A 72,089-nucleotide genomic window follows, 5' to 3' on the forward strand; every position below is an offset into this window, starting at 1 on the left:
AGTGCAGACTGTTTTTGTGTAGTTCAGAATTTTTGGTGGTACGCCTTCAGTAACAGCTGGTATGTGCTCAGCGTTGCATTTCTGGTCATCTCATAGTTTGATGAATTCACGTTGGAAAATATGTAGTAAGTGTCAAGGCCATTTCCTGTTAATTTGATTTTCAGGAGCAGGTGCCAGTCCTCTGCTGGCCACTTGATCTCATCTGCACATTTTTCAAATTAGATGAAAAATGCCTCCACGCCCCTTCATCGAACTTTCTTAACAAGTAGGTTACCTTAAGAGCACAGCACTTAGTCCTGAACAAGGGATAGTGCCTTGCCTGGATACATTTGGTCTTCCCGGATTCAGTTCGAGTTGCCTGAACTCTCATTCCTGCCTCTCTTCTGGAAAGTTCTTTCTTCCCCCACTTCATGGAATTCTCTCTCTCGCTTTCTTCCTGCCATTCCTGTAATACAGTTCTCTGGAATTCTCCCTCCCTCATTCCTGCCCGCTTTTCTTTTTTGTTTACTTTTACTTGGAATTCTAGCTTTAGTCTCTGGATGTACCAGCTGTACGTTGGGTAATGTTATTCTGTCTGTTTCAGTTTCTATGGTTGTCTCTGGTACCTCAAGTTCAATTTCAATATGGTATCCACAAGTTTTAGGACTTCTGATTTCCTAACATTTGGTCTGATATTGATCCCTAAATGCCTACCTATACTCCTTCACTCTCCAATGGATAATTTAATCTGTCCCATATGACTTCAATATGTTCTGAAAGGTACTTGCCTCGACTTTCTTTAATACTTTAGCCCCGAAAAACACAAGGCAACCACAAGAAAACCTGCATTGATGTCTTTAGGTTCTTGCTAGGCATCCATTTCGTTTCCCATTTCCAATTTCTCGTTTGTCTGCAGGTTCGATCCCGGACATAACGCTCCCCAATTGCTGTTACAATCACGTGAGAAATTGTCGAAAGGTTCCCCTCTTTTCATTTTCCTTGTATGATCACAACAACATTAGTTCTGTTCTGAAAATGATACAGTTGCAAATTCAGTGAGTGTTTAGCGATTTAGACCCTGTGATAACAAAGGAGAACAAAAGAACAATGAATAGGTTTGCTTGAGCTTTACAAATAAAGAGTTTGGATTTGTTATACATAAATCGATGTAAATAAAATAATAATAGTATACGCTTCGACTTCAGGCAACAATACATTCGAAGTTCACACCTGCACACACATAGATTACAATGTGGGGGAAGTATATATTGACAAAATTAGAGTCCAGTGAAATAACAGGGCTATGCAGTCTGTGGAGTTTGGTGACTCGGATAGCTTCAGGCTGCATGAAGTCGCCATGAGACTTTTCATCTATGGACCCCTTGCTTCCAATTAAAAGATGCAAATGGCTAGTTTGGCTGTTCGACTGGAAACTGCATTGCTGGGTCGATTTCCTTTCAGGCACCTTTGCCTGCAGCAGTGGCGATTCTGTGTTGTTACATTCAGCAAACAGGACTTGAAGCTTGCAACGTGGGTTGGAGAGAGATGGGCAAAGGAGGACCCCTCTGGGATCTACTCTAGTCATTGGCTCAACTGTTTGTCTCTTTATTGCCTGAAATTATTAGCATCAACATACGCAGTATCGGCCTTTCACACAATCGTCACACAGTGATTCACAGAGCGCCGTTACCCGTAATTTTATCCTTGCAAATTATTTTTTTTCATGTGCGGGTATCCCCTCTCAAAGATGGGTCTCATTGTTCAAGCGATTGTGTTTAAGTCTGTCCCATTCTAGCTTGATGATTTGATTTCTGCGAATCCCATCTCGGCGACAGTGCCATTATTTTGGGATTAGGTTCAGATGTTGGTGTAGGGGGGAGGGTTTTGGTTTCCTGGATAATTGGGGCACTTTCTGGGGTAGGTGGGACCTCTACAAACAGGATGGTCTTCACCTGAACCAGAGGGGTACCAATATCCTGGGCGGGGGGGTGGGGGGGAGATTTGCTAGTGCTCTTCGTGGGGGTTTAAACTAATTCAGCAGGGGGATGGGAAACTAAATTGTAGTTCCAGTGTGCAGGATGTTGAGAGTAGTGATGTCAGGGATAAGGTTATAAGGACGCAAAAGGGCACTGGCAAGCAAGAACTTGGTTTAAAGTGTGTCTACTTCAACGCCAGGAGCATCCAGAATAAGGTGGGTGAGCTTGCAGCATGGGTTGGTACCTGGGATCTCGATGTTGTGGCCATTTCGGAGACATGGGTAGAGCAGGGACAGGAATGGATGTTGCAGGTTCCGGGATTTAGATGTTTCAGTAAGAACAGAGAAGATGTTAAAAGAGGGGGGTGTGGCATTGTTAATCAAGCAGAATATTACGGCGGCAGAAAGAACGTTTGAGGACTCGTCTACTGAGGTAGTATGGGCCGAGGTTAGAAACAGGAGAGGAGAGGTCACCCTGTTGGGAGATTTCTATAGACCTCCGAATAGTTCCAGAGATGTACAGGAAAGGATAGCAAAGATGATTCTCGTCAGGAGCGAGTATAACAGGGTAGTTGTTATGGGGGACTTTAACTTTCCAAATATTGACTGGAAATACTATAGTTCGAGTACTTTAGATGGGTCTGTTTTTGTCCAGTGTGTGCAGGGGGGTTTTCTGACACAGTATGTAGACAGGCCAACCAGGGGCGATGCCACATTGGATTTGGTACTGGGTAATGAACCCGGCCAGGTGTTCGATTTAGATGCAGGTGAGCACTTTGGTGATAGTGATCACAATTCGGTTAGGTTCACCTTAGCGATGGGCAGGGACAGGCATATTCAGCAGGGCAAGAATTATAGCTGGGGGAAAGGAAATTATGATGCGATTAGGCAAGATTTAGGATGCGTATGATGGGTAGGAAACTGCAGGTGATGGGCACAATCGAAATGAGGAGCTTATTCAAGGAGCAAGTACTGCGTGTCCTTGATAAGTATGTACCTGTCAGGCAGGGAGGAAGTTGTCGAGCAAGGGAGCCGTGGTTTACGAAAGAAGTTGAAGCGCTTGTCAAGAGGAAGAAGAAGGCTCATATTAGGATAAGACATGAAGGTTCAGTTAGGGCGCTTGAGAGTTACAAGCTAGCCAGGAAGGATCAAAAGGGAGAGATAAGAAGAGGTAGAAGAGGACACGAGAAGTCATTGGCGGATAGGATCAAGGAAAACCCTAAGGCTTTCTATAGGTATATCAGGAATAAAAGAATGGCTAGAGTTCGAATAGGGCCAATCAAGGATAGTAGTGGGAAGTTGTGTGTGGAATCAGAGGAGATAGGGGAAGCGTTAAATGAATATTTTTCGTCAGTATTTACAGTAGAGAAAGAAAATGTTGTCGAGGAGAATACTGAGATAGAGACGACTAGGCTAGATGGGATTGAGCTTCACAAGGAGGAGGTGTTAGCAATTTTGGAAAGTGTGAAAGTAGATAAGTCCCCTGGGCCAGATGGAATGAATCCTAGGATTCTCTGGGAAGCCAGGGAGGAGCTGGCAGAGCCTTTGCCCTTGATCTTTATGTCGTCATTGTCGACAGGAATAGTGCCGGAAGACCGGAGGATAGCAAATGTTGTCCCCTTGTTCAAGAAGGGCAGTAGAGACAGCCCTGGTAATTATAGACCTGTGAGCCTTACTTCGGTTGTGGGTAAAATGTTGGAAAAGGTTATAAGAGATAGGATTTATAATCATCTTGAAAAGAATAAGTTAATTAGCGATAGCCAGCACGGTTTTGTGAAGGGTAGGTCGTGCCTCACAAACCTTATTGAGTTTTTTGAGAAGGTGACCAAACAGGTGGATGAGGGTAAAGCCGTGGATGTGGTGCCTATGGATTTCAGTAAGTCGCTTGATAAGGTTCCCCATGGTAGGCTATTGCAGAAAATACGGAAGTATGGGATTTAAGGTGATTTAGTGCTTTGCATCAGAAATTGGAAAGCTGAAAGAAGACAGACGGTGGTGGTTGATGGCAAATGTTCATCCTGGAGTTTAGTTACTAGTGGTGTACCGCAAGGATCTGTTTTGGGGCCACTGCTGCTTGTCATTTTTATAAATGACCTGGAAGAGGGTGTAGAAGGGTGGGTTAGTAAATTTGCGGATGACACGAAGGTCTGTGGAGTTGTGGTTAGTGCCGAAGGATGTTGTAGGTTACAGAGGGACATAGATAGGATGCAGAGCTGGGCTGAGAGATGACAAATGGAGTTTAATGCGGAAAAGTGTGAGGTGATTCACATTGGAAGGAGTAACAGGAATGCAGAGTACTGGGCTGATGGGAAGATTCTTGGTCGTGTAGATGAGCAGAGAGATCTTGGTGTCCAGGTACATAAATCCCTGAAAGTTGCTACCCAGGTTAATAGGGGTGTTAAGAAGGCATCTGGTGTGTTATCTTTTATTAGTAGGGGGAGCGAGTTTCGGAGCCACGAGGTCATGCTGCAGCTGTACAAAACACTTGTGCGGCCGCACCTGGAGTATTGCATGCAGTTCTGGTCACCGCATTAGAGGAAGGATGTGGAAGCTATGGAAAGGGTGCAGAGGAGATTTACTAGGATGTTGCCTGGTATGGAGGGAAGGTCTTACGAGGAAAGGCTGAGGGACTTGAGGTTGTTTTCGTTAGAGAGAAGGAGGAGGAGAGGTGACTTAATAGAGACATATAAGATAATCAGAGGGTTAGATAGGGTGGATAGTGAGAGTCTTTTTCCTCGGATGGTGATGGCAAACACGAGGGGACGCAGCTTTAAGTTGAGGGGTGATAGATATAGGACAGATGTCAGAGGTAGTTTCTTTACTCGGAGAGCAGTAGGGGTGTGGAACTCCCTGCCTGCAACAGTAGTAGACTCGCCAACTTTAAGGGCATTTAAGTGGTCATTGGAGAGACATATGGATGAAAATTGAATAGTGTAGGTCAGATGGTTTCACAGGTCGGCGCAACATCGAGGGCCGAAGGGCCTGTACTGCGCTGTAATGTTCTACGTTCTATGTTTGTCTCCACCAGCTGAATACCTCAGATGCCTTGCTAATGGGGGCACGGAATGTGCTTGACCCATATACCCCAGGGATTTGCCCTTGATGGATATTTGCAGACATGTCATAGAGTCATAGAATCAAAGAGCCATAGAGTCATAGAGTTATACAGCATAGAAACAGGCCCTTTGGCCTGGCGGGTCCCATATGGCTATCAAGCACTTCTCTATTCTAATCCCATTTTCCAGCACTTGGCCCGCAGCCTTGTATGTTATGGCGTTTCAGTGCTCATCTAAATACTTCTTAAATGTTGTGAGGGCTTTCTGCCTCTACCACCCCTTCAGGCAGTGTGTTTCAGATTCCAACCACCCTGTGGGTGAAATTATTTTTTACTCATATCCCCTCTAAAGTGCCTTCCCTTTAAATAAATCTATGCCCCTGGTTATTGTGACTCTCCGTGACATCAAGGGAGCATTTGACCGAGTATGGCATGAATATGCTCGAGCAAAACTGGAGTCAATGGGAATTAGGGGGGAAACTCTCCATTGGTTGGAGTTATATATCGCTCAAAGGCAGATAGTTGTGCTTGTTGGAGGTCAATCATCCCAGCTCCAGGATAATAACCACCGCTAAGGTAAAATGTTTCTTCCTATCTACCCTATCCACACCCCTCATATGTTTGTATACCTCAATCAGGTTTCCCGTCAGCCTCCTCTGCCTAAGGACAACAACCACAACCTATCCAGTCTCTCTTCATAGCTGAAGTGCTCGATGTTGAAGTGCAACATCCTGGCGAATCTCCTGTTCACCCTCACAAGTGCAATCACACAATACCTGTAGTGTGGCGCTAAGAACTGTTCACAATACTCCAGTTGTGGCCTAACTAGCGTTTCATACAGATCAATCATTACCCCGCTGCCCTTTTATAGTGTGCCTCGGCTAATAAAGGCAAGTATCTACCCAGCAATGTGGAAAATTACCAAGGTATGTCCTGTACACAAAAAGCAGGACAAGGCCAACCCTGCCATTTCCCGCCCCATCAGTCTTATCTCAATCATCAATAACGTGATGGAAGGTGTCGTTGACATTGCAATCAAACGGCACTTGCTTAGCAATAACCTGCTCAGTGACGCTCAGTTTGGGTTCTGCCAGGGACACTCAACTCCTGACCTCATTACAGCCTTGGTTCAAACATGGATGAAAGAGCTCAACTCAAGAGGTGAGGTGAGAGTGACTGTCCGTGACATCAAGAGAGCATTTGACCGAGTATGGTATAAATATGCTCGATCAAAACTGGAGTCAATGGGAATCAGGGGCGAAACTCTCCGTTGCATGGAGTTATACGTCGCTCAAAGGCAGATGGTTGTGGTTGTTGGAGGTCAATCATCCCAGCTCCAGGACATCCCTGCAGGACTTCAGAGTAGTGTTCCAGGCCCAAATATCTTCAGCTGCTAAATCAATGACCTTCCTTCAATCATAAAGTCAGAAGTGGGTATGTGTGCTGCTGATTGCACAATGCTCAGCACCATTCGCGACTCCTCAGATACTGAAGCAATTCATGTAGAAATACAGCAATAACTGGACAATACCCAGGCTTAGGATGATAAATGGAAAGTAGCATTCGCTCCACACGGGTGCCAGGCAACGACCAGCTCCAAAAGAGAGAATCTAACCATCTCCTCTTGACATTCAATGGCATCGCCATCGCTGAATCCTGCACTAACAGCACCTCTGGGTAGTGGGGTGTTACCATTGACCAGAAACATAACTGGAGTAGCCATATAAATATCGTGGCTACAGGTCAGAGGCTAGGAATCCTACGTCGTGCAACTCACCTCCTGACTCCCCAAAGCCTGTCCACTATCTTCAAGTCACAAGTCAGGAGTGTGATGGAATACTCTCCTCTTGCCCGGCAGAGTACGGCTCCAACAACACTCAGGAATCTCGGCACCATCCAGGACAATACAGCCCGCTTGAGTGGCACCTCATCCATAAACACTCACTCCCTTCACCACCGACGCACAGTGGTAGCAGTGTGGACCATCTACAAGATGAACTGCAGCAATGTACCAAGGCTCCTTCGATAGCACCGTCCAAACCCACGACCTCTACCATGCGGACGTGGAACTATATCGCCGTTCTTTCACTGTTGCTGGGTCAAAATCCTGTAACTCTCTTGCAAAGAGCACTGTGGGTATACCGACACCACATGGAACGCAGCGGTTCAAGAAGGCAGATCACCTCCACCTTATCAAGAGCAATTAGGTATAGGCAATAAATGCTGGCTTAACCAGCGAAGCACACATCCCATGAAGGAATAAAAAATGCCTTACTAACCAGCTTATCTACCTGTGCTGCTTTCTTCAGTGATGTATAGACAAGTACACCAAGGTCCCTCTGACCGTTTGTAATTCCTAGTGTCCCGCTATCCATTGTATATTCCTCTGCCCTGTTCATCCTCCCTAAATGCATCACATCACACTTATCCAGATTAAATTCCATTTGCCACTGCTCTACCCATCTTACCAGCCCATCTATATCGTCGTGTCATCTAAGGCTTTCCTCCTCACTATTTACAGCACCACCAATCTTCGTCTTATCTGCGAACTGACTGATCATACCGCTTGTCTTCACGTCAAACTCATTAATGTACACTACAAACAGCAAGGGTCCCAGCACGGTAGGCTGCGTGTACACCATTGGTCACAGGCTTCCAATCGCAAAATCAACCCTCGACCATCGCCCTCTGCCTCCTGACACGAAGCCAATTTTGGTTCTAATTTGCCAAATTGTCCTGGATCCCATGGGCTCTTACCTTCATGAACAATCGCCCAGGCGGGACCTTAACAAAAGCCTTACTGAAGTCCATGTAGACTGCATCAACTGCTTTACCTTCATTTACACAACAAGTCACCTGCTCGAAAAATTCAATCAAGTTTGTTAGACATGATCTACCCCTGACAAAGCCATGCGGACTATCGTTGCTTAATTTCTGCCTCTCTAAGTGGAGATTGATCCTGTCCCTCAGAGTTGTTTTCCATTACTTTCCCTGCCACTGATGTTAGACTCACTGGCCTGTAATTACCTGGTTTATCCCTACTACGCTTCTTGAATAATGGCACCACATTCGCTATCCTCCAGTCCTTTGGCATCTCTCCTGTGGTCAGAGAGTATTTGAAAATTTGTATCATAGGCCCTGCAATCTCCTCCCTTGTCTCACATAGCAGCCTGTGATACAGCTCATCTGGGCCTGGGGATTTATTCACTTTTAAGCCCGCTGCAACCTCCTCCTTCTCAATGCTAATTTGTTCAAGTACATCACAACCGCTCCTTGATCTCTGCACCTACATCGTCCTTCTCCAAAGTGAACACAGAGGAAATATAATCATTGAAAACCTCGACTACGTCCTCCAGCTCCACACAGAGATTGCCACTTTGGTCCCTAATGGGCCCAACTCTTTCCCTGGTTTTCCTCTTGCCCTTAATATACCTTAAAAGCGCCTTGCGATTTCCCTTCATCTTGCCCAGCTGTGCTTTTCCATTCCACCTCTTGACTCTCCTAAATATTTTTTTAATACCCCCCTACACTTTTGATACTCCACTGGGCCTTCGCTGTTTTCGCCCCTCTGAATTTGGCCATAGGCCTCTTTTTTTTTTTTCCTGATGCAATGCTCTATATGCCTTGGCATCCAAGGTTCCCTGTTGGGAGATATTGTCCCGGAACTCTAACTATTTCCTTTTTGAATGACTCCCACTGCCGAGATGTAGACTTTCTTACAGAGGGCATCTCTTTTTTCACTTTGGCTAGATCCTGCTTTATCATATTGAAATCGGCCTTCCCCAGTTTCGTCCCTTTTTTTCCAATCCCTCTTTAACTTTTTCAACAACTACCTGAAATGTTTCAGAGTTATGGTCAATATCCCCGACATACTGCCCCACTGACACTAGTACCTATAGTCCGGCTTCATTCCCGAAGATTAGGCCCTGTACGGCCCCTTCTCTTGTTGGACTTACTACGTGCTGGCTGATAAAGCTTTCTGAGATGTACTTTAAGAATTTTCCCCCCTCTAAGTCTTTTGCATTCACTCTATCCCAGTTAATATTGGTGAAGTTGAAATCCCCTACTATTATTGCCCTATTATTTTTATACCTCTCGAGAGTTTGCCTATATATCTGCTCCTCTATCTCTCCCTGACCGTTTGGAGGCCTGTAGAGTACGCCCAACAAAGTTATTTCCCCTTTTTTATTTTTAAGTTCTACCCATATGACCGCAAATTGAGGAACCTGCTAAGATATCATCCCTCCTTAATACAGTAATTGAGTCCTTGATCCATTGTGCAATGCCACCTCCATTTTTGCAACCAACACCCTCCCCCTCCTCTGCGTGATGTTTGAAGATTCTATATCCTGGAATATTGAGCTGCCATATCCTACCCTTCCCTCAACATGTCTCTGTGGTAGCAATAATGTCATATTCCTATGTGTTAATCTAAGTCCTCAATTCATCTGCCTTGCTTGTAAGACTTCTTGTGTCAAAATAGATGCACTACAACCTCGCATTATTCGCTTGTGCATTAACAGGTTTATATGTATACTCCGCCTTCCAGCTTGAAATGGTTTATTTTATATATTTGGCTCTGCATCACCCCCGACTGTACCTCCACTCTGTATCCCACCCCCCTGCCAAATTAGTTTGACATCCCACCCCCCACCTCCACAACAGCACTCGCAATGCTCCATGCAAGGATGCTGCTCCCGTTTTACTTCAGATGCAACCTGTCCGACTTGTACAGGTCTCAACTTTGCCAGAAATGGACTCAGTGATCCAGGAAACTAAAGCCCTCCCTCTTGCACTATCTCCTCAGCCACGCATTCATCTGCTCTTTCCCTCTATTCCTATACTCACCAGCATGTGGCACAGGGTGAAATCCAGAAAATACAACCTTTGAGGTCCTGCTTTTTAATCTGCTACCTAGCTCCTTGAATTCATGTTGCAGGACGTCATCCCTCTTCATACCTATGTCGTTGTTACAATGTAAACCATGACCTATGAATGCTCACTCTCCCCAGCAAGAGTCAGCTCAGCACAGCGTTTCCACACTCCAGATCCCCCTCGCACTGCCAGTGATTTGCAACCAGAAGCATAAATGCGAAAGTGCACAGAGTCTTGAAAACGATTCATGATCCAGCCTGTGAAACAACTGCTCCTGATCGAAGGACAGAAAGGCGACCAACAGACCAGTCCTCTGGGAAATATGGATCAAGTTGCGGAGCAGGTTGATGATGTCCTGGATGGACCGGCCTGAGGCGGTGTAGGACGAGTTGGGGTAGATTACATGCGTAAGCATGGAACCCAGTCAGGTAAAAATAGCGCGGGAAAATGTATTATAAGCTGTCCTGAGGAAGGATAGAAGGCACCAGTTCTTAACGAGGAAGAGATCACACCTCTTCGGCAGCAGCCATTCACCCGTATGGGGGCAGCCATGCTATCCCCCGGGAGCCGCATGCAATCATCCCCAGGATGTCCCAGAATGGTCATCAATCCTTGGGTTTTGCCACACGAGAGCTGCTGGGGAGCGCCGGTCGGCTCCACCAACATTTGTGGCACCTTCAGTCTTTCAGTGCCACTTGGGCACGTCTTCCCACAAAATTGTGCGCCCGACCTCGCTGAACAGAGTCATGAGAACAGCGCCACATAATAGTTACATTCCAATAAGCTGCTTACAGAACACCCACCCCCACACCACCCCCAATATTCTTTCTCCAGCGATTAGAAGAACTGTGAGTGTGGTTAAAATCTTCCAAAATCTGAAGCTGAGGCCTTACGTATGTACCTCAGGAGATAAGAGTTGCAGATCCCTCAGTGTACCTTTCTTCTCCGTGTTCGCCTGTCACAGGGCCAATTTCACGATTGCCCATAGAGACAGGACTCCCAGGTCCAGTACATCCCTCTTCAGGCACTCGATCTCAGCCTCCATCCTCTTGATTGACCAGTTTGCATACTGACAGAAGACATGGATATAAGCCTTGACGTCATTCAAGCATAGCCTCAGGGAGGGGAATGCACAGCTGCTCCGTTCTCCAGTGGGCCCTGAATCGAGGGAACGAGTCCTGCAATCGCTCATCCTCCAGCTGCCCGTTTGTACATTGCCAGTACGTGGACTCCGCACACATGAGGAGGGGGGTAAGCTCCACTCACACCTGGTGGTGTTCTGGGCATGGCACCGGATGCAAGGATCCCGCTAAAATAACGTTTGCCTGTGAAATGCTGAGGCTGTAGATATGGCACCCTCCCTTGGCAGACTTCCATCTGAAGACCGTGGAGTGAAGATGGCGATTTCACAAGCCATTCTCCAAGCCAAGGGAGCTGATCAATTCCCTTGACCTTTCCACTGATCCTTGCCTGCGCTGGGGAACAGGAACAATTCCTCACTTGGAGGATGTCTTTCAAATACCACCCGTTCACCCCCCCCCCCACCCCCACACCTCCCCCGCACCCCGGAAGAGTATGAATATCGTCCCTATTCATTTAATCGATGAGAAGAGACACTTCTTTAAAGAAACAGATTTGCAAATTGATGTGCCTGGGCAGGTTCACTTTATCAAAGTGCAGCGGCATGCCACTCCCGCGAGCGGCAAAATGGAGCATATGGCTTGGCACAATCTTTTTGCCCTCCTTGATCTCCGGCTGAAAGATTGGGACCAACAAGATAGCACCCCACTAGAAATAGGAGTCAGTTGATTCATGTAGTCCACACTATGCCACCCAGGAGCCAGGTGGCCTCCTCTCCTGGAGTGGAGTGTGTTTACATACATCCCTTCCCTGAGGACTGAGAGATTGTGACATCAGCATAGATACCTCCTACTGACATTGATGTTGAGACTGGCTATTGTTATCTTCAGGTCAAACGTACTTAAAACACGTCACCAAAATACTTCATCATGAGGAGGGAGTGGAAGTGCTCATCACTAACTACTCCCTAGCAAGCTCAGAAGGAAATGCCTTGAACAAACGCCATAAGACATTTCTCATGTCAACTCCCTTTCCCGTCTTTTTGAGGGTGGAACGAATGGATCTGATGTCCAGTGGTAAATCCAACCACTAGTCGAGGGCCAGCTGACCTTGATTGCGGAAATCCCTGTTAACAGCAAGGAAGTCCCAGAGTTCTGCAATTGGGATGGGGAGACTCAGTAGCAGGCACGACGATATCCAACACCTAACTGGCAACAAAGTCTATATCATCCTGCATGCTCCACACCAGTTCCGTTCCTACTCCCATTAGTTACCGTTAGCGGCCGACATACCCATCACATACTGTGAGGCAGATGTTCCTACGCCAGATTGTTCCACTTTGTTCACGATCTCACCCCCAGATTAATAGCGGGTGTGTCCTCCCTGGAATCCTCTGGGAATACTGGGTCTATTGACTCCATTAATTCATGTAAAGCCTCCCCCCCCCACCCACCCCCACCCACCCCATTCCCCAGGCCATTGTGCTGCCCAAGGGAGACGGCTGTACCCGAATCCAGAAATGCTGCTGTAGCGGAGACTGCAGTCACAGGGAGGAGGGCATCCCCCCTCCCATGCAGCGTCCACTGGCTCAGCAGGCAGGGCATCATATACATTAGTGATAGACTCCCATATATCCTGGTTGGAACGAGACTTTAGCTGGGCATTCTGAAACTTGGTGGTTTCGCCCTCCCCTCTAACCAGTGCAGCCGAAAACTGGTAGATGGTGAGGATTCTCGCAGAGTGGGGCCAGGCTCTTAAGTTTTTTTTCAATTAACACCCTTACTTTACTAATGCTTTGTCTTTCACCACACCCTTAAATATACCGATTTCCTTTGCTCCATGATCTTCTGGTCAGTCATTCTCCGTAGCCTTGTCCTATCAACACCTTCCCTTTTGCTATCGCTTGACCCACCCACGCTTTACTTGCTTAAAACCTATTAAGTTTCTGGCTCTGCCAGTTCTGATGAAGGGTCATTGACCTGAAAGGTTAACTCTAATTCTGTCTCCACAGATGCTGCCAGAGCTGATGAGTATTTCCAGCATTTCTTGCCTTTGTTTCAGATTTCCAGCATCTGTAGTAGTTTGCTTTTATTATCTAGGAGTATCCCAGGCTCCCCACCACAGGCAAGCTCTGCTCACTGCCCTACCATGGGTCACATGCACAGGGACTAAACCCTCCCCCTATATCCTTAGAGTCATGGAACTCCTGCCCAGGCCAAACAGCATTTATGGTGATGGTGGCGGTGATAGTTGGGAGGCAAACCAGGAGACAGCTTCCACCAGGCAGGGCCCTACGTTGTCTCTGTGGAAGGCTGCCCCCATTCTCTTTCTTTAACATTAGGGAAGATCGGCTCAGAGATCACCATGTCATCAAAGCACTCTGCCTCTGACACCCTTTTTTGCCCGGTTAGCTTGGGCCCGAGATCAGCATTGGTACAGATGGGCGCGCAGGGATCAGGCCTCGGGCTGAGTTCAGTTGTGGGTTGTGCTTCGGTATGCAAGTGACGTGCCGCTCAGTGTTTCTTCTTCTTCTACACATTCCTTCCACTCGGGAACACCAATCTTAAACAGAGGCCATTAAAATTGCCATCTCAGGAACTATCTGCGTGGTAGCTGCTACAGTTGTCAGTAGGGAATCGGGGAAAGGGAAGTACCCTGGAACGTTTAACACAGGGCCTGAGGTGAAACGCGATCAGCCACAATATTAAAAACAGTGCCTGGGGTGAACCGTGAATTGGAACAGCTTTAAACACAGGACCTGGGGGGAACCTGAACAGTCACAAATTTACACACAGGGTCTGGGGAGGAGAAATCCTGGACAGTCACAAATTTAAACACAGGGCTCTGGAAGAAAGCTGAACAGTTTTAAAGTTAAACCCGGGACTGGGCGAAACCTGAAAACTCACAACGTTAAACGCAATGACTGCATTGAATACTGTGCAGTCACAAATATAAACACAAAGTTTGGGGAACGCCCTGTCACAATGTTAAACACAGGGCCTGGAGGGTGGTGTCCTGGAGAATCACAGATTTAACCTCATGATCTGTGGGGATCCTGAGCTGTCACAGCGTTAAATATAGGGCCTGGGAGAATACTGAACAGCCACAAATTCAAACAAATGACAGAGAGGAAAGCAGGACAGATACAAATCTAAATAAAAGCCCTGGGGGCCTAGCCTGGCCAGTCACAACTTGAAAAGCATGGCCCGCGTGCAACTTGGAAAATCACAATATTTAACACAGGGTCTGGGATGGGCGAATGCAGGCCAGGCACAACTTTAAACACATGACCTTGGGCAAATCCTGACACTGAGAGCTTTAAGCACAGGATCTGGGGAGGACGAATCATCTATATTCACTACATTAAACACAGGGACTGGGGGCAAATATGGACAGTCGCAAAACTATGCACAGGCTGGGGGAAATCCTGGAGGGTAACAATTCAAAGACAGGGCCACGATGGGGCTGAGTGGGAATCCAGGACAGAATCCTGGTCATTCACAACTTTAAATACAGGGCCTGAGGGGATGCCAGGACAGTCACAACTTTAAACACTTGGCTTGGGGGAATCCTGGGCAGTTGAAATTTTAAGCACAGGGCTTGAGGGTAACAATAACAGCCACAATCTTAAACACGCAGCCTGGGGAGGATTAGCCCTGAACATTTAAAACTATCAACACAAGGCCTGGGTAAATACTGAACAGTTATGGTGGTGGTGGTGGTGGGGGCGGGGGGGGGGGGGGTGGGGGGCGGGAGGGCGGGGTGTTCTGGGGGCTAGGGAATCGCAACCATCGCAAACCGCAACAGTAAAAACAGTGCAGGATTATTAGCTTACTAAAAATTACTAACCAAAATAATAATTATTAGAAACTATCTATTACAATCCAACCACTGACTTATTATCATAAACTAACAGTTAGCTTTATTAGAGCTGGACTTTGTAGTATGGTAACGTGCAAAACTTAGGAAATGGGACAGAATGTTAAGATCGAGGTGTTCTGAGAAACTAAGGCAAGTTTTCAAATACAGAAACATGGTGAGACCTTGAGAACATACAGTGAAAACAACGTCGTGAGAAGAGAATGTAGTTATGTCGCACAACAAGTCAAGGGGCCACAAATTGTAAAAGCATTAAGATAAAGCAGTCAGTACAAAATCCGATCCAATAGATTAGAAACGATCACAAAGCGATCCCTGGTTGGTTAAGAAAGGCATTCTTTAATGCAAGACGAATAACTGATTTGGAGATGGGAGGGTTAATTGGAAAGCTGGCTAAAATAAGTCTTGGCTTTGAATCTGCATGGCTGAGAATCTCTTCGAAAAACAATTAAAGGCAAGGGAAACTAGGAACAAGGGAGGAAGAGAGAGAAAGGAAAAAGAGAGACGGATAGCAAATAAAAAATTAAAAACAACTTGAGGACCCGAAATCTGCAAAGGAAACTAGTCGTGCACTCTACTGCCAGTTTGGAATAATCTGTGTTAGAATGTTAATCACTGTCTGAGTTTGTAAATAATAGTTTATCTGGAACCAATTAAACGTTTCCTTAACTTTACCTCAATGGAGTCGATTCACAGCAAGCCTTGTCAAGTCTTTTCTCATCTTAGAAGGGGGCAAAAACCAAAACTAATCTTATCTGGCGACAAAGATGGGACTTGGCGTGTTGTGAAGGCATTATCAGAGAAAGGCAGGATCGTGTTCACTGGTCCGGCCAACAACCATCTTGAGGGGGAAAAAGTGTTTTTGGGGAGTGTGTAGATCTTAACAGACCAACCAGTGATCAAAGACACTTGTACAAGAATAAAGAAAAAATAGATAAAGCAATGAAGACAATTAATAAAGTCATATCATCGAAATATGAACTTACTGAACATGAGATACAAGGACTGATGGCTGGGTGCCTGTTTGCTGGCACCTGGAGGCCATAAAAGGAAGTTATACAGTTCATTCAAGAAAGGATAGGCCAGAAGAAGTTATAATTTGAGAAGGCAAAAAGAAAACCTTATGGCTTAGAGCGATCAACTTTGCACTCAGAAAGCTGGTGAGATTATGACCCAAAAAGCTAACGGGATAGAATCCAAGACGCCGTTGTTTTGAAAGATCAAGAGATCGACCACATGAATACTCAGTAAGATCAGGAGGTTGAGCATTTGAACCAAGAGATCCAGGAATCCGATAACCTTAAAGATCAGGGATAGAGTGACTGAATCTGTGAGCTCGAGACTTGGAGCTCTGTAATTAGCCTATGACTGTTCTGTTGCAATATAAGTATGTTTCTAACCTGAATGCAGCCATGGTTAAAGCTCAGGATTCGAAATGCAAAATGAAAACGCAGAAAGAGGAGACTGGGAGTATAAAAAGAGATTTAGCTGACGCCGGGGTAGGAGGGAGAGGAGGTCGGAACTCAGAATAGCTCAAAGGGAAGCTGATCAATCTCAGTGACGCCTTCACATTTACAAATTACAGGGAAAAGTGGGGAGACAACAGTCAGTTGTGCCTGCAGTAACTGTGGGATGAACTGTCCCGGCCTTGTAGAAGGACGACGGTGGAACCATGGATTGGGGAGAGCCAAAGTGAGAAAGCGAGTGGAAACAGAATGAGAAAAGAGGGACATCTAATTGCTGGTGGGACAGCCCGTTCCCTTGACAACAGTTGTGAAAAGGTAAGGGCCGCCATGGAGAAAACGCTGCAACGGAGTCTAGACCTCTGACTCATTCTGATGCAGAGTGCTTAGCTCGAGAATTGGATCCATTCAGGATGGAGATATGCCGATCACCAAACTTGGTGGTATAGTGGACAGTGAAGAAGGTTGTCTAAGGTTACAACAGGATATAGATCAACTGTGAAAGTGGGCAAGGGAGTGGCAAATGGAATTTAACGCAGACAAGTGTGAAGTGATGCATTATGGGAAGTTAAACCAGGGCAGGTCTGATACAGTGAATGGCAGGGCCCTGGGGAGTGTTCTTGAGCAGAGAGATCTTGGGGTGCAAGCACATAGTTCCCTGAAAGTGGTAACACAGGTAGACAGGGTGGTGAAGAAGGCATATGGCATGCTTGCCTTCGTCGGCCGAGGCATTGAGTACAAGAGTTGGGACGTCATGTTACAGTATAAATCCCATAAATCATGGGATTTATCCTAGGATTCTCTGGGAAGCTAGGGAGGAGATTGCAGAGTCTTTGTCCTTGATCTTTATGTCGTCATTGTCGACAGGAATAGTGCCGGAAGACTGGAGGATAGCAAATGTTGTCCCCTTGTTCAAGAAGGGCAGTAGAGACAGCCCTGGTAATTATAGACCTGTGAGCCTTACCTCGGATGTGGGTAAAATGTTGGAAAAGGTTATAAGAGACAGGATTTATAATCATCTTGAAAAGAATAAGTTCATTAGCGATAGTCAGCACGGTTTTGTGACGGGTAGGTCGTGCCTCACAAACCTTATTGAGTTTTTCGAGAAGGTGACCAAACTGGTGGATGTGGTGTCTATGGATTTCAGTCAGGCAGATGATAAGATTCCCCATGGTAGGCGATTGCAGAAAATACGGAAGTATGGGGTTGAAGGTGATTTAGAGCTTTGGATCAGAAATTGGCTAGCTGAAAGAAGACAGAGGGTGGTGGTTGATGGCAAATGTTCATCCTGGCGTTTAGTTACTAGTGGTGTCCCGCAAGGATCTGTTTTGGGGTCACTGCTGTTTCTCATTTTTATAAATGACCTGGAAGAGGGTGTAGAAGGGTGGCTTAATAAATTTGCGGATGACACCAAGGTCGGTGGAGTTGTGGATAGTGCTGAAGGATGTTGTAGGGTACAGAGGGACATAGATAGGCTGCAGTTCTGGGCTGAGAGATGGCAAATGGAGTTTAATGCGGAAAAGTGCGAGGTGATTCACTTTGGAAGGAGTAACAGGAATTCGGAGTACTGGGCTAATGGGAAGATTCTTGGTAGTGTAGATGAACAGAGAGATCTTGGTGTCCAGGTGCATAAATCCCTGAAGGTTGCTACCCAGGTTAATAGGGCTGTTAAGAAGGCATATGGTGTGTTAGCTTTTATTAGTAGGGGGATCGAGTTTCGGAGCCACGAGGTCATGCTGCAGCTGTACAAAACTCTGGTGAGACCGCACCTGGAGTATTGCGTGCAGTTCTGGTCACCGCATTATAGGAAGGATGTGGTAGCTATGGAAAGGGTGCAGAGGAGATTTACTAGGATGTTGCGTGGTCTGGAGGGAAGGTCTTACAAGGAAAGGCTGAGGGACTTGAGGTTGTTTTCGTTGGAGAGAAGGAGGAGGAGAGGTGACTTAATAGAGACATATAAGATAATCAGAGGGTTGGATAGGGTGGATAGTGTGAGTCGTTTTCCTCGGATGGTGATGGCAAACACGAGGGGACATAGCTTTAAGTTGAGGGGTGATAGATATAGGACAGATGTCAGAGGTAGTTTCTTTACTCAGAGAGCAGTAGGGGCGTGGAACGCCCTGCCTGCAACACTGGTAGACTCGCCAACTTTAAGGGCATTTAAGTGGTCATTGGATAGACATATGGATGAAAATGGAATAGTGTAGGTCAGATGGTTTCACAGGTCGGCGCAACATCGAGGGCCGAAGGGCCTGTACTGCGCTGTAGTGTTCTATTTCTAATTCTAATTCTAATTGTAGTTGTACATAGCGTTGTTTAGGCTGCATTTGGAGTACTGTGTGCAGTTCTAGTTGCCGCACTCAAGGAAAGATGTGATTAAGCTAGAGAGGATGAGAAAATATTCACAAGGATGTTGCCTGGTTTGGAGGGCTTGAGTTATAAAGAGAGATTGTTTCGGCTGGGTCTGTTTTCCCTGCAGTGAAGGAGGTTGAGAGGGGACATGATAGCGATGTATGAAATTATGTGAGGCATAGATAGGGTAGATAGCCAGAGTCTGTTTCCCATGGTACGGGTGACTATAACCAGAGGGCATAGATTTAAGGTGAGAGGGAGGAGGTTTAAAGGGGATCAAAGGGGTAAATTTTTCACACAAAAACTATTGGGTATCTGGAATGAGCTGCCTGAGGAGGTGATGGAGGCAGGAACAGTAGCGACATTTAAGAGGCATCTGGACAAGTACTTGAATGAGCAAGGCATAGCCGGATATGGAATTAATGCAGGCAGGTGGGATTTGTATAGATAAGCATTATGGTCGACATGGAGGCGGTGGGCCAAAGGGCCTGTTTCTATGCTGTACGAGTCTATGACTATGACTCTATGATGTAACATTTAGCTTTACTAGAACCCATTTTAGTATGGGAAAACTTAAGAAATAAGGCACAGCATAGACAAGATGTCAATGTAGAGGGATGGTCCGTGATTCTATCAAGTTTTAAAATGTTTACTTACAGGCAGATGTTGAGACCTGAAGAGCAGACAGTGAAAACAGTTTTGCTTGAACAGAATATTGATTTGCCTCACATGAAACGTAAAACCGTTGAGATAAACTAATTAACACTAAAGTGCATTACTTACCTAAATCCGAAATTTTAGCAAGCATCACAAAATGATCCTTGGTTGCTTCAGAAAGGCATCCTTTCATGCAAGCCTAATCACTGATTAATATATGTGTAGGTTGATTGGATAAAATGAGTTTTGTCTTTGAAACTGCGGCTGAGAAGATCTTCAAACAACAGGAGACAAAGAAAACTACGAGAAAGAGTGAAAGAGAGAACCAAGTCTGCATCTACAGTTCTATTACAGGTAGTGTAATCTATGTTAGACTAGTAATCACGGCTTGGGTTTGCATCTATAATAAAACCAGAAATGATGGAAATACTCAGCAGGTCTGGCAGCATCTGTCATGGGAGAAGCAGAGTTAACGTTTCAAGTCAGTAAACCTTCTTCAGAACGGGCAGATATCGGAAATGTAAAATATTTTAAGCAGGTAAAGTGGGGTGGGGCAAGAGATAACAAGGAGAAGGTATTGATAGGACAATGTCACAGAAAAGCTGACCAGCAGGTTCATGGAGCAAAGGCCGTGACAGCACTTCTGATACGTCCTCCTTTTTCCTCAACCGAGGGTTCCCCCCACCTCCCAACCCACCACTGGGACAGGGCCCTCAACCGTATCTGGCCCATCTCCTGCAACTCTACCCTCACCTCTTCTCCTTCCCAGAACCGCGATAGGGTACCACTTGACCTCACGTTCCACCTCATCAGCCTCCATATATAAAGAATCATCCTCCGCCATTTACGCCATCTCCAGCGTGATGCCACTACCAAAGGCATTTTTCCCTCCGTTTCCCTGTCAGAATTCTTTAGGGATCGCTCCCTCCGTGACACCCTGGTCAATTCCTCCATTACCCCCACCAACTCGTCCTCTTACCACGGCACCTTACCCGACAAGCGCATGAGGTGTAATACCTGTCCATTTATTTCCTCTCTCCTCACTATCCTAGGCTCCAAACACTCCTTTCAGGTGAAGCAGCGATTTACGTGCACTTCTTTCAATGTAGTATACTGCATTCGCTGGTCACAATGTGATCTCCGTTACATTGGGGAGACCAAACGAAGGCTGGCTGACCGCTTTGCGGAACACCTCCATTCAGTCCGAAAGCAAGACCCAGAGCTTCCAGTTGCTGGCCATTTCAACAACCCCCTTCCACACCACAACCCACCACACCACCCCACCACCCCCAACACCGCTGGAGGGAGGAGTAACCTAGACAGTCACAGCTTTAAACAAAGGCATTAGTGTGCAGTCAAAGTCTTTGGTGTGTAGGACGCGGAACTGTCATAAATTGAAAGACAGGGCCGACAGGAATGTCAAGATTCCCCAGCACCTACTTTTAAAGTTGTGACTGTACAAGATCCCCACTAGGCCATTTGTGCAAAGTTGTTCACTCCAAAATACCAAACCATACCCTGCATTGAAAGTTGTCACTGTTCCGGTTTTCCGGCACGCACTTGAGTATTTTCAGTGCTCCCCCAGGCCATGTATTGAAAGTTACCACTGTCCGGAATTCCCCCAGACCCCTATGTTCAAGTGTGTGACTGTCCAGGGTTCAACAAAGGCCCTGTATGTAATGTTGTGACTATCCAGGATTTCCAGAACAGAGAAGGAGACCAAAATTGTGCACAATATTCCAGGTGTGACATCACCAATGTCCTGTATAATTACAGCAAGCCATCTCTGCTTCTGCACTCGAATACTCTCGCTATGAAGGCCAACATAAAATTTGCCTTGTTACCACCTGTTGGACCTGCATGCTTACCTTCAGCGACTGATGTATGGGAACAACGAGGTCTTGCTTCATATTCCCCTCTCTCAGTTTATAGCCGTTCAGATAATTATCTGCCTTCCTTTTTTGGCTACCAAAGTGGATAACCTCACATTTATACACATTACACTGCTTCTACCATACATTTGCCCACTCACTCAAATTGTCCAAATCACCCTGAAGCCTCTCTGCATCCTCTTCAAACCTCACCCTCCCACTCAATTTTATGTCATCTGCAAATTGGAAGACATTACATTTAGTTCCTTCATCTAAATCATTAATATGTATTTCCACTAGCTGGGGTCCGAGTACCGATCCCTGCAGTACCCCAATAGTCACAGTCTGCCATTTGGAAAAATACCCATTTATCCATACCCTTTGTTTCCTGTCCGCCAACCAATTTTCTTTCCATCGCAATACATTGCCACCAATCCCATGTGTTTAATTGTCCATGCTAATCTCTTATGTGGGACTTTGTCAAAAGCCTTCTGAAAGCCCAAATAAATCACGTTCACTGGCTGCCCCTCATCAACTCTACCGGTTATATCCTCGAAGAAATCGAGTAGATTTGTCAGGCATGATTTCCCTTTCATAAATCAATGCTGACTCTGTCGATTCTGCCACTGCCCTCCAAGTGCTCTGCTATAAAATTTTTGATAATGGACTCTAGGATTTGCCGCACTACTAACGTCAGGCTGGATGGTCAATAATACCATGTTTTTTCTCTGCCTCCCTTTTGTAAATCGTGGCAGCACACAATTGCTGGAGAGGACGGGCGGGGGAACGGGAGAAATCACGGTCGCTGGAAGCGGGGAGAGAGCGGACAGAGTGATGGGGGGATGCGGGAGCAAGGAACGAGCGGCCGGAGTGAGCGGGGCGGCGGGGGGGAGGGGGGAGGTGCGAGGAAGCGGGAGGTGAGCGGCACCAGAGAGCCGGTGGGGGAGGGGGAATGGGGAGCGTGGGGAGCGCGGGGCCTGCAGTCAGTGACGGGGGTGGGGGGTGCACTCTCCACGCTACCCCTCAACCCGCTCTCTCCTCGCTTCCCCCCTCCAACACCCTGCTCTCTCACCTCTTGCACCCCGCTCCCTACCCGCTTACCCCCAACCCCCTGCTCGGTTTCCGCCATCCCCCACCCCTCTGTCCCTGCTTCCCCATGATCTATCCCCACGTCCGCGCGTTTCGTGATGACATCAAGCGCGCACACGCAGAGAGTAGGAGCCTGCTTGTGTATGTGCACAGTCTGATGACGTCCGCCGCTGGCTGCATTGTCAGGAATAAATTTGAAAATGTATTTAAATAAGATCTTGTCCTTTTTTTTGTTTCCTAAATTGGGAACGGTCAGTAAATTTGATTCTTCTTGTTTGTTGCCGATTTCGACGAGGATCACAAGTTGAAAAAAGCTGTATATCAAAGTAAAACTCAAACGATCACGAAGATAGTCTCACGTGTCTATAAATATATGGAGAGAAAATATTACCAAGCTTGAAACATGTGCTTATAGAAAGCGAAACCGAAAATGAGCAGCAAAAAGACAAAATATAAAATAGATTATCAAGCAAAATTAAATAATGTAGAGGCTTTTCATCATTCTTTATGTGCAGTCTCAGTTCTTTTACATATTCAGAAACATTTTCCTCCTTACGGAAACCACAAACAACAGCCTTTTTTCTGTTCTGATTGGAATGATTTTAACCCCTATTTGAAACACTTCTCGTTTTCATGACTATATTTGCTTTTTCTTGTAACATGTACACCGTTTATCAACATATGCTGTAAAAGGGTTTGATGGATGGTTCTCTGTTGGTGGAGCATTCCTCCACCGTTGGTAACTATACCGCTATGTATTCTTGGATTGCTGCTTCAGTATGCTCCCCTGATACCTTGTATTCATGGGAATCCAATGATAACCTATCTTTGTCTGACGACATATAGTCCATGTTCGAGCTGCAGTTAATCTGTAGCAGTATGTATTTCCAGTGATTTATGAATCTGGACGCAGACAGGCAGAGGAATTGACACTTTTCTGTATATTCATTTATAAAGGCACTTTAATGGTTTAATCATAACAATTAGTTTTAAAACAGTTCAATAAGCATAACAATTATATAGAGCAATACATTTGACCTTTAAACGAAGGTGCTCAGTGGCAAGGCAAAATAGTTATCAACTCTTTCTTTCCCTTGAATTTTCTTCTTTTGTTTTTTGGAAGTCTTTTTTTCTGGGTGAAGACGATTATTGTTATTTATCCAAAGGCAGAAGACTGTGCTGTAAACATTCATTTATTCTATGATTTTTGTCAGTTCAGGTTTGAATTAAAGTCAAGAGAAGTCCCATTTGGTCTACTCTGCTGTGCTCATTAATGATGGGCGATTGGTATTTCCACACAAATCCATTTGAAGCCAAATATTGCATGTGAATTTTCTTTCTCAGGGATTTAGCACAATTTCGGCATTGTTCTGTCAAGACAATCGTTTAGGCATCGTAAATTGGTTTGGAAGCAGAATCAGGTTTGAATTTCCCCTAAGTTTCTGTACATTTCTGCCAATTGCCTAAATGCAAATTCCAAAGGGCCATGTGACCTTTCATCTGTCAGGTAGTGGTCAATCACTGGTATTTTCTCATGCTGTGGTTAATTGGCCAGTTTCTGAGTATTCAGTGAAGGTAAGGTCTGATGGTTATTTTCTGGTTGCTAAATCAGTGAATTCGTCAGTTCCTGAGTTTTTCAGGTAATATGATTAGTTTCTGAGTATTTGCTCAAGTTGCAGAATAATGGTTAGTTTCTGGATGCTGGATAATTTGACGACCAGCTCCCAGATGCTCTTTCATGATTCAGTCAATTGTTCAGTTTCAGTGAGCTTAGTCAGATTGTATTCAATTTATGTGTGCTCTGTCAGATTGTGTTCAGTTTCGTGGCATTTGCTGGCTGTGGTCAGTTGCTCAGTTCCAAATGTTTAGTCGAATTGATTGGTTTCAGAGTGTTTGTTTCTGATGTGGTAAATTCAGCAGTTGCTTGTTGTTTTAGATTCTTCACAATACGTCAGTGTCAGCCGATTTGTTCAGGCTGTGGTCAGATGATCAGTTTCAACATGTTTATTTGTGTTTTGGTCGTTGATCCAGTTCCTGGGAACTTTGATCAGGTTCTTATCAATTGCCAAGTATCTCTGTGCATGATCAGTCTGCCATGACTTAGGTAGTCTGATTGTTCCATCTGGGTAATCGCCAATGTTTTGGTATGTTGGCCATTAGTTTGTTACCAACTGTTCAATGTCTGGGTTTTCACTTAGGCAGTCATCAGTTGTGGAGTTCGTTGGTGTTCGATCGTTCACGGTTAAATGTTCAATTATTTTGTCCTTTTTCAGGTAATGCTTGGTTGGTGAGTTTCGATATGCTAAATCAGGTTGCGGTCAGTTTGTAAGTTTCTGAGTGGCCATTGAGTCATAGGATCATACAGCACAGAAACAGGCCCTTCATCACATCGTGTTTGTGCCGGCCAACAATCATCTACCTATTCTAATCCCATTTTCCAGCACTTGTCCCGTGGCTTAGAATGCTGTGGCGTTTCAAGTGCTCATCTAAATACTTCTTAAATGTTGTGATGGTTCCTACCTCTACCACCTGTTCAGTTAGTGCGTTCCAGATTTCAACCACTCTCTGGGTGAAATAAAAATCCTCAAATCCCCTCCAAAACACCTGCCCCTTAACTTTAATCTATACCCACTGGTTATTGACCCCTCCGATAAATGAAAACCATTTTCCACATCTAATCTAACAATGCCAATCATAATTTTGTATACCTCAATCATGTTCCCCCCTCAGTCTTCTCTGTTCTAAGGAAAATAACCGTAGCCTTTTCAGTCTCTCACGCAACTCTCCAGTGGAATCATATATTTTCTATCGTGTGATGCCCATAACTGTACACAGTACCCCAGCTGTGGCCTAACTAGCGTTTTATACAGCTCCATCATAACCTCCCTGCTCTTATATTCTATGCCTCGCCGAACAAAGGCAAGTATCCCATATGCCCTCCTAACCACCTTATGCACCGGTGCTGCTGCCTTCAGTGATCTATGGACAAGTACACCAAGGTCCCTCCCACCTTCTGTATTTCATAGTGTCGTAAAATACATTGGATCACCCCTTGCCTTGTTAGTCCTCCCAAAATGCATCACATCACACTTATCAGGACTAAATTGCATTTGCCACTGCTCTTCCCACCTTACCAGCCCATCTATACCATCCTGAAATCCAAGGATTTCCTACTCACTATTTACAACATCACTAATTTCGTGTCATCTGCGAATTTACCACTAATATTCGTGTCTGAATCATTAATGTACACCACAAACAGCAACGGTACCAGCACACATCCATGCAGTACAGCACTGGTCACAGGATTCCACTTGCAAAAACAACCCTCGACCATCACCGTCTGCCTCCTGACACTAAGCCAATTTTGGATTCAATTTGCAAAATTCCCTGGATCCCATGAGCTCGTACATTCTTACACAATCTCCCATGCGGGACCTCATAAAAAGCCTTACTGAAGTCCACGAAGACTACATCAACTGATTTACCCTCATCTATACATCTAGTCACCACCTCGAAAAATGTAATTGAGTTAGTTAGACACAATCTCCCCCTGACGAAGTCATGTTGACAATCCATGATTGATCCCTGCCTCTCCAAGTGGGGATTAACCCTGTCCATAAGACTCCTTTTTCAAAAGTTTCCCAACCACTGATGCTCGACTCACCGGCCTGTAATTACCTGGTTATCCCTACTACCGTTCTTGAATAATGTTACCATTATTCGCCGTCAGCTTGTTGTCAAATTGTCATGCAATTGATATTTGATTAGATAATCGTCAAATGGTAATTTTCTGGATGCTTGTTCAGGATTTGATTTGGCATTTAGTTTCCAGGAGCAAGGCAGGTTTATTGTCAGTTGGTCAGTTTCTTGTTGTTTAGTCAGGTTCTGGTCAGTTGTCAAGGTACTGGATGTTTGCTCATGTTTTGTTCAGTTGGTCAGTTAGGAGATGCTTCTTTAGGTTTTGGTCAGGTGCTCTGTGTCTAAGTGTTTGATCATGTTGTCTTCAGTTAATCGGATCTGGGAGCTTCAGTCAGGTCAGTTTTGGTGCGTTTGTTCAGGTTCAAAATTTGGACAACTCTTAATTCTCATTTAGGCTGTAACCAGAGTTAATTTCATTGGTGCTTGGTTGATGATTGCCACTTTTTTAACATTGTTGTGTTTTTGTAGTTAGTGGTCAATAGGTCAGTGTCTGGATGTTCGGTTTGTGAGTTGTTAGTTGGTCAGTTTCTAAGTGTTCAGCCAAGCTGTAGTCAGTTGGTTAGCTTGTACATGTTTGGTCAGATAGTGATCAGTTGATCAGTTACTTGCAGTGTTAAGATTCTTGATGACTCGTGTGTGCTTGTACAGGTTGCCATTCGTTGTCCAGTCACTGTGTGTTCGATCAGATTGGTGTCGGTAGTCCAGTTTCTCTCTTTTCAATTTTATTGTTGTCAGTAGAACAGCATTTGGAAGCTCTGTCAGAGTGAGGTCAGTTGGTTAATTAATGCCTTCTTCGTCAGTTTGTGGCTTGTTCGTTATTTCCTTGATTCACAGTTAGTGGTCAATTGCTTAGTTTGTCAGCTTCTGTAATGGTTGTGGTCATTTTGTCAGGTTTTTTTTTGGTTGTCACTCAGATTCTGATCAATTGCTCAGTTTCTAGAAGTTTGTTCTGATTGTTACCAACATGTACGTTTCTGGGTGCCTGTTCAGCTGTGGTAAATTGATCTGGATCTGTGTGTACAGTCAATAATGGGACAATTAGTCAGATTGTAGGTGCTTAATCAGTAATTCTTCAGCTGCTCAGTTTCAGTCTTGCGACTGAAATGATTGACCAACAAAAAACACAACCATCTTCCTATGTGCTTGGTATAATTCCAAAGAGTGGAGAGTGTCCCCTGGATACCCATTGACTGCAGTTTTTCTAGGGCTCCATGATACCACACACAGTCAATTGCTGCCTTGATGTCAAGGCACCTCTCACCTTGCCTCTGCAGTTTAGCTCATGTTCCCATGTTTGGACAAGGTTGTAATGAAATCAGGAGCTGATTGACCTCTGCAGAACCCAAACTGAGCGTCAGTAAGCAATTTATGGTGACGAAGTGCCGCTTGAAAGCAATGTCGACGACCCCTTCCATATCTTTGCTGATGATCGAGTGTATACTGATTGGCGGTAATTGTCTGTGCTGGTTCTGTCCCTTTTTGTGTACAGGAGATGACCGGACAATAATTCACATTATTGGGTGGATGCCAGTTCTGTAGCTGTACTGGAAATTCTTGGCTAGAGCTGCATCCTGTTCTGGAGCACAAGTCTTCAGTAATTTTGCTGCAATGTTATCCGTACCCATAGTTTTTCCACTGTCCAGCCGTCATCCGTTCCTTGAAATCATGTGCAGTGAATCGAATTGGCTGAACACTGGCATCTGTCATGTTTGGTACCTGAGGAGGAGGCCGAGATGGATAGCTGGCTCACTGTGACATGTTTATTTCTGCTGTGAACAGTACTAGAAAATGAGCAACTTCCCGTATGAATTATAGTCCCTTCCTAGTATAAATGTAAACTGAAAGCGCACAGCTTCTTATTCCATCACTGCAACCTAAAGATCCATCTTGAGCCCATCACGCAGAAACGGTGAAATTGACCATCACAAAGGGCAGTAAAAGCGGACTGACTGATCACCCAGAAAGTCACCAATTGACCATTAGCTAAACAAGCGTACATGAACTGATTTTAGTTTATTTAGATATACAGCACTGCAACAGGCCCTTCGGCTCACCGAGTCTTTGCCAATCATCAACCACCTAATACGAATCCTACATAAATCCCATATTCCTACCTCATCCCCACAATTCCGCAAACACCTACTGATACTAGCGGCAATTTGCAATGGCCAATTTACCTATTAACCTGTGGGAGGAAACCGGAACACCCGACGGAAACCCACACAGGGAGAACTTACACACTCCACAAGGGCAGCATCCAGAATCGAACCCAGGTTGCTGGAAGCTGCGGTGCTAACCACTGCGCCACTGTGCCGCCGACTTATAACTGGAAACTTTGAAAGTTACATTCGCTTAACACAGCAAAAGTAAACAGACCTATCACACACACACACACACAAATGAATATTCGCTAACTCAATTAAACAAAACAGCCCTCAGCCCCAGAAAACGTAGATCTAGGACCTTGTAAACGGTCCACGTTACCCTAAAATGACAAATTCAACATCGTCTAACCCAGCACACGCAAAGTAGTCAAGCAGTTGGAAACTCAGAAAGTGTCCATCAGCTGCACAACACACAGTAATAGAGCTTGCTTGTGGAAACTGCTCCGAAAAATAATTCACTGAACGAGAAAACTTAATGCCATTGTAACTGTGGAAAATGTTGCCACTTCTCAGTGGGAGCAGGAATCGTTAAAACTCCATTAATGCTTCGCCGATATTGGAGACTCAAATAATAATCTAGTTTGAATAAATTTATGAAATGGAATAACGAGAAAAGAACAAGCTTGACATTATTGGCAAAGAGATCACTATACAAGCCCCTCTGAAAGTAACAGCCTCGAGCAAATGGCTGAATACTCAGCAAACTACAAAGCAACGCAGCTTTCGTGGGATGTATATTTCGACAGTTAGGAGTGATGCAGAAACAATTATGGAACAAACTGGTTGATGGGATAAGGTACAAATCATCTTCAAATAAAATATTTATCGTAACTGCCCGCATTTCCTCTGAGAAACGATGATTTCAGTTAATCTTAGAGCAGCAGATGTTCGGTTTACTGGACGTGTGACTTGCACACAAAGGAAATCTGTAATGAGACACTCAGCCCGAATTATCCCATTAAAAATAGACATTTGCAGACAGCACAGTGATGGTATCACAGCTGCAAGTTAACAGAATATGATTAAAGAGAGATATTAGGCAGAGGCAATGAGGACAACACAATAATGCAATCCTGGTTACTGCAATGCACAACCCGCCTGTTTTGACAATACAAACTGATATGCAATACAGTAATGGAGGTAATCTCGCCCGGCTAACTGCAGTGAGTTGCCAGGTAATGAAGGACAAATTTATGTCCTTCAAAGAGCGAGCTTTAAATATTAATATTTTATGGTATGTAAACTTCTGCTAACAACAGAACACACATCTTGCAATGTATAGTGCCATTGAAGTGACAAAACGTCCAAGGCTTGCTTGGGTCTGCAAATGAGACCTGACCAGAGCCCGACATAACCGCAGCTGTCCCGAGCCCGACCTGGCCGCTAGGTCTTCCATTTTTTGCCCATGCCCAATCCGACCCGGCCATCCGTTTTTCACATTATTTCACTTTAAGCTGCACAAGTTTAAAATAACTGTATGAAAACCACCTTCAAAGTCCAAAAGGTAAATTAACATTCAAGTCACTTACCTCAGCTAGTGATAGAGCATGTCCGATCTGTTCAGAACCGACCTGAGCCTGAATGCCGAACGCAGAAGTGCGACCCGACCCGAAAACGACACATGTCGTCGGGTCCCGTCAGGTTCAGGTCGGGTAGCTGGTCTTTATTTCCAAGGCGATTCACAGTGGACCTTACGAAAAGAAAGGTTATTGCGAGCCGCATGAGGAGATATTCGGGCAGGAGGCCAAAACCTTGGTAAAAGATGTTTTATGTTTAAGAAGTTTATTATAGGAGGAAAGATGGATAGGGAGGCAGAGAGGTTGAGGGAGAGAGTTCCAGAGCTTGGAACCGAGGCAGCTGACAGCAAGGGCGCCAATGGTGGAATGTTTAAAATCAAGATATCAGACTTAGAAGAGCACAGATATTTCTGAAGGGCGCGGGGATGTGTGCTATAGCAGCGCTAAGGAGGAGAAAAGCCCGGTATGTATTTACAAAGTTGAGAATTTTTGGTATCGAGCAAGTACTTGACCGGGATCCAAAATAAGCCAGAGAGCGAGGGATGGTGGGTGAACAGAACTTGATGTGAGTAAGGACACGGGATGCAGAGTTTTGGATGGCCTCAAATTTAGGGAGGGTAGAACGGAGGCTGGACAGGACTTCATCGGAATAGTTAAGTCTAGAGATAACAAGGCATAAATGAGAGTTTCAGCAGCAGGTGAACTGAGGCAGAGGGAAGTCGGCAATGCCACAGAGGTGGAAGGGCTTCTGAGGTCGAAAGCTCATCTCGTAGTTAAATATGGCACGAATGTTGCAAAGAGTCTGATTCAATCACAAACAGTTGCAAGGGCGAAGGATGGTGCTGGGAGCTAGGGGACCAGATAAAATGGATTCCATCTTCCCAATATTTAATTGGAAGAAATGTTGGCTGATCCAACAATGGCTGTCAAACATGCTGTCTGAGAATGCAGTAAATGTGCACAAAGAATTGTTTTTTCGGATTGTCACATTTCATATAACTGCCTCTGCCTCGAGACACTCTGGCTCTGTTTCCTGCGATGCACGGGGAGGGAGAGACTCTGTGTCCAACGTATCCTGCAGTTGACTTCTATGTTGGTCTTGATACGATCAGAAAATTGCAGGTTAGATTTCTGCCGCGGTCATTTAGAATAATCTTCATGGAAAACATAATTATTTTTGAGTGACAAGGCAAAAAGGGAGACCCACTTGTTTCAGAAGAATGTGTTCCCTACAACATAGAATCTTTAAGAGTGAGTGACATCCAAATTATGTCATTCAAACGCAATAAATTTCAATTTCAACTTCATTGCAGTTAAGTAAAGTGAGGGTGGGCAGTTGTTATTTCAGTCACTGAAACTTGAACGTTAATCTCAGTCATATCCCGCAGAATCTGACCAAGTCAGCCATGTCTAACGTAGCACATAAAATTAACCTGGTAAATGGAAACTGAGCAAATGACCATCAACTAGCCCAAAGAAATTATGAAGTGAGAATCATGCTCGACACATACATAATCTGAGCCTCGAAGAAGACAATGACGAACTGCCCATCACTAAATACAAACAAAACTAAAACATCAATCCGAAACGCACGAAGTAATCAGCACCAAATGCATACCATGAATACTGAACTAGCGCTCAGAAACGATATTAATCTAAACTAGGACACTCAAAGTAAGCCAGCACGTTCTTATTGACCTGGTGATATTCAACGAAACCAGGGCACAGAAACTGGCAGAGCACCTGGAAACAGAACCTGACCATTTTTAAATGTTTTTGTTCTTGGGATATGAGCGTCGGTGCCATGCCCAGCTTTTGTTGCCCATCCCTATTTATCCATCGCGAATCATATAACAGTGCACCTAAGCAGACCATCATCCAGAAATTGACCACAGGGCTATCATTTTAATGCAGCACACATAAATGGAGCTAACACCCAGAAACTGCCCCGTAACACTTAAGTAAACCTAAAAATCTGACGCGACACATTGCGTAAAAATGGGAACTCTTCACTGCCTGAGCCAGAATCGTTAAATGTTCAAAAGAATACATTAATGATATTGACAACTGAATGAATATTCTACTCTGAATAACGTGATCGCATGGAATCAACAGTAAAAGGAAAAAAAAACACTACATTCTTGGAACAATCATTAATGAGATACCTGTATAAGAATTAACTTCGAGCAAAGGGGCTGAACCGTCAGCAGACTAGAAAAAAACGCATATACTGTGGGATGTATTTTACGTGGTTAGAAACTGAATAAAACCACTTAATAAATGCACTGATTGATAGGATAAGGTCGAAACTGTCCTCAGTCGAAATAACTGTCTTGTCTTGCATCCTTTGTTCCAAAAGAAACAGCGATTCAGTTCGCCTTAGGGAAGCAGATGTTTCGTTAACTGGGCAGCTGATTAGTACACAATCGAAATCTGTACTGGAAAAAGAAAGTCATGATACATTATCCTATTAGTGGCAGCCAGTTGCACCAAACACTGTGAGCCTTCCATGCTTATAAACGGGAAGAATATAGTTAAACCGATATATTAAGCAGAGGCATTGAAAGCTGTGCAATAAAAAATATGTGGTTTTTTTCGTAAACATACAGTCTCATTGGACAGTTCCTGACACAGGCACAATGCTGTGAGACAGGTCATATGGTCATTTGAACTGCAAACACCTGTTCAGAAATGTGATTTCTTGCAGTGAGGAATAAGTTCCTGCCTGTCAGGAAATCGTATTTTATTTTAACTTAAAATCTTAGGAAGTGAAATATTCTTCTAAAACATCAACGTATATATGTTTAGCACCTTTCACATAATAAAATGCCTCAAGGCGCTTGGCAGCGGAAATAGAAAACAAAATGCAGGGAGCCACGAAAGGAGATATCAGCTCAAAAGGAAAAAGAGAACATAAATTGGTCAAAGAGGTAGTTTGTAATGAGTGTCTTCAAGGAGGAAAGAGAGGTAGAGAAGCGGGTAGGCTTGGAGAGGAATTTCCAGAGCTCAGAGCTGAGACAGCTGAAAGCCGGGCTAGCAATGGTGCAGCGATGAAAACAAAGACATCAACAGACTAAAATTGCATAGGCGCAGATATCTCATAGGGATGTGCGGCTGCAGAATAATATTAAAATCGAGTGAGCAAGGCCATGGAGCGGTGTGAAAACAGCAATGAGAATTTTTGTATTGAGCCATTGCTTGGACTGCAGCTAATGTTGATCAACGATGTCATGGGTGGCTGGTCACCGGGACTTCCGAAGAGTTAGGACACTGGCAATAGGTATTTTGATGATATGTAGTTTATGGAGGGTCGTGTGTTCATTTCTATTGGTTCAAGGCTCCTGGGCGTCGCTGGCTAGGCCAGCATGTATTGCCCATACCTAATTGCCCTTGCAAAGGTGGTGATGAACTGCCTTCTTGAACCGCTGCAGTGCCTGGGGAGGGAGTCGTCCACAGTGCTGTTGGGAAGGGAGTTCCAGGATTGCAATCCAGCTGCAGTGATGGAACGGCTATGTAATTCCAAGACAGATTGGTGTGTGTCTTGGAGGGGAGCTTGCAGTTGATGGTGATCCCATGCAGCTGCTGCCCTTGTCCTTAGAGGGCGTAGAGGTTTTGAAGGTGCTGTGGAAGGAGTTTTGGTGAGTTGTTGCTGTGCATCTTGTAGATGGTATATACTGCTGCAACTGTGCATCGGTGGTGGAGAGTCTGAGTGTTGAAGGTGATGAATGGCCTGCCAATCCAGTGGGCTACATTCTTTTGCATGGTGTCGAACTTTCTGGATGTTGTTGAAGCTCCACCCATCCAGGCAATTTCCCATCACAATCGTGAATTGTGCCTTGTAGACGGTGGACATGCACTGGGGAGTCAGGAAGTGAGTTATTGACCACAGCATTCTCAGCCTCTCACTTTCTTTTGTAGCCACAGCCTTTATGTGGCTGGTTCAGCTCAGTTTCAGATCAATGGTGACCCCCAAGATGTTGATGGTGGGAAGTTCAGCGATGGTAATGCCATTGAATGTCAAGGAGAGATGGTAAGATTCTCCCTAGTTGGAGATAGTCACTGGCCACCAATTGTGAACTGCGAATGTTACTCGCCACTTAGCAACCCAAGCAAAGATGTTGTCCAGGTCTTGCTGCATAGTGCTGAATGGTGCTGAACAATTTGCAATAATCAGCGAACAAGCCCCCTTCAGACATTACGATGGATTGATGGTCATTGATGCAGCAGCTGAAGATGGTTGGGCCTAGGACAGTATCCTGTGGAACTCCTGCAGTAATGTTCTTGGACTGAGATGATTGACCTCCAACAACCACAACCATCTTCCTTTGTGCTCGGCATGACTCCAACCAACAGAGTTTTATTACCTCTGATTCCCATTGGCACCAATTTTGCTAGAGCTCTTTGATGCCATACTGCAGAATGCTGCATTGATTTCAACGGATGTCAATCTCAACTCATCTCGTGAGTTCAGTTATTTTACCAGGTTTGGACCAAGGCTGTCATGAGGTCAGGAGCTGAGAGGCCCTGGTGGAACACAAACTGAACGTCAGTGAGCAGGTTATTGCTGAGCAAGTGTTGCTTGATAACACTGTCGCCAACTCCTTCCATCACATTACTGATGACCGAGATTCAACTGCGAGGACGTAATTGGCCGGCTCGGATTTGTCTTTTGTTTTGTGCACAGAACGCACCTGGACAATTTTGCATATTGCTGGGTAGATGCTAGTGCTGTAGGCATACTGCAACAGTTTCGTTAGGTGTGTGGCTAGATCTGGAGCATAGGTCTTCAGAACTATTTGTGTAATGTTTCTTTTGGGCCTCCTTATCTCGAGAGACAATGGATACGCGACTGGAGGTGGTCAGTGGTTTGTGAAGCAGCGCCTGGAGTGGCTATAAAGGCCAATTCTGGAGTGACAGGGTCTTCCACAGGTGCTGCAGAGAAATTTGTTTGTCGGGGCTGTTGCACAGTTGGCTCTCCCCTTGCGCCTCTGTCTTTTTTCCTGCCAACTACTAAGTCTCTTCGACTCACCACAATTTAGCCCTGTCTTTATGGCTGCCCGCCAGCTCTGGCGAATGCTGGCAATTGAGTCCCACGACTTGTGATCAATGTCACACGATTTCATGTCGCGTTTGCAGACGTCTTTATAGCGGAGACATGGACGGCCGGTGGGTCTGATACCAGTGGCGAGCTCGCTGTACAATGTGTGTTTGGGGATCCTGCCATCTTCCATGCGGTTCACATGACCAAGCCATCTCAAGCGCCGCTGACTCAGTAGTGTGTATAAGCTGGGGGTGTTGACCGCTTCAAGGACTTCTGTGTTGGAGATATAGTCCTGCCACCTGATGCCAAGTATTCTCCGAAGGCAGCGAAGATGGAATGAATTGAGACGTCGCTCTTGGCTGGCATACGTTGTCCAGGCCTCGCTGCCGTAGAGTAAGGTACTGAGGACACAGGACTGATACACTCGGACTTTTGTGTTCCGTGTCAGTGTGCCATTTTCCCACACTCTCTTGGCCAGTCTGGACATAGCAGTGGAAGCCTTTCCCATGCGCATGTTGATTTCTGCATCTAGAGACAGGTTACTGGTGATAGTTGAGCCTAGGTAGGTGAACTCTTGAACCACTTCCAGAGCGTGGTCGCCAATATTGATGGATGGAGCATTTCTGACGTCCTGCCCCATGATGTTCGTTTTCTTGAGGCTGATGGTTAGGCCAAATTCATTGCAGGCAGACGCAAATCTGTCGATGAGACTCTGCAGGCACTCTTCAGTGTGAGATGTTACAGCAGCATCGTCAGCAAAGAGGAGTTCTCTGATGAGGACTTTCCGTACTTTGGACTTCGCTCTTGGACGGGCAAGGTTGAACAACCTGCCCCCAGATCTTGTGAGGAGGAAAATTCCTTCTTCAGAGGATTTGAACGCATGTGAAAGCAGCAGGGAGAAGAAAATCCCAAAAAGTGTGGGTGCGAGAACACAGCCCTGTTTCACACCACTCAGGATGGGAAAGGGCTCTGATGAGGAGCCACCATGTTGAATTGTGCCTTTCATATTGTCATGGAATGAGGTGATGATACTTAGTAGCTTTGGTGGACATCCGATCTTTTCTAGCAGTCTGAAGAGACCACGTCTGCTAACGAGGTCAAAGGCTTTGGTGAGATCAATGACAGCAATGTAGAGGGGCATCTGTTGTTCACGGCATTTGTACTGTATCTGACGAAGGGGGAACAGCATGTCAATGGTCGATCTCTCTGCACGAAAGCCACACTGTGCCTCAGGGTAGACGCGCTCGGCCAGCTTCCGGAGCCTGTTCAGAGCGACTCGAGCAAAGACTTTCCCCACTATGCTGAGCAGGGAGATTCCATGGTCGTTGTTGCAGTCACCGCGGTCACCTTTGTTTTTATAGAGGGTGATGATGTTGGCATCGCGCATGTCCTGGGGTACTGCTCCCTCGTCCCAGCACAGGCATAGCAGTTCATGTAGTGCTGAGAGTATAGCAGGCTTGGCACTCTTGATTATTTCAGGGGTAATGCTATCCTTCCCAGGGGCTTTTCAGCTGGATAGAGAATCAATGGCATCACTGTGTTCCGATTTGGTTGGCTGTCTGTCCAGCTCATCCATGACTGGTAGAGGCTGGGCTGCATTGAGGGCAGTCTCAGTGACAGCATTCTCCCTGGAGTACAGCTCTAGGTAGTGCTCAACCCAGCGGTCCATCTGCTTGCGTTGGTCAGTGATTATGTCCCCCGATTTAGATTTGAGGGGGGCGATCTTTTTGATGGTTGGCCCAAGAGCTCTCTTCATGCCATCATACATTCCTCTGATGTTTCCGGTGTCTGAGGCCAGCTGAAATATGACTGCATAGGTGTTACCAGTAGTCGTTTGCGCAACGCCTTGCTGTTCTTTGTGCAGTACTTCTGGCTGCTTTAAGTGATGCGGATGTTAAATCGCTGGGGGCATTCTTGTAGTTCTCCAGTGCAATGTGCTTAGCGGCTATGACAGGTTCCAGCTCTTCATTATGAGATTGAAACCAGTCTGCATTTCATTTCGCACTTTTGCCGTAGGTGGTCAAAGCTGACTCATAGATGGCGTCTCTGATGTGGGCCCACTTGGTCTCAGCATCCCCTGTGGGAGTGTTTTGAAGGGCTGTTACAAGTGAATTTAGAAATTTTTGTAACAGCTGTGGGTGAGAAATTCTGCTCGTGTTGATGCGTGGGTGGCCCTTCTGCTTGGAATGATGCAACTTCTTTGGTCTGAGTCTAACCTTGCTGCACACCAGGGAGTGGTCGGTGTCGCAGTCTGCACTCTGGAAGCTGCGTGTGATTTCAACACTGTTTAAGGCGGCTCGCCTTGTGACAATGAGGTCTAGCTGGTGCCAACGACGTGATCTTCGGTGCCTCCATGAAACCTGGTGACAGGGTTTAGTGTGAAAGAACGAGTTGGTGATGCAGAGGTTATGATAGGTACACAACTCAAGCAGTCTCTGCCCGTTCTCATTCATCCTTCCAACGCCATAGCGCCCAAGGCAGGAGGGCCATGAGTCATGGTCAGCCCCAACCCTGGCATTAAAGTCCCCCAGCAGGAATAGGTGTTCGGTGTTGGGGATGCTGCTAATGATGTTATGGAGTTGTTCATAGAACTGTTCATTAGCTTAAGGTGAGGAGCAAAGTGTTGGAGCATAGATGCTGAGTAGGTGTACTGGACCAGAGGTGGTGAGCAGTCGGATGGACAGTATGCGTTCCGAGCCATTTGAGGGAGGCTCCATCATGCTGAGGCTCTGTCATAGGTCTTCAGAACTATTTGTGTAATGTTAGTAGGGACTAAAGCCCATAGCCTTTGTTGTATACAGTTCCCTTTGCATTCTCTGGATATCACGTGGAGTGAATCGGATTGACTGAAGACGAGCATCTCTATTGCTGGTGAACTCAGGAGGAGGCCAAGTTGGATCATTCAGTCAGCACTTCCCGCTGAAGATGGATGCAAATGCTTCAGCCTTGCATTTTGCACTGAAGTGCTGGGCTACCCCATCGTTGAGGATGGGAATACTTGTCGAGCCTCTTCCTCCTGTTAGTTGTTTAATTTTCCACCACAATTCCCGACTGGATATGGCAGGCCTGCAGAGCTTTCGATCTGAACTGTTGGTCATGGGATCGCTTAGCCCTCTCTATTGCATGCTGCTTCCGATGTTTGCCATGCTAGAAGTCCTGTGTTGTACCTTTGCGAGGCTGGAACCTCACTTTTCGGTATGGCTGGCTCTGTTCCTGGCATGCTCTCCTGCCATTTTATCGAAACAGTGTTGGTCACCCTGGTAATGTTAGGGTGGTTGAATAATTTCTGCTGATGTTGATGGCCCACAGCACCTCACGGTGCCCAGTTTTGAGTTCCTCGATCAGTTCGAAGTCTATCCCATTTAGGATGGCGGCCGTGCCACACAACGCATCCGTGGTTACCCGCAGTGTGTAACGAGGACGTTGTCTCCATAAGGACTGTCTGATGGTCACTCGTACCACTACTGTAATGGACAGATGCGTCTGCGACAGGTAACTTGGTGAGGACGACGTCGAGTAGATTTTCCCCTCTTCGTGGTTTCCTCACCACCTACCGCTGACCCAGTCGAGCAGCTATGTCCTTTAGGACGTTGCTGGTTAGGTCAGTAGTGGTGCTACCGAGTCACTCTTGCTGATGGCTAGTAAAATTCCCCACCCAGAGTATAGTTTGTGCCTTTGCGACCCTCCCTGTTGAACACCAATTGGAAGAATCACTGATTCATCAACTGAGTTGGGGTGGGACGTGGTAATCAGCAGCAGGCTTCTTTGTCCATGTTTGACTTGATACCATGAGATTTAATAGGGTCCAGAGTCAATGGCAAATCCCTCCCAACTGTACACCACAGTGCCACCACCTCTGGTGAGACTGTCCTGCCGGTGGCACAGGACAAACTGAGGAATGGTGATGTTGGTGTCTGAGACATTGTCTGAAAGATATGATTCTGTGAGTATGACTATGTTAGGTTGTTGATTGACAAGTCTGTTTGACAGCTCTCCACATTTTGGCAGAAGAACCAAAATGTTAGTAAGGAGGAACTTGCAGGGTCGACAGGGCTCGGTTTGCCATTGTCATTTCCAATGCCTCAGTCGATGATGGGTGGGCCGTCCGCTTTCATTCCTTTTCCTGACTTTGTAGCGGTTTGGTACAACTGAGTGGCTTGCTTGGGCATTTTAAAGGGCTTTTAAGAGTGAACCGCAATTCTGTGGGTCTGGAGTCATATGTCGGCCAGATCGGGTAATGGATCTCTTCCCTAACGGACATTCGTGAAGCAGATGGATTTTTAATGACAAATTAAAACGGCTCTATGTTTACCACTAGAAGATGTTTTAGTTAAAGATTTATTATTTGAATTTAAGATGCATAGCTTGCCTCGGCGGGATTCTTGCATGTATGCACAAAGCAATTGTTTCGGTTTTTAGACTACCAGTAGAACAACATTACCGACGCCTCCCTGCCCCAAGTTGACAGTTTGAGGTAGGGTTAAGTTGACGTTTAGGGTAACTGCTATTCTGAGAGCTGGAGTGCTATGGTTATTATTGATTGCAGATTTTGTTTAGATTTTGGGTGAGTGCACGTGATAGTGATAACGTCAAGGTTAAAGTTAGGGTGAGGTAATAGGATCCACTTAGGTGAATCGTTACTGTTAAGTTAAATTTAGGGATATATTTACAGTTCAGTATCGGTTTAGGATTGAAATTAGGGTTAGTCATGTTCTTTACAGTTATGGCTTGTGTTAAGTTTAGGTTTATATTTCGTGTTAGGGTTAGAGTTGGTTTAACGGATAGGGTTAGGTTTGAGGTTGGAACTGGAGTTAAGGTTATTGTTAAAGTTAGGGTTATGATCCGGATTCGGTTAGGTTTAAGGTTAAACTTAAGTTTAGGGGGGGGGGCAGTTAGACTCAGAGAGAGACAACAACAATGTATATTTATATAGTGCCTTTATTGGAAAGAAACTTTCTCAGGCAAAATACATTGTCTTTCAAAAATGACACTCGGTCACATCAGGAGATATTAGGACATGTGAACAATAGCTTGGTCAAAACGTTTGGTTTTGTGATATGTTGGAAAGTAGGCGAAACAGAGGCGGAGAGGTTGAGGAAGGAAATTGCAGAGTTTAACCCCAGGCACCTGATGGCATGATCTCACATGGTGCAGCGATTAAAGTTCGAAATGAACATGATGCCAGAAATAATGGAGGGTAGATATATTGGGGTGTTGTAAGGCCTGCAGGAGATTACGGATATAGGGTTTTTTGTAGGGCCGGAGGAGATTACAGCGATAGGGAGGATGGATGCCATGAAGGCTTTTGAAATCAATGATTTGCTGTGGGACAACTCAATCGCCACACAAGGAGACTCATGTGCAGGTAAATGCTCATTTATTCGAGCACATGCAAGGAGAGTCCACCTCAGGCAGTCCCGAGATAGTTTTCTGAATTACAAAGATACAAACTTATATACTTTTCTTCTCAGCAATCTGGTCATGCACTCTAATGAATACAACGTTCCACTCTTTATCAGTGCACGCTCCAGATATCTCGACTCTGCGCCCATAATCATTTGTTTCACATGAGACAAAACATTCCAGTTTGTTTATTGTGAGGACTGTACAGATCACAGCTTTCAATTTTCATTCCCTAATCCTGTCTTTGCCTTAACAGCTTGTCTGTTTCTTTCTCATCTTGACTTAATTATATTCTGTTGAGTTACCTTTCTAATACAATGCTTAAGTCTGCATATATTGCTTAATTCTGCATACATTGCTTAATGCTGCTTAACCCCTTCAGACGAGAATTTTGAAAACAAGGCGTTGCTTGACTGGGAGCCAATGTAGGTTAGTGAGCAAAGGTGTGATGGGTGAACGAATCTTGGTGCGAATAAGGACACGAGCAGTAGAGTTTTGAATGACCTCAAGTATACAGATGATGGAATATAGGAGACCAACCAGGAGTGCATTGGAAGCGCCAAATCTAGCGGCAACGAATGATCGTTTCAGCAGAAAATGATATGCAGCAGGGATGGAGTCGGCAGCTTTTACGACAATGGAAATAAATAATCTTATGAATATAATATCAAGCCACTCATGAATATGCATTCAGAAGCTCATCTCAGGTCAACGATGACGTCAAGTTGGCAAACAGTCTGGCTCAGTCTCAGACAATTATTAGGGAGCGTGATGAAGCTCGTGGTTAGGGAACGAAGTCTGTAAAAGCAATCAAATACAATGGTTCCGGTTTTCTCAACGCTCAGTTGGAAGAACTCTCTGCCCATCCAGAACTAAATAAAGGACAGGCAGTCTGATAATATAGAGATAGTGAAGCAGTCTTCGTCAATCTTGGGGTGAGGTAGAGCTACGTGTTAGCAGCGTGCATCTGGAAACTGATGTTTTATTTAGGATGATGCAGGGGGGCTAGGATAGATTTTTGATGGAAACCAGAAGTAATGTTTGTGATGTTCGCTTGACTGGAGTAAGGTTTAGTCTAGTTTAGTGGAAGATATGAGACTTCTACATGCTGTTGCAACAATGGATTCTTCTTTATTTCCTTTTCACTTTCATTGAACCTTTGCTGGCCCATTAGCGTTGTACAGCAGCCTCAAGTGTAAACATGCATATTTCAGTTTTCAGAACACGACAGTGCTGTAGCAACAGGAAGAGAATCCATTGCAAGTGATGCAAATAGATAAATAAGAATGGAACCACTTGACAGCAGTCCCAACCAGCAGCATGAGGGTGGAGAGTCGTTTCTGAAAAATGTTAAAGGCTGCACACAAGTTTCAAAGAAGGAGGAGGGATAGGCTGCCTTTGCAGTGTCACAGGGGATACTATTTATTACTTTGATAGGAACTATTTCAGTAGCGTGGCAGATGAGAAACCTGATTGGAAGGATTCTGACATGATTTCTCAGGAAAAATGGGCAGAGATTTTGGGGCAATACATTGTTCAAGGATTTTGTACAAGAAACGGATGTTGGAGATTGGGTAGTCATTTGTCAAGAAGGAGCAATCAAAGGTCTTTATTTGAGGAGAGGTGTGATGATGACATATTTAAAGGAGAAAAAGCCAGAACCTGAGGACAGAAAACCGTTCCCAATATTGGCGAAAAGGAGAACAAGGAAGTAACTGGGCCTTTCTATCTGAGTTACCACGAAACTGAGGTTTGGGGCTGTCAGCTCCTATGCCGAGCCGAGCTCCACTCCCTCACAGCAGAGCCCGTTTCCCCACCTGCGTTGCTCGTCTGGGCTCATCCAGACACGAACAGACCAAACATCCCACCACTTCACATAGAAAGAGAGAGAGAAAACAAAGCATTGGTAGGGGGATAATAAAATGCTTCGAAAAGAAACAAAAGTCGATTTCCACAATATGCAGCATTGTATCTTTAATTTCCTTTAAGAGCAGATGTGAGAAGATGAGAATCCAACCCGTCGGGTTGGAGTAGATTCAAACTGCTGTCACACCACCCCCCCCTCCCCCCCACCCACCCCGCGCTCTGCATGGATCGCTGTGCCACTCTTTCGTTTTTGATCTTGGCCCGCTACTCATTGGTGTGTGTGTGGCACCTCTTGGCCAATGTGCTTTTTATCCTCCAGCTGTCTGTCGTTACTCACACACAGCTCTTTAGCTTTTTACTCCTCCAGGTTGTTTTCATCTGGTTCTCCAGCGTTCACATCATGCCCCTTACCCGCTGGATGTTTGTCATGTATCAACTCATCTGCCAATTGGAAATATTGCCTTGCCATTACAACAGTGGCTGACCCTCAACCCCCTCCCGCGACTCTCCCAAGCCCTCACCACCGCCATCCCTCGTCGTTGGAGGTACTTTCAGAATCTCGGCGCTTCCTGGTGTCAGTCAGTTGGCTGGAAAGACTGGGACCCGCCTCTGGGTTGGTCTTAGATGCTTTGTTTATTGATTAATTGAATAATTGATGTACAGGGATATTTGACCATTCTCTTGAGCTGCTCTCTGAATTGGGACTGAGTTGCCCCATTAATAAACGTGTTTGTACAGCAACTTAAATTCACCAGCATAACTCCAACTTATTCAACGATATATAAAAAATCACTGTAATCAGTGGGAACTGTTCCAACAATGGTATAATAAGGGAAATGTATGACATATATCAACCACAGAAGTATGAAGCTGCCCGATATGGTGAAGAGCAAAATCATAGACGTCCTTCTGCTCTCCATCTCTGGATCACTGTGATTCTCTCCCTTGCTCTGACCCCTAAGTCCCTTACGGACTCAATTGGCCACTAAAATGTATCTGACTGTCAAGGTGTTGAGCAATAATATTAAGGTGAATGGTAGCAGTGGTGTTAAAATTGTAAGAAACAATTTAAATTCCACCCATCCTGGATCAGTGTAATAGCTTGGCTTTGTGGAACAGCCCCATGGTACATTGTCAATTGTCACATAAAATTCATATCTAAAGTACAACGGAACGTTTCTTAAACAGAACAGAATGCAGGTTGCTGCTAGGACCATATCTGCAGTTTTCCTGGTGAAATATTTAGTTTTCAGCTTCTGGCAACAAATGGTGACAAAACGATCAAAGGTGAAAGTGACAGTGAACCAGACAGAACAGTCCTTGGCTGATGTCCTCAGGACATAGATAACACTGCACACAGGGGTGAGGTCCAGAAAAGACGTTGGGAAATAATAAGCACTGAGTTGCCTCAGTAGGACCTCAGTGACAATAACCAGAAGATCCGTCGTTGCCATGGCTACCAAGTAGCGAGTCGTTCGGGGTGACAGGCCGCACTTTCCCCGTGATAGGATCACAACTGCCACTAAATTAACTGTAAAAGATGAAGAGAAAAGAGACTGGACATGAATGATCAAATAATCTCGTTGTTTGAGCTCAGGAAGTAAGAGTTGGAATTTCACACAGAAAGTATTTGACTTGGGATAAAAGCAAGAAATGCTGGAAATGCTCAGCAGGCCTGGCAGCATCTGTGGAGAGAGAACCCGAGTTAACCTTTCAGGTCAGTGACGCTTCTTCAGGACTAGCAAATAGTAGAAATTTGAAAGGTTGTAAGAAAGTAAAGTGGGGGTGGGGCAAGAGATAATAACGGGGAAGGTGTAACTAGGACAAGGTCATAGAAAAGCGTACCAGAGGGACATGGAGTAAAGGTAAACAATATGTTAATGGTGTGCTGAAAGACACAGATAGGGTGTTCAGTCCGGCAGGCCGTAGTTTTCCCAACCGATAAATGAGATGCTGTTCCTCGAGCTTGCGTTGATGTTCAATGGAACACTGCAGCAATCCCAGGACAGAATGTGAGCATGAGAGCAAGGGGGAGTGTTGAAATGGCAAGCAACCGGAAGCTCGGGGTCATGCTTTGGGACTGAGCGGAGGTGCTCCGCCAAGCGGTCACCCAGTCTGCATTTGGTCTCCCCAATGTAGAGGAGATCACATTTTGAGCAGCAAATACGGTATACTACATTGAAAGAAGTAAACGTAAATTGCTGCTTCACTTGAAATGTCTGTTTGGAGCCTGGAATAGTGAGGAGAGAGGAGGTAAATGGGCAGGTATTTCACCTCCTGCGATTGCAGGGAAAGGTGCCGTGTGAAGGGGACGAGGTGTTGGGGGTAATGGAGGAGTAGACCAGGGTGTCACGGACTGAACGATCCATTCGGAATGCTGGCTATCCCATTATTATGAAAACACAAATGCACAGAAAATAGAGAAACAGAGAATGGAACAGGATGGCCGGTGCCTGCAGGAAGTTTAGTCAATTTGGCAGAGAGCGTCAGCGGCTTATATTATATATCGCTGAGCAGTGTGACCTGAAATGAAGAGAGAGAAGTCAAGGAAGGAAGGGACAGAGTCTGCGATAGACCATATGAAGGTATGGGAGGGGCGAAAATTAGAGATAAATTGGATAAAACTTTGCAATTCAGGATGAAAGAAGGAAAACGTGCCAAAACAGCTATCAATGTACCTGGAAAAAATGTTTCAGCAGGGAAACTGAGAAGCCGTGAGCAATACACAAACTCCAGAAAAATGGCGAGCGAACAGAATAAAGCTAATAAATTCTAAATGGTGCCCGCAAATTTTACCCGTGGGAATCCGTCGAAGGTATTTGTCCAAGCAATTGCTTTCTGGTGTAGGTAGCAAAGATCCTATCTGCAATTCAGGGAAGCTTGGGTTTAATGGACTTTGCACCCGAGATGGACAAACTAATATGGCAGAAATATAAATAGACATCTGTAGCTGGGTTTCTTTTTTCTAGGCCAGTGACACGACTTTGGTCGGTTTGGTTTGCTTTGGATTTCATGGTCTAGACACTGCAAAGCATTGGGCCCTGAGGCCCAATACAATTTTCAACTAGCAGGTCAATTAATTGCAGGGTGCGTGCTTACCTTCCACTTGAAAATGGAAGGCCAGCTCCCGAGACTGTAAGGCCAATATTAAGCCCAATAACCCTGAGGGACGAGAGCTCCATCGTCCGACTGGGGAGATGCCGATGTAGATACGGATATGGAAGGCAGCGCAAGCTGAAGGCGCCCTCTGAAGATCTTTTAAGAAATTTCAAATGCATATAGGTCACAGCTGGCAGACGTGATTGTGGAGTGGAAGCCTCTCGACTAGGCGTCCTATGGCATTAACTTTGCTATCTGACAGTCGCAGAAAATAGCGAGTGAGGGGTTTGAACCTGCTAGTTCAAGCTCTTGTCGTCTGTTCTTCTGCTGCGAGCTCACTTCCAAACATCAGCCAGAATTCGACATCAGTGGGGGCGTGACTGCCGACTGGAAAATCCAGTCAGTGTCTCCGCTGTGTCCTCCTCAATAGGCCCTTTAATGGCCCTAATTGGCTGCACGTCATTTGCGGGTAATAGCTCTCAACACCCATGCTCACCAACACGCCTCCAACCATCTACATCTAAAAAGCCCCAAAGGCGGGCACATGTCAGTTAATTGGCACGCCAGCTGATGCCAGGTAATTGCGGGTCCACGCTACTCCAATACCGCCTCCATGGTCATTTAAAAGTTCGGCCCCTGGAACATAGTCCGACCTGACAAAGAAGGTTGCATGTACGTTGTGAGACAATCGGGTCAAAAAGACCAGTTATTGGGGATTCATATGCCGCAGATAGGAAATAAATCTGGAAGAGGAGGCCGCTGTCAGTGATGATTGAATGAATTCATTAAACTGCCAGAATATATTGAAGGTAGGACTAACTTGCATTACACGGCCCCAGAGCAAACCATTCTCGCTAATCAGTCTCTGCCAGCGTCTATCCGACACTTAAGTTTCCATCCATCTTTCTTCACCTACATATAATATTGTGATTTGCTTCATCCACATATCCTTGCTGGCTTGTGGTGCAGCTAATCAATACAGTCATCAAAGTGAAGTGGGGTCTGTGGCTGTAAGTTCACAAATGATTTCAGCGAGCAACGAAGCTTCACACGACCATGGAAATGCAAACAATATACTGAGGTTCATTCTAGAGGAAAATGATTGAAAGCAGAGAGGTTCGATTACACTTTTATATTCCTGAACTTATAACAACTGCGGCGCTCTGTGTACAAGTATGACATTTATATTACAAAAAGGATATCAATGCACTAGAGAAGTTGAAAATATTCATTAGAAGCATGATGCCAGACCAAAGAGATTGTGACATTTGAGAAATATTGAGCAGACTGTAGCTCTTTTTATCAATAAAATACGTTTGAGGTGTGGCCTAATAGAGTCCTTCAAAGTCATAAATACTTTTGATAGGATAGACATATATGAATCAACTTGTGGTAAGTTCATTTCCGAAGTTCATCAATGAATGATAGACCAAGAAGGAATTCAAGAGATGCTTTAACAATGTGAAAGTGGCGAGAATGTAAAAGTTGCAGGCAAATGGAGCAATTGTGGAGATTAATTTTTAAGGGGCAGGTAGATACGTGAAGAGGGAAGAAGAAATGGAAGGATATGCCCATATGGTTAGATGGACAGGGGCAGGAAGAGGCTAGTGTGCAGCATCAAGACAGGGATAACCAAACGGTCTGAGTAGCCAGTTTCTGTGCTGTACATTTTATGTGGATCTCCATAACTAGAGCATCATCAGTCATGAGTTCTGCCATAAAATTGCAACTATTGAAATGGTTTATTTACTGAAGCAGTGCAATATTTATTTCATTATTAACAGTTCACTGATGTTTATGACTGTTCTCTATTTTATGAAAATCCAATCAGTATGTTCCACATCCATAGCAGTCTCTCATCACAGGGATACACCTCACTGAATTAAGGGCGCAACTTGGTACAACAGACATGTGCAGACTGCGATTCAGAGATAAGAACTGATTCATCATACCTTAATCAGGTCAGTACTCGAATAACCAATATCCACAGTTTGATATGCATCCTGTGCAAAAGGAAGATAATAACATTCAGCATGCATATCCTACAGATTTGCGGGTGTGCACAGGAGAAAAAGATTTATCCAGACAGCAGTTGTTTACCATAACGTAGAGTGAGAATACATCATGATGCAAAGGATCTGAATACTGCAACAGGACTGCCCTGATTTTATCTATCCATTAATGGATGCCATCTGTTCCAGTTGGGGCAGTTCTATAGGAAACAAAACAAATATCAATGCACGTCATTTTCTACAAGCATAACCCTAACACACACTCAGCAGAAGGATAAAACCAACATGTACAGGGCAGTATGGTTAACCTCAGAGGAGTGAAAACCTTTCGGAATGATAATCCAGAAGAACAGAAATTGCCACTTGAAATGAAACCGAAGACAGATTCGTTCAGGGCAAATAGTGTTTAATCAAGTTGATTGAGTTTATCAATGTGGTAACAAAGAAGGTTGATGAAGACAATGCAGTTGGTGTGGTGCACATAAACTTCGAAAAGACTTGCCAAAAAAGTTGAAACTAATCGAATAAAAGGGATAGTGGCAGCCTGATCCATAGAGTGATTGCAATATTGAAAGAGACCATATGTCTCATCAATTCCATGCTGGCTGTCTGTGGAGGAATCCAATCCGATCCAATCTCCCACTCAATCCATTAGCTCAGTAGGTTTATTTCATGTAGGATCTCATCAAATTTCTTTTTTTTAAATTATTGATTGTCTATTCTTCCACCACCCAACAGGGCAGCGAGTTCAAAGCCATTATCACTCGCTGCACAAATTTTCTGCCTCACATTGCCCCTATATCTCCTTCCAAAACCCTTCAATCGGTGTCTTTTTGCCCTTGTGTCGTCTAATAATGGGTACAGTGTTTCGTTATTAACGTATTTAAGCCTGTAATAATCGCATACACATCTATCAAATTTCCCCTCAATCTCCATTTTTCACTGCCTTTCCAATCTAACCTTGAAAATAAATCCCCATCCATGGAGCTATTCCACTAAATCTCCTCTGCACCCTCTCAAGGATCCTCACATCCTCCTAAAGTACGTTGACCATAACTCAATGTAATACACCAGCTAGGGTCGAACCACAGTTTTATAAAGGTTCAGTGCAACCGCCTAGCTTTTTCACTCAATGATTCGATTTATGATGCCCAAGATCCTGCATGCTTTCCACTTTCTCAATATGGCCTGCCACCTTTTAAGTTGATGCACATACACCCCCAGGTCCGTCTTTTGCCACACAGTCTTTGGAACAAGTTCAATTTTCCTCACCCTACCCATTATGCAAAAATACATTACCTCACACTTGGCTGTATTAAATTCCATCTGCCACTTGTATGCGCATTCTGCTACCCTATCTATGTCCTGTCTCAGTCGGTTCATATCATCCAGACTATTTGTCACATCTCCAAGATTGGTATCATTGGCGAATTTTGAAATTAAGGAGACCCAAGTCTTTTATATATAGAAAAATGCGGGAACCAATACTGACCCTTGTGGAACACCACTGTCCACTGTTCTACTCCCTGTTTAAAAAAATGACATTTGCCACGACCACCATGTTTTCTGTCCTTAAGCTTTTTTTATTATTCAATTGGACACTGACCTTCTTATTCTATAAGCCTCAGTTTAGATAACTAGCCATTTATTTAGTAGTTTATCAAATGTTTTATCAAAAGCCATATAGGCAACATGCATCACGTTCACTTTTTGAACGTTCTCTGTTATTTCGTGAAACACTAAATTAGTTTAGCCAAGCATGATCTGCCTTGTACAAATCGGTGCTGGCTTTTCTTATTTAACTCAGACATCTCGAAGTGCCTGTTGATTTTCTTTTCACCTCCTCTGCAACAACCCCCACCAACCCCGAACGCCGAAATTTTTTTCTAAAACCTTCCCTAGCACTGATGCTAAACTAACTGGCCTGTATTTACCGGGAATGTGGACGTTTTCACGATTATGGCAAACCCTTTCACTATGTCCATCCCCACTTCCTTTTGCAACTGTGATGCAAACCTTCCAGACAAGGTTCCTTATCTATACGAAGCCTAGCCAGCCTTTCTATTACCTTCTCCCTCTCAATTGTTAAACTATCCATTGCCTCTAGTCTCTACACTTCTCCCAATATTTTATTCAGTTTCCGCTGCCTCAAAAAACACTGATAGAGTATTCATTAAGGATTCCATCCTTGACCTTTGTATCTCAGCATATATTGTCGTCTTTGTATCTAATGGGCCCCGCCCTATCATTTATTACTAGCTGACTATGTATATTCTGGTAGAAGATCTTTGGGCTCGCACTTATGTTTACTGCTATTCAATTACCTTATTGCCCCTTTGCCAATCTCATTTTCCTGCTCATCTCCACTCTCAAATAATTATATTTGAAGATGAAGTTGTTTGGGTGTAAAGAAGCAGTGTAGTTTTGAACGGTTGTTTCTTTTTGTACCTAAGAAATTTGCAGTGGGGTTCCCCAAGGATTACTACTAGGACCAATGATTGTCCTATATGTTTAGTTGCCTTGGTTGGGTGAACAAGGAACAAGCCGACAATAACTGATGACACAAAAACTTGTAAGTATGGTGAACTGTAAGAAGCATAGTGATACTGCACGGGGAAATAAACAGACTGGTGGAGGTTTCAGGCAAGTGGCAAAAGAAATTTAATGCAGATAAGTGTGCCGTCATACGTTTTAGTAGGATGACGAGGAGAATTGTTATAAGACAAAGGGTGCAATTGCACAGGGGTAGCAGGAATCGGAGATAGCTCATGGGTATATGCGTTCAAATCACTGAAGGAAACAGGGTAACTTGAAAAAGCTTTTGATGTGGTATATAATATCCTGGGTTGTATAAGTATTAGCGGAGAGTATAAAAACAAGACAGTTATGATCAAACTTGATAAAACTCTGGTGCAGGCTCAAATGTTGCATTGTGTCCAATATTGGACAACACGCTTTAAAGAGAATGTAATGTAATTAGAGAGGTTTTTGTTATTATTTATTCATGGCTTGTGAGCATCGCTGGCTCAGAGAGCATGTATTGCCCATCTCTAGTTGCCCTTGGGAAGGTGGTGGTGAGACACCTTCTTGAATCGTTGCACTCTATCTGGGGTATGTACACCCACAGTGATGTTAGGAAGGGCATGCAAGGATATTTGACCCCGCGACAGTGAAAGAATGGCGATATAGTCCCATGTCAGGATGATGCATGGCTTGGAGGAAAATTTGCAATTGGTGGTGTTCGCTTACAAATGCTGCCCTTGTGCTTGTGGTAGAGTTCACGGATTTTCAAGGTGCTGACTAAGGAGCCTTGGTGTGTTGCTATAATGCATCTTGTAGATAGTACACACTTCGGCCACTGTTCATCAGTGGTGGAGGGAGTGAGTGTTTGTAGGTGGGGAGCTCATCACGCGGGCCGCTTTGACCTGAATGGTGTCAAGCTTCTTGAATGTTGTTGGAGCTGCACTCATCCAGGCAAGCGAAGAGTCTTCCGTCATACTCCTGAATTTTGCCTTGTAGATGTTGGACCCAGGCTTTGGAGAGTCAGGAGCTGAATTACGCGCTGCAGGATTCCTTGCCTCTGACATGCTCATGTTCTTTTTACTTCTTCTTCTTTGTCTTCCTTGTCTCGAGAGACAATGCGTAAGCGCCTGGAGGTGGTCAGTGGTTTGTGGAACAGCGCTTGGAGTGGCTATAAAGGCCAATTCTAGATTGACAGAATCTTCCACAGGAGCTGCAGATAAAATTGGTTGTCGGGGCTGTTCCACAGTTGGCTCTCCCCTTGCGCTTCTGTCTTTTTTCCTGCCAGCTGCTAAGTCTCTTCGACTCGCCACACTTTAGCCCCACCTTTATGGCTGCCCGCCAGCTCTGACGATCACTGGCAACTGACTCCCACGACTTGTTATCAATGTCATAGGACTTCATGTAGCGTTTGCAGACGTCTTTAAAGCGGACACATGGACGGCCGGTGGGTCTGATACCAGTGACGAGACCGCTGTACAATGTATCTTTGGGGATCCTGCCATCTTCCATGTGGCGTCTCAAGCGCCGCTGGCACTGTAGGGTGTACATGCTTGGGATGTTGGCCGCCTCGAGGACTTCTGTGTTGGAGATATGGTCCTGCCACCTCTCTGGAGGCAGAGAACATGGAATAAATTGAGACGTCGCTCTTGGCTGACATCCGTTGTCCAGGCCTCGCTGCCATAGAGAAAGGTACTGACGATACAAGCTTGATACACTCGGTCTTCTGTATTCTGTGAGTGCGTCATTTTCCCACACTCCCTCGGCCAGTCTCGATAGAGCAGTGGAAGCCTTTCCCATGCACTTGTTGATCATGTACCTTATGTACCCACAGTAAACATATGGTTACTCCAGTTCAGTTTCTGGTCAATGGTAACCCCCAGGATGTTGATGATGGGGGATTCAACGATCGTAATCTCATTGATTGTTCAGGGGTGATGGTTAGATACACTCCTGTTTTAGATATTCATTGTCTGATACTTGTGTGACCCGAATTTACTTGCAACTTATCTGCCCAAGCCTGGTCACTGTCCTGGTCATTTTGTATTTCTAGATGGACTGCTTCAGTATCTGCGGATTCATGAATGGTGCTAAACATTGTGCCATCATCGAACCTTCATACTTCTGACCTTATGGTTGAAGAAAGGTCATTTATGCGGCAGCTGAAGATGCTTGGTCCTTGGACACCACCCTAAGGAACGCCGGCAGTGTTGCCCTGGAGCTGCGATGACTGACATGTAACAACGACAACCATCTTTCTTTGTGCTAGCTATGACTCCAACCAATGGAAAACTTTCTCCTGATTTCCATTGATACCACTTTTGCTAGGGCTCCTTGATGCCATACTCGATTAAATGTTGCCTTGATTCCAAGGGCTGTCACTCTCACCGCGCCTCTTGAGTTCAACTGTTGTGTCCATGTTTAAATACAGCTGCAATGAGGTCAGGAATTGGGTGGCCCTGGCAGAACACAAACTGAGTGTCACTGAGCAGGTTATTGAAAAATAAATGCCACTGGATAGCACAGTCGATGACACATTCCATCACTTTTCTGATGATCGAGGTTAGACCGATGGGGTAGTATTTGACCCAGTTGGATTTACCATAACTTTTTGTGTACAGGGCATACGTGGGAAATTTTCCACGTTGCCGGGTAGATGCCAGTGTTGTAGCTGTACTGGAACAGCTTGGTTTTGGGTTGAAACAATTTCTTCAGCACAGGCCTTTAGTAGTACTACTGGAATGTTGTCAGTGCCCATCGCTTTTGCATGTCTCAACTGCCTTCACTCATTTCTAGATATCACGTGAAGTGAATCGAATTTGCTGAAGACTTGCATCTATGATTCTGGGGACTTCGGGATGACGTTGATAAATATCATCCATTCGATACTTCTGGCTGAAGATTGTTGCAAATAATTCAGCCTTATCTGTTGCACTGATGTGCTTGGCTCCCCATCATTGAAGGCGCGGATATTTGTGGATCCACCTCTTCCAGTTAGTTGTTTAATTGGCCACGACCAGTCAGGACTAGATGTGACAGGACTGCAGAGCTTAGATATGATCCGTTGGATGTGGGATCATAATTTGGCATGCAGTAGTGCTGGGTTGTAGCTTCACCAGGTTGACGCATCATTTTGAGGCATGCTTGGTTCTGCTGTTTGAATGCCCTCCTACACTCTTCATTGAAGCAGTGATGATCCCCTGGATTGAAGGTAATGGTCGACTGGGGTGATATGCCGGGTCATGAAGTTACAGGCTGTGGTTGAGTACAATTCTGCTGTTGCTGACGGCTCACTGCGCTCATGGATGCTCAGTTTTGAGTTGGTAGGTCTGTTAGGCAGTAATGCCACACAACATAATGGAGGATATCTTCAATGTGTCGACAGGACTTCGTCTCCACAAGGACTGTGCCGTTTTCACTCCTATCAATATTGTCATGGACAGATGCATCTACGACAGGCAGATTGGTGAGGACAAGATCAAGTACTTATTCACTTGTGTTGGTTCCCTCACCACCTGTCGCAGATCCAGTCTGGCAGCTATGTGCTTCAGGAGTCAGACAGCTCGGTCAGTAGTGGTGCCACAGAGACACTCTTGATGATGAACGTTTCTTCAGAAAAGATTTGCGAGAATGTTTGGAGGGATAAGAGACGTTAGTTACATGACTAGATTGGAACAAATAGTGCTGCTCTCCGTACAGAACAGTCGGTTGAGCGGAGATTTAAGAGAGCTGTCCGAAATCATGCGAGGTCCAGACAGAATAGATAGAAAGGAGCAGTTCATATTGTCAAAATATGCCAAGAACCAGATGCCACCGATATAAGGTGAATGGCAAAGCACTTAATGGCGAAATCAGGAAGAAATTATTTATGCAGCGATTGCACAGCCTGAGAGTGTGGAGGATGCAAATACAATGACCACATTCAAAAGGCAATTGCATGAACACCTGAAGAGAAAATATTTCCAAGGCGATGGGGAAAGAGCTGGGTAGTGGATCTAACTGATATGCCCTTGCAGAAAGCAACCACAGACTCAGACTTCGGGAGATAGGAACATAGGAGCAGGAGTAGACCACTGAGCTCATTAAGCCTGCTCCGCCAATCGATATGAGCATGGCTGACCATTCACTTCAATGCATCTTCCCACAAAGAACAAAGAACAAAGAACAGTACAGCACAGGAACAGGCCATTCGGCCCTCCAAGCCTGCGCTGTTCTTGATGCCTGCCAAAACTAGGGTTTAAACTAGTTTGGCAGGGGGATGGAAACCGGAGCTGCAGATCAGTGGATGGGGTAGCTGTTGAACAGGCAGATACGGAGTGCAGAGAGTCTGTGAGGAAGGTTAGACAGTTGACAGGGCAAAGTTGCAGCCAGTATGATGTGTGTCTATTTTAACGCAAGAAGTGTCAGGAATAAGGGTGATGAGCTTCGAGCATGGATCAGTACTCGGAGCTACGATGCTGTGGCCATTACAGAGAGTTGGATATCGCAGGGGAAGGAATGGATGTTGGATGTTCCGGGGTTTAGATGTTTCAAAAGAAATAGGGAGGAAGGTAAAAGAGGGGGGGGGGAGTGGCATTGCTAATCAGGGATAGTATCACAGCTGCAGAAAGGGAGGTCGTCGAGGAGGATTTGTCTACTGAGTCAGTATGGGTGGAAGTCAGAAACAGGAAAGGAGCAGTCACTTTGTTGGGAGTTTTCTACAGAGATCCCAATAGCAACAGAGACACGGACGAACAGATTGGGAGGCATATTTTGGAAAGGTGCAGAAGTAGCAGGGTTGTTGTCATGGGTGACTTCAACTTCCCTAATATTGATTGGAACCTCCGTAGTGCAAATAGTTTGGATGGAGCAGATTTTGTCAGGTGTGTCTAGGAAGGCTTCCTGACTCAATATGTAGATAGGCAGACTAGAGGGGAGGCTCCATTGGATTTAGCGCTTGGTAACGAACCAGGCTAGGTGGCAGATCTCTCGGTGGGAGAGCACTTCGGTGATAGTGATCACAAATCCCTGACCTTTACTATTGTCATGGAGAGGTATAGCAGCAGATGGGATGGGAAAATATTTAATTGTGGGAGAGGGAATTACAATGCTATTAGGCAGGAACTGGGGAGCTTAAATTGGGAACAGATGTTCTCACGGAAATGCACGACAGAAATGTGATGGTTGTTTATGGAGCACTTGCTGCGACTGCTGGATAGGTTTGTCCCGATCAGGCAAGGAAGGGATGGGAGGGTGAAGGAACATTGGATGACAAGAGATGTGGAACAGCTAGTCAAGAGGAAGAAGGAAGAAGGTTGAGGAAGCAAGGATCAGACAGGGCTCTAGAGGGTTACAGGTTAGCCAGGAAGGAACTGAAGAATGGACTTAGGAGAGCAAGAAGGAGACATGAAAAAGTCTTGGCGGGTAGGATTAAATAACATCCCAAGGCGTTCTACACTTCTGTGAGGAGCAAGAGGATGGCCAGAGTGAGGGTAGGGCCGATCAGGGATAGTGGAGGGAACTTGTGCCTGGAGTCGGAGGAGGTAGGGGAGGTCCTTAATGAATAATTTTCTTTAGTATTCACTAGTGAGAGGGACCTAGACGTTTGCGAGGACGGCATGAAACAGGCTGATATGCTCGAACAGGTTGATGTTAAGAGGGTGGATGCGCTGGAAATTTTGAAAGACATGAGGATAGATAGGTCCCAGGGGCCAGACGGGATATACCCAAGGATATTACGGGATGCGAGGGAAGAGATTGCCGCGCCTTTGGCGATGATCTTTGCGTCCTCACTGTCTACTGGATTAGTACCAGATGATTGGAGGGTGGCAAATGTTATTCCCTTGTTCAAGAAAGGGAATAGGGATAACCCTGGGATTTACACACCAGTCAGTCTTACGTCAGTGGTGGGCAAATTATTGGAGAGGATTCTGAGAGACAGAATTTTTGATTATTTGGAAAAGCAGAGTTTGATTAGAGATAGTCAGCATGGCTTTGTGAGGGGCAGGTCATGCCTCACAAGCCTTATTGAATTCTTTGAGGATGTGACAAAACACGTTGATGAAGGAGGAGCAGTGGATATGGTGTATATGCATTTTAGCAATTCGTTTGATAAGGTTCCCCATGGTAGGCGCATTCAGAAAGTAAGGAGGCATGGTATTCAGGGAAAGTTGGTTGCCTGGATACAGAATTTGCTGGCCCATAGAATACAGAGGGTGGTAGTAGATGGAAAGTATTCAGCCTGGAGCTCTGTGACCAGTAGTGTTTCGTAGGGATCTGTTCTGGGACCGCTTCTCATGGTGATTTTTATAAATGACTTGGATGAGAAAGTGGAAGGCTGGGTTAGTAAGTTTGCCGATGACACAAAAGTTGATTGAGTTGTGGACAGTGTGGAGGGCTATGGTAGGTTGCAACGGGACATTGACAGGATGCAGAGCTGGGCTGAGAAGTGGCAGACGGAGTTCAACCTGGAAAAGTGTGAAATGATTCATTTTGGAAGGTCGAATTTGAATGCAGAACACAGGCTTAAATACAGGAGTCTTGGCAGTGTGGAGGAACAGAGTGATCTTGGGGTCCACGTCCATAGATCACTCAAAGTTGCCACCCAAGTTGATAGGGTTGTTAGGAAGGCGTATGGGGTGTTGGCTTTCATTAACAGGGGGATTTGAGTTTAAGAGCCGCGAGGTTATGCTGCAGCTCTATAAAGCCCTGGTTAGACCACACTTGGAATTTTGTGTTCAGTTCTGGTCGCCTCTTTATAGGCAGGATGTGGAAGCTTTAGAGAGGGTGTAGAGGAGATTTACCAGGATGCTGCCTGGACTGGAGGGCATGTCTTAAGAAGAAAGGTTGAGGGAGCTAGGGCTTTTCTCATTGGAGCGAAGAAGGATGAGAGGTGACTTGATAGAGGTGGACAAGATGATGAGAGGCATAGATACAATGGATAGCCAGAGACCTTTTTCCAGGGCGGAAAGGGCTATCATTAGGGGGCATAATTTTAAGATGATTGGAGGAAGGTTTAGGGGATATGTCAGAGGTTGGTTCTTTCCACAGAGAGTGGTGGGTGCGTGGAATACACTGCCAGCGGTGTTAGTAGAAGCAGATACATTAGGGACATTTAAGCGACTCTTGGATAGGTACATGGCTGATAGTAGAATGAAGGGTATGTAGATAGTTTGATTTTAGAGTAGGTTAAAGGGTCGGCACTACATCGTGGGCCGAAGGGCCTGTACTGTGCTGTACTGTTCTATGTTCTATGTTAAAACTTTCTTCACTTCCGGGGACCGTGTCCCTCTATTCCCATCCTATTCATGTATTTGTCAAGATGCCTCTTAAACGTCGCTATCGTACCTGCTTCCACCACCTCCCCCCGCAGCAAGTTCCAGGCACTCACTACCCTCTGTGTAAATAACTTGCCTCGCACGTCCCCTCTAAACTTTGCCGATCTCACCTGAAACCTATGTCCCCGAGTAACAGACTCTTCCACCCTGGGAAAATGCTTCTGACTATCCACACTGTCCATGCCGCTCATAACTTTGTAAACCTCCATCATGTCGCCCCTCCACCTCCGTCGTTCCAGTGAAAACAATACGACTTTATCCAACCTCTCCTCATAGCTGATGTCCTCCAGACCAGGCAACATCCTGGCAAACCTCTTCTGTACTCTCTCCAAAGCCTCCACGTCCTTCTTCTAGTATGGCGACCAGAATTGCACTCAATATTAAAAGTGTGGCCAAACTAAAGTTCTGTACAGCTGCAGCATGACTTTTCAATTTGTATACGTTTATGCCCCTACCGATGAAGGCAAGCATGCCGTATGCCTTCTTGACTACCTTATCCACCTGCGTTGCCACTTTCAGTGACCTGTGGACCTATACGCCCAGATCTCTCTGCCTGTCAATACTGTGCCTATATTCCTCTATGACATTGGTATTAGAAATCTGTCAATGCCTGATTTATGCAAACTCAATGACTGACCTCCCACAGCCCTCTGGGGTAAATAATTCCAAGGAATCACAACCTTATGACGAAACAAATATTTCTTCATCTCGGTCCAAAGCGGTTTCCCCCTTATTTTGAAATTGTGTCCCTTGGTTCTTGACTCCCCAACCAGGGGAAACATCTTGCCTTCGCCTACCCTGCCTATCTATTTAAGTATTTTATCGATTTCAATGAGATCAGCTCATTCTTCAGAAATCTGGATAACGCAGGTCCTGTGTTCCCAATCGCTCTTCATAGGACAGTCCCGCCATCACGGGAGCATGTCTCGTGAACCTTCATTGCACAACCTCTATGGCAATAATATCCTTCCTAATTTAAGTGGGCGAAAACTGCACTCTGTATTCCAGCTGCGGTCTAATCAATGTTCTGTACAATTGAAGCAAGACTTTGCTAGTCCTGTACTCAAATCCTCTTGTGATCAAGGTTAACATGCAATTTGCCTTCCTAATTGCTTGTTGCACATGCATGTTAACGTTCAGTGACTTATTGACGAGGGCTGAATGGGTTCCTTATGTGTGGTATATGATACCATGACTCTATACGGTGACACCACTGAGGACTGATATAACAGTATACAATATTCCACCAAAGGCAATCACCTGAGATTACAGCGAGCATGTGAGCTACCAATCGATGCTTATTTTTAGTTGCAGCAACGGAATAAAATCAGAGACATAATTTTGACATTTGACTTAATAAGGTCCTCACACTGTATAATGACCAGCATTAGGACAAATATTATCCATGGCTGTCTAAAACCAGATACCAGCTCACACAGATTTGCACAACTTTAATAGCTATAGTTACTTCCCAGGAACAGCAATGATGGCAAGGATCAGGTAGAATATTTTATTTGCCGTTTGAATTAGTCGATGCATTTTATGAGCAAAATAATCAGTTCTTTCCCGTTGCAGGCAACCTCTGCGTATTACACTCTGAGGAAATGCATTTCCAGAGCCTTTAATTGATACCAAGTGGGATCTCCATGGGGACATTGCGGTTGCAACATTGTTCAAAATGTGTTTTTTTTTGTTTCTTTTACAAAGGTTTTAACAAACAGGTTATTGCAGCCGAGTTAATTCCCTATTGTGATCGAATGCATTTCGTGATGAGATTGAATTTAAAAATCTTAAAGACTGGATAATTCTGATCACATCAATTAACTAATGGCAATTGGAAGTTGCATTCACCCAGCAATGGTGATGCTCCTTCAAACACCATCACTGCCATCTTTAGATCTCATATTGATTTAGTGATTTTTCTCTCGCTCTGCTATGGCAATTCGATAATTGAATTCTGAATGTCACCATGCTCTCTCATGATTCTTCTGCTGTGCTCTGGAACATTGCTGTCCTATTTATCTGTGATCTTTCCATTAGAAAATTCAAGTGGTAAATTCTGTTGAGATCCTCAAACTAATACTGCCCCTCAGACTACTATGGTAACTGCAAACGAGACAGTACCTGGATCCCACGTAGACCATGAAACCGACAAAGTCTCTCATACAATTGCAGAACCTCAAAATAATCCATCACATCAAATTAATAAGTGCTCTCAAACTAAGAAAGACCCTCAGTCGTATAACTTTTGAAACTAATAGGGTACATTAAGTTAATATAGCTCTTCAAACTAATACAGACTCTAAAACTCATGCAGCACATCAAACTGAGACATTCCTTTAAACTCATACAGCAGCCCCAACTAATGCAGGCTCTCATACTAATATGAAACGATTAACTAATACAGTCCCTCAATTTAATATTAGTCATCAATCCGATGTGCCACCTCAATCTGTTAAATTTCGTCAATCCAAGATAGCCTTTGAATGTAACCCAGTACCTCAAGCTAATGCAGCATCTCAGACTAATACAGGTACTCAAACTAATAGAGCCACAATCCAATATGGGCCCTCAAACTAAAACAGGACTTTGAAGGTAATACAGTCCTTAAAACTAATATAATCCCTAATATTTAACTAATGAAACATGTCGAATGCACACAACAAATAAAAATAATACTGGTCCTTCTGTATAATATAGCCAGTCATACTCATACAGTACCTCGAATGAATACAGTACCTCTAAAATAATGTCGAACATCTTACTCGAATAAATCAGCTCATATGTACACAGCAACTCAAAATAATAATGCACCTCATACTCAGACACAAGTTAAACTAATGCATCATCACAAATTCATTCATACACTCTAACCTCTATAGCTGTTTCAGTGCAAAGCATATAAAGCTCAGACAACCCCAAAATAATGCAACCCCTTAAACTCACACATCACCTCAAAATAATATGGTATCTCAACAAAAGTGTAGCTACTCAGAAGAATAGGGTATATTAATTTAACAGAGCACCGAAATTACGACCACACTTCGCCGTAATACAGAAGCATAAAATAAATCAGCAACTCAAACTAATTCATCACATCTATCTCATTCATCACCTCAATCTGAAACAGTAGCTGAAACTAAGCAAGGATCACAACCTAATAGACGACCTCTATCTAATACGATCTAACACTGTACCTCAAGCAGATATAGCCCTTAAGCTAATAAAACAACTCAAACTGATGCAGCCATTCAAATAATAGAGCCGCTGAAACAGGTACAACACCAGCAATGCACACAGTTACTCAATATTACAGCCCCACAATCTATTAATTCACTCTGTCAGATCCAATATACAATGTAAGAGCAAAATATAATACTAAATTTGCAATGAGAGTAGGACAGCTTAATAATGGGCAGAACAATGCCAGAGGCAATCATAGATAAATGACATAAATTTTGAGAAATTAATTTGGTTTCAGTATTTGCCAGGAAAGCAGAAAATATTTGAATGGCTGCGAATGATGAGGTTAGAAAACAGATAATTGCATTTACAATTACCAAGGTACAATATCAAGTAAAACAATCAAACAAAAAGAGGGTAAATCTCCTGGCAGGGGTGTCTTGCACACGTACACTTAACATTATCGAGCAAGATGACAGAAGAGGCATCATTGCACCTTTAGAGAAAGGTCTAGTGCCCGAGTACTGAAGGGTTGCTAACCTTATACCTGTATTTGGAAGGTCGATTAATCATTCCCATAGAATTATAGACCAGTCAGACTAACATCAGGGCTCAGTAAATAATGGAATCCTGGTTAACGTGGAGAATAGGGGAAGATCTGGAAAGGAAGACTATAATATTGAATAATCGGCATGGATTTCCAGGGATTTCTAAATTCTCGCTTGGCCAAGATCACTGAAAATTCTCAAGAGGGAACAGAGGGAGTAGACAAGGGTAATGAAAGAGATTTAATTTGGCTACATTTTCAAAAACCAATCAACAAATTGCAACATCCCAGATCACTGAATAAGGTTAGAGAATGCAGAGTCGAGGGACATGTAACAGAACATATAGTTTGTTAGCATCAAGACAGAAAACAGACAGTAGGGGTAAAGGTTAGTTGTTCAGAGTGGCAGAAAGTGGCTGTGGTTTTCAACAAGGATCTGTGCTGGGACCACTGGGGTTTTTTCAGAATTTCTATTAACGATTTAGACTTTAGAATCAGAAAATACATCGTCTACATTTAGAGAAGGCATTAATTACTGAGGAGACAATTCTGAGGAGGACAGCAAGAAATTACAAGAATATTTTAACAAACTTGCAGAAGGAGAATATTATTGGCAATATCATTTCAAAATACATTATTCTGAGGTATACAATTTTGTCACGGAAATGAGGGAGTTTACATATTACTTTGCATGTAAGAATCTAAACAAATGAGACAAGCAGAAGGGTCTGGGAGTACAAACACACACATCACTGAAGGTTCACACAGGTTAACATTGCCATAAAACAGTAAGCCAAGCACTAGGGTTAGTTCTGCAGGGATAAAATGGACATATAAAGTAGTTATTCTAAAGTTGCATCAAACGTTGGTTAAACCACATCTGGAGTATTGCATACACTTTTGGTTGCCATATTATAACAAAAGAAAAAAGCTACAGAGGCTGTAGAGAGGGTGAAATGAAAGATTGACAATGATGATACCAGAAATGCTGTGGTATACTTATGAAGAGAGTATGAACAATCTGAGCCTCATTTCACTGAAAAGGTTAGGCTGAGAGGTGATCGATTAGCGACCTTTAAAACGATTAAATGTTTTGATAGAGTAAGGGCAGCAGTGGACGTCGTTTTAAGGAATGAATCTGGACACGTGGAAGTGCTATCAGTGGAAGAGAATTTTAGTGGTACTCATCATAACTCTGTTGATTTAGCGCAGTTAGGGAAGTGATGATAGGCCATGGGGAAAAGGTTTAAATTTGAAAAAAAAAAGAAAGCTAAGATCGATTTTACTAAGCTGAGCTGTGAACTGGCAATAGTTACATGAAAAAAAATTCACAAATCAGCGACATAGGGAGGTATTCAGGAAGAGATAAAGTGTGCCTGAACAAATAATTTCCAACAACGCAGAAAAGGTGGGATACCCAAATTTACACGCCTCTGGATGTCAAAAATCATACAGAGTAGGAAAATGGCTAAAAAAAAGCACGATAATATCAGATGCCAATAGTGCAGACAGCCTAAAAGAATGCAAAATGTGCTGGAGAAAAAATCATTAAAAAAACCGAAATAGAAATGCAAAAAGCGGCCCTGAACATAAATGGAAAAAGAAAGATGCTTGATAAATACATATATAGCTAAAGGACAAAAATGCAGGTTAGATTAGACACAAAAACGGTAACAGTATTTGGAGTTGCAAGACATGAGCAAAGTTTCAGCTCGTGGAATAGCAGAGAAAGTAGCAACATGGAGAGGAAATTGGCTGAGTGACAGGAAACAGAGAGCATTGGTTAATGGATGTTTTTGGACTGGAGAAAGCTTTGTTCTGGACTTGCCCAAGGGTCAGTGATAGAACACTTCCTCTTCCTGATATTCATTAATGTTCTAGGCCTTGGTGTACACAGCACAATTTTAAAATCCCGGATGAGACGACACTTGGAAATTTTGTGAACTGTGAGGCGGATTATGATAACTTTGAAGAGGACATCGACGGGCTGGATGAATGGGCAGACACATGGCAGATGAAATGTAATGCAGGGAAAGTGCGAAATGATTCATTTTGGTGCAATATTAAAGGGAGTGCAGGAATAGAGGGACATGGGGGTGTATATGCACATACCAGTTAAAGTTTTAGGGCAGGTTGAGAAAGTGGTTTATCAAGCTTATATCATCTCATGCTTCATAAATGGGGCATAGCGTACAAAAACTAGAAAGTTCTGGTAAACCAGCATAAAATACTGGCTTGGCCTCCACGGGAGTATTGTGTACCGTTCTGGCACCTAAATTTTGGATGGATGCGAAGGCATGAGAGAGGGTTCGGAAAGGATTCACGAGTATGGTGGTAGAGATGAGAAACTTCAGTTACGTGCTTAGGTTGGAACAGCTGGGTCTGTTCTCCTCGGAGAAGGCAGTATTAAGAGGAGATTTGATATAGCTGTTCAAAATCATTAGTGGTCTGGATTGGTAACTAGCTCCCATTGGTCGAAGGATCCAGAACCAGAGGTTAATTGTGAAAAGAAGCAACAGCGACGTTTGAAGCAGTAAATGGCTAGGATCTGGAATGCACGTCAATTTTTTAAATATTAGTTTACATCCATGCCCATTAGTTATTGCCCTCCCTGCTAATGTTCTTCCTGTCACTGTGATGGAGGCAGATTCAAAAGAGAACTGGATAATTATCTGACGAGAAAAGATTTGCAGGGGGAAAAAGACAGAGACTTTGTTGCTGTTGCGGAGAGCAGGCAGAGACACGGCAGGCCGAATGGCCTATTGCGTTGCTGTGCCCGTTCTATGCTTCCATGTTTCTATGAAACATAGCTATGTTATCATAGAACTGTATAGAACATTAGGCTACAGCTACAGTAAAGCATCCAATTATGCTCACCACATTGCAGGAAGGATGCGGTGGCACGAGTGTTGGAACAAATAAAATCTATGGGAATTTTTGCCTGAACTGGAGAATTGTAGCTGTGTGTAAACATTTGATAGGCTGTTTCTCTGTTGATGTTGTTTGGAACAGTGTTGTCTTCGGTTTAATTTATTTAATGCATATAACTTTATGAACCACATACATGGAGTAGATAGGAGGAACGTATTGCCCTGAGCAGAGATATCAATAAAAAAATGATATGGTTTTAAAGTGATTGATGGAAGGATTAGAGGATAGGTGACTGGTGATATTTTTTTCTTTTTCTAACCCAGTGTGTCGTGAGGCTTGGAACACACTGTCTATAAGGGTGGTAAAGGCACAGACACTCGGCACAATAAAACAATACTTCTGATATGCACTTGAGGTGCTGTAGTCTGGATATTTTTGTTTTCAGCCAAACTGGATATGATGGGTGGAATCGTCACATTTTGTTCTACATTTTTCCTATGTGTCTATATTTGCAGTGGACACAAAGATTGTTTCCACTTATGGGGAAGAGGAAAAGTTCAGGCTCTCAATATAAGATGGCCACCAAAATATCAAGCAAATAATTCAGCAGAAACTTCATACTCTGGAGAATGGGTAGAATGTGTATTCGCTATTACAGGGAATGTTTAAAGCGAATGCCATAGATGCATTTAAGGGAAGGCTGGAGAAACACATGAAAGAGAAAGGAACAGAGGGTTATGCTGATAAAGCTGATTGAGAAAAGTCTCGAGGAGGCCTGGATGGAGCATTACACCAACATGGGCTGAATGGTGTGTTCCACTGCTTGAGAACCTGTGCAATCCGATGTAATCCAGCATCTATAATAACGTTGAAGCTACGTAAACCCGTCTGTTAAATAATATGACTCTCACTTCTTATTAGTATTAGCTTTGCATTCTGGTTTAGGTATAAGTGAGAATATGCCTCAAAATCTGGAACTGCAGAAACATCATTCAAATGTAGACTTGGCGAATTCTTTGACCAGAAACAGTAAATTGTCCTCTCGTGTGTGGTTTCAGTGTCAGCACCATCTGTTTCTATTTTCACAGCTGATGTTCTAACCGATGTACCTTGTTGACATTTGTAAATAAACCAGAGAATGAGCACGCATTTCCTTCATTATAATAGAGAATTGAAATTAAAGTAAAAGAACTGCAGACTAGGAATCATAGTATTAACCTATAAGCTAGCAATCTAAATTCGGGATAACAGTAAAAAGGATTATAATCCGTTATTTGGCAACAGGTATCACCAGCTGAAAACACATTCCCACAGATGCCTCTAGAAATAAGAAATATTCCAGTAGACAGCTTTAAATCAAAACCTGCACTTTAATTCCCTTCTTGCAATAACACATTATTTTTCCCAAAGACATGCACACTTTTGGTACTGCACGGGCCAGAACTCGGCAGAGAGTCCAAAGCACTGTATATTAGCAGAGCAGCGGCTGCGACAACCAGCTGAGGTTCATCTCAATGCTTGCAATGCATAATCCCTCCAAATGCTCTCATAAGCCTATATTCTTAAGCGTCCACCTCAGCGGATAGACAGAACCTCCAACCTCAGTACTGGCCATGGGTTTAGCAATGCTGCCCATAGTCAAGGATCCCTGTGGAGGAGCGAAATCAGCAGCCTCCTGTGAGAGAAGGATTATCAGGAAGAATCTGACATCCACGTTCCCCGTGTTTGTTACTAGAACGTTTAAGGGTTACATGGACTGTTGGGAAACATTAGATGTGGCAGGTAGTCATGATATAATAAGAAGATGATGATGAACATGATGGACCAAGTCGCCTCTTTCTGTGCCTGAAACTATATGTGATTCTGTGGAAATAAAAAATGCTGGAAATGTTCAGCAGTTCAGACAGCATTGCAGAAAGTGAAAGAGATAACTCCCGGTACCCACTCTATGAAGTCCCCTCAGGATCCTGTATGTTTCAATAAGATGAACCTTGGATGCATTTGATCCAGCCCTGGTGCGTTAGCAATTGTAGGGATAGATAACTTGACTAATGCCTCCTGTATCTCAATTTTCGTTCCTTCCAGCCTATTAATTACTTCCACTTTCACTTTGTGCTTTAATAGCATCGTCTACCTTGGCAAATACAGATGCAGAGGTCTTCATGATAGCTCAGATATTCCCTCTGCCTCCTTGCATGTATTCCTCTTTTGATTCCCAATCGGCCCGACTGAAGCTTTTAGCCACACTTGCTCTTTACAGGGGAAATTATGAGTGGCAAAGTGCAGGAAATTTGTTGGACACTGTTGTGAACCCTGACAACCACGGTGTAAGGGGAATGCTCAGTTGAATATTCAGCAGGACATATCAAAATCATGGGCGGGCAACATAATTTCTTAGTTTGCTTGCCCACTGTTTTTTTCAGGTTTGCACTTGCTGCTGTTCAATATTCAGTGCATTAACATCTAATCTGTACTAATGCTTTGTCTTTCAACACACCATTAACATATTGTTTGCCTTTGCTCCATGACCTTTTGGTCAGCTATGTGGCCTGGTCCAATCTACACCTCCTTTGTTATCTCTTGCCCCACCCCAACTCACTTGCTTATAACCTGTGACTTTTCTAATATTTGTCAGTTCCGAAGAAGGGTCACTGACCTGAAACGTTAACTCTGCTTCTCTTTTCACAGATGCTGCCAGACCTGCTGAGTGGTTCCAGCATTTCTTCTATTTATAACAGAATTTCTGTGGTCTCTCCACGTAACTGAATCCCCTCATAAAATTATTGAAAGCACAGAAAGAAGCCACTTGGCACATCATTTTTGTGCCAGCCAAAAACAAATTGTCCATTCAATCTCATCCCACCTTCCAGCATTTTGACTGTAACACTGAGAATACGGCACTTGAGGTGGATATCCTGACTCCTTTGAATGAGTTGAGTGTCTCTACTTTCAATCTATGCCCTTTAGTCACTGACGTCTATTCTATTCAGCCCCCTCCAAATTTTGTACATTTCCGTCAGATCTTCTCTGTTCCAAAGAAAACAACCACAGCCAATCCAGTCTTTCCTCAGAGCTGTATTTTTCCTGTTCCAGCAACAATCTTGTATATCCCCTTTTATCATTTCTCGAACAATTACATCCGTTCTCTAATGAGGTGACCAGAATGGTACACAGCACACAAGTTGTGGTAGTTTGCACAAAATGTGCTTTTCACGCTGTCTAATGACTTGAGATCCTTCCAAAAGTGTTGTGCCCAGTATCTGAGACAATGCTCCAGTTGTGACCCCCCTAGTGCTGTATAAAATATTTGCATAACTTTCTTTCATGTGGAACACATTCTCCCATTTTTTTTTCGGACAGCAGATTTTACGAATGTACCTGTATTTCCCAGACACTTACTGCAGACCCACAATTTGTTTATTCACTTGTCCCATTATCGTACGCTTTTATCCTGCAGCATCAAGCCTTTTGTCCTTCAATTCTCCAGATTTCCACCCGATCAACGACTTTCCCTTTGAGTCTTTCCCCAAGTGCACAATTTCCGTGCCTCTGCACGAGTGTAAAACCTTTTACATAGAAACTTTCTCCAGCTCTGACGTAAGGTCACGAAACTGAAACGTTAACATTGTCTCCCTGCCCTGCAGATCCTGCCTGACCTGCAAAATATCTCCAGCGTTTTATGGTTTTGTAGTAGAATTCCAATATCCATAGTACTTTACTTTTGCAATAGCTTGAGTTCCTTGAATTATCAAAGAATCTTTACAACGAAGAAGGGAGCCATTCGGCCAATTGTAACTGCACCGGCTCTCTGAAAGAGCAACTTCCTCAGTTGTATCCCACTGCCTTCTCCCCGTAACCCTTAACACTCTTCCTTTGCATGTAACTGCCCCATTCTCTTTTGACTGTTGCAATGGAACCTGCCGCCACCACGTTCTCAGGCAGTGCACTTGCTGTGTGAAAAAAGATGTTCCTCATGTCATTTTTGCTTCTCTTACTAAATGCTTTAATTCTGTCCCCTCTGCTCCTCGATCCTTTCTTGGGTGGGAACAGTTTCTCTTTATCTACTCTGCCCAGACCCCTCATGATATTGAACACCTCTATCAAATCACCTCTCAGCCTTGTCTTCTTCAAGTAAAACAGTCCTAACTTCTCCAATCTAACATCATAACTGACATTCCTCACCCCTGGAGCCATTCTTGTGAATCTTTTCTGTACTCTCTCCATTTCCCTCCCATCCTTCCTCAAGTGCGGCTTCCAGAATTGGACACAATACTCCAGCTGAGCCCAAGCTATTGTCTTATGCAAGTTCAACATAACTTCCTTGATGATGTACTCGATGTCTCTGGGATCCATTCGCAGAATCACATTACATTTTCTCGTTTTGGCACAGTATTGCTTTTGCATATTTCGTGCATGTTTCCACAGTTCGCTTTATTGCATACCTTACCCAGTTCGTGCATTTGGAATGATTTTATAGTGGTCCGCCGGGTTAGATGTCATGCACGACTTTGCCCTTCAGTTAAAGTGACCGTTAGACGATGATGTTCAATTGTTACTTTGAGTGACACAGTTTCATCGAAGTTAAAACAAGAAAGGTTTTATTTTCAGTTGCGAGCGAGAGAGTATTTGCTTTCTGAAATCTGTAGGAGGCATTGCATGCGTGTCATTGAGAGAAATACACGAGCTGTCCGTCGGATTGCCGTGGAAGTGCATAGGGTTAATAGGTTGTAATGTTGATACTTAGCCACTGAATGTCGCTGTGTGAAATATGCAGTGTGAAATATGCTGTCTTATCCCGCATAGCTCAACCGGTCGAGTATGTGTCGTTTAATCTGAGGGTTTAGGGTTCAAGCCCCTGTTCATAGTTTAAGTTTAATGAAAATGCTAAAGTGTCATTTATCCAATGGCACATCAGCAAGCGATGCGTCGTGTCGTATGTACAGTATGTATAGAGGAGTTCCTTGTTACAATATTTGCCATTTCCCATTGGATATTCTTGCAGATATATTTAGTGGCGCATTTCCTGATTGCATATATTTAACAGTGAACCGGTTTACATTATTGCTTGCTGCCGTGCAATCATTCTGTTACCAGTTCTTATATACCTAAATTAACTTCACTCTCACAGTCATGATGGAGATTGATATTATTCTGCTTTGTTGTATTTATGGATCAGCTTACACAATCACAGAGATTTAATTCTATGTCTCTCAATTTACGTACGCTGTTTTGGCCGCTCACAATATGGAATGCTCTATCATGGTGCGAGTAAATGCAAATTGCGCGACCGCTTTGTGGAACCTCCATTCAGTCCACCATCGTTACGCGAATTGGACTCCTGTTATTTCAATTTTTTATTTTGCTGCCACTTAGATCTCTCCGTCCTCCATTTCCTGCAATATTAAAATGAAGAAAAACACAAGTTTAATAAAGAGCCGCTTATCTTTCCATTGGGCTCTTAACAGCGATCCAGTCTCAACATTCAGTTCAACTATTTCAGATTGTACCCTCTCCCGAGCTTGTTGGCTCGTTTTAGTTTCACTCTCTTGTATTGCTCACATTTTTGCTTTTGGACGGAAGCTGTTCATAATTCTGCGATTCGTACCTCCTCAGCACTTATCCTTGCATCCTTCACCTGCCTTATTGCCAATCCAATCGCCTTGCACCACCGCCTCTTTGTTTTTAATCTTCCCTCTTATCCCAACCACAAAATTTACCTTCAATTTTTGTCTCCCATGCTACCCCTCCTACCTGCTAATAAACTATTACATTTTCATGATTTCCAGTGCTGATGAAAGGCCTTCGTGCCAAAAGTTCACTCTTGTTCACCCTCCACAGATACTCCTTGACCTGTTGAGTATTTACAGGATGTTCTCTTTTCGATACACAAATTCAGTTTTGTTTTTCTCTTTTGAACAGAGGTGGTGAACGCGCGGTTTAGTAGAATTGTTCAAAATTATAAAGAATTTTGATAGTTGAGTGAATCCGTCGGCAAAAAGGCACAATTTCAATTTGAGTAGAAAAGGAACTAGAGGTCATATGAGAAATAATTTACTTTTATGCTGCATGCTGTTGAAATCTGTAATGCATTCCCTGAAATGTTTTTGTGGAAAGTGATCCATGAATAATGTTGAAACTGGTTCAGACTCACAGCTGGATAACTTGCAGGGTCAACCGCAAAAATGTGGCGATACACGAATAAGCACAGCTACTTTCTCTAACAGCCAACAGGGGTACTATCGGCGGAAAGAGGCTTTGTGCTGTAAATGTCGATTATTCTATAATTCCAGGAAAAGCATGATGACCCCTGGAATTTAATTTTTCGAAACAAATTTAAGGATGGTTTTTCTTGAGTTCAATAGATTGATGTATGCCATGAGCAATTAATTAAACTTTGATTTCTGAATCTAAAAATTCAGAAAGATATATTGTACAATAAGGCACTATAATATCGATCTTCTTCGTGTTTTATAGTGAATGTCATATCTGCATCGAAAAGCTGGTAACATAATGATTACATGGTAGCAAGGAGTGATGAGAATGATGTAAACCTGTTAATGTGATAGAAAACGCACAGTGAATCTAATTTCCAATGCGAATTGGCAAATATTTTAACAAAGTAGGTTTCCAAATGTTGAATAAATGCGACAAAGATGTCAGTATTTTGGAGATTCTGTGTGACTGACGGTTAAAACGTAAGTAGCAAGGCAGCGCCCGAACAAGGACTTGAAGTCTGGTACTGATTAAAGGACTCGCGCTCGACCAACAGAGCTACGCATCCTCCCCAATTAGTGGCTCTACAGCGTCATTCAAAGTTTGAGCAACAACATTACAACCTTTTTCGCCTTGCGCACTTGCTTCTGCATTAACAAAGACTGCCGCGTCCATTTCTCTCAAACGCCCGCAGGCATTACGTCTCACACCTTTCAATGAACAAATAACCTCCCGCTCATAACTGAAAAAAGCACGTTGGTGTAGTTACTTTGATGAAACTGTGTCATTGAATATAACAATTTAACATCAGCTTCCACAAAAAAAATCAAGTGCCTTCCAGATCCCTGCAGTGTGTGGCATAAAAGGAAATGAAATATGGCCTTTGAATCTTTGATAATCAAATTGGATCGGTGCCCTTTGTCGATGGATCAGATAGTTGGCAGTTTCTATTTATTTAAACTAACAAAATTCCTTGGAATTTGGAACAACTCTACAATAGCTCATCTTAACAATTTCCGTTTTAATGGGAAAAAAAACACAATTTCTGTAACGAAAGGAGAAAATGCTGGAAATGCTCCAAACACCATTACCGGAAAAAAACGGCGATTTACTGCCACTTTTCTCAATTTAGTACTCTGCCTGTGGCCGCTCACAATGTGGGCTGCTCTACAATGGTACTTGCAAATGCGGCTCGCCTGACCACTTTATGTACCAATCACATTCAGTCCACAAGTGTGACCTCAATTTGCCTGTCCCCTGTCATTTCAATTCTCCACTTAGCTCCAACTCCGACGAGGTCCTCAGCATCTGAGGAGGGCGAAACAGAGTGAACCTTTGAAGTCAATGCCTTTCCTCAGAACTGGGTAATTCTAGAATTGTAATAGTTTATGAGCAAGTGGAAGGGTCTGGGTGGGAGAAAAACAAAATGCAGATACCGTGTTGGGGACATCACGGGAAAACTAAAACTTAAAGGAACGTTGTGGTGCAAGGCCAAAGGGAGTGGAAATTGGACAAGTGAAGAATGGAAAGGTATGTGCAGAGCAGGTATGCATCGCGGAATGATGACTAGCTTCTGTCCAAAAGCAACAAAAAGTGAGAAATCCAAGCGAATGCAACCAACGCCAGCCAAATGAAAGGAAACACGCTTAGGGAGTAGCGGAAATCTGAAATGGTGGAACTGAATGTTGAATCTGGTGGGATGCTAAGTGTCCAATCGAAAGATGAGCGGCTACTTGTTGAGCCTGCGTTTATTATCAATGTAACACTGAAGGAAACCGAGGACAGAGAGGTCAGGGTGGGAGGAAAATGGAGAATTGAAATGACAGCGGACCGGCGCATTGAGGTCACAGTTATGGACTGAATGAAGATAGTCCCTAAAGCGGGCACACGATCTTTGTGTTTGGATTCTTGGAGTATGAGGAAGGTGGAAATAAAAGAGCAGGTTTTGCATCTCCTGCACTTCCATGGAAAGGTGCGGTGGAAAGTGAAAGGGTTGCTGGGGTGACTGTGCAGTGAACCAAAGTGCGACAGTGGGAAGGTCCCTTCGGAGTGTCGAAAGGGAAGAGGAGGGAGTAATTTGTTTCTTTGGTGGTCGAACGCTGGAGGCAACAAAATGGGGAGGATAATCCGTGAAATATGGAAGCTAGTTGATTGGAACATGAGGAAAAGTGATACCATATGATGATACCAGGAGGGCGGGGAAATTATATTGCTGTTACTTCATTGTCACCTGCTTAAAAACCAACAACTCCCATCCTAATGGCAGTGCGTGTATTCATACTAAAGGTCCCGCAGCAGTTCAAGAAGATGCCTTTCGACCTTTTTAATGGCAATTAGGGCAATTAGGGATGGGTAATAT

This window comes from Heterodontus francisci, unplaced genomic scaffold (genome assembly GCF_036365525.1).
Source record: "Heterodontus francisci isolate sHetFra1 unplaced genomic scaffold, sHetFra1.hap1 HAP1_SCAFFOLD_99, whole genome shotgun sequence".
NCBI lineage: Eukaryota > Metazoa > Chordata > Chondrichthyes > Heterodontiformes > Heterodontidae > Heterodontus > Heterodontus francisci.